This window comes from Polypterus senegalus, chromosome 1 (genome assembly GCF_016835505.1).
Source record: "Polypterus senegalus isolate Bchr_013 chromosome 1, ASM1683550v1, whole genome shotgun sequence".
In the NCBI taxonomy this organism is placed as follows: Eukaryota; Metazoa; Chordata; class Cladistia; order Polypteriformes; family Polypteridae; genus Polypterus; species Polypterus senegalus.
This window is the reverse complement of record NC_053154.1, coordinates 265,705,091-265,766,038: the sequence shown is the minus strand read 5'-3', so window position 1 is coordinate 265,766,038 and position 60,948 is coordinate 265,705,091. Positions and strand designations below refer to the sequence as shown.

The 60,948-nt window shown below is 38.6% G+C and overlaps 1 long non-coding RNA gene across 1 annotated transcript; it reads left to right on the top strand.

Moving 5' to 3' along the window:
* Nucleotides 1-779: 779 nt before the first annotated feature.
* Nucleotides 780-38,928, top strand: LOC120519105. Its single transcript, XR_005631384.1, has 3 exons — nt 780-1,150; nt 28,866-29,066; nt 38,649-38,928. It is a non-coding gene; the product is annotated as an uncharacterized LOC120519105 (long non-coding RNA).
* The last annotated feature ends 22,020 nt before the right edge of the window (nt 38,929-60,948 follow it).

Here is a 60,948-nt window from a genome sequence, read left to right as displayed (position 1 = left end):
TTTTCAGATGCACCAATTGCTAGATCTGTGCTCTTTTTGTGTTGTTCTATATCAATGCTATTGTAATGTTGACCGTACTAGGGTGTGTGTTGAGTGTGCACTGTGATGGACTCGCACCTCACGCAGGGACAGTTCCTGCCTTCTTCACCGCAGTGCTGTTTCTTGTCCTCATGATCCTTAACTAGACTACTGAAATTTGATAATAATGAATGTGTAGATGCAGATGTCAGATATATGAATTATATACAAATACTTTTCCATACCAAGTTTTAGTTTATTATATAATGTGGTAACATTATATAATGTTGTTTGTAATTTATTCAAGGTGAGTCATTTACATCTGCCAGTAAGCTTTAAAGTTAGCCTCTGAGATCATAAAGAAGGGGCTGAATGCACCATCAGGCTGCTTCACATCCTTGAATGAAAGTTGAAAAAAAAAACAAAACGTTTTAAATAATGAGTTTCAGAGTTTGGGGAATTTTGCATGTGTTTTTGATTAATTCTGGTTATTTTTCTTCCAAGATAAGATTTTCAGGGCCTTTCCATGCAGTGACTGCTTTATGATATTAGAGGATAACTTTAAAACATGATGGTTAATGATTGTCGTGGAATGATGGCGTTGATGACAACTCCAGACTTAACAGAAACCCAGTGAAATGAGCTCAACTGCTAACAAAGTATGTTGTGTTGTCTTATGGAAATTGATTTTATAATTCAGGTATACTTTTGGTGGTGTCAAATGACCAGGTTCAAATCATGGCCTGCATACTACTTGAGTGGATTTTGCATGCTCTTCCTTTGACTGTTTTGGTTTGTATACTCTGGTTTTCTCCCATGTCCCCAAAACATGCAGGAGTTGCCAAACCAAGGAAAACAGGGGGTTACAAACCATGTGCATTATTGCAGAGTATTGCAGCATATCTGGTCAGCAGGCTGTAGATACCAAGGTCAGTGCACTGTTAAGCTCTGTTGGGCTGTTTATTTTGGCAGGAAGGGATCTCACTGTGAGGTTTTTGCTCCTACTACCTAGTCTGTCCTGCTACTGAACTGGCAGATTTGTTTCAGTATTTAAGCTGTCTTCAAAATCCAAAAGACATTGGAGGATGCAGGAGACATTGTGTCAGATAGGAGTAGTACCACCAATAAGATTGTAAGTTTTTGGTTGCAAGTATTATACCTGATTTCTTTGAATGTTTATCTTATTGTGGAGATTAAAACAAAACCTGTTTGTCTAGAAAATGTTACAGCATACTGGGAAAAACACACAGAGATATTTTGCAGTTTTTGTGCTTAAACCCGGTCAGAGGAGGAAGCTTCAGCACAGTAGTTGAGATCTTGAAAGTGGCCTTGGCCTGTGTCTACAAAGTCACTAAGTTCCTAACAGGCCAGAGAGCTCAGAGTCAGAAGAGGAGTCACTGGCAAAGACTCAACTCAACTCAACCACACTTAATAGTCAGGGTCAAAGTGGGGCATTAAACCTTATGTTTTGCACTTTCCTTTGTTTTCTGCCTGTGTTGTTAGCTGCGATTCATTATATATCTGTTTTTGTTTATATCTGAACTCCTTGGTACTCATTTGTGCTTGAGACCCAAGTATGCCCCCTAGAGTCATTCAAAGGGAGGCTTGAACCCTTTAAGCTACTCCATAGCTTTGCCAAATCATCACATTATCATGATATTAAATGAGTACATTTCATGTATCAGAATAAGACCATGCAACCATTTTTAAAGCAGGAGAATGTTTTTACAGATTCATCATCATTTGAAATTTTACTCTATAATGAACTAATATTAATGTTACTCCTCTTTGAAGCGTCTAATGTGGCAAATAAACAAGGCTCTGAACTGATGCTTGCTTCTGAGGCATCCTTGTCTGTAATTCTTTTTTCTTCTTCTAGTGTAGATCTGACAGAGATGATGCCTTATTTTCTTAGTAAGTAAGTGGGGCTGCCTGGAGTTACTGAATTAGTTCTCAGGCTTCAAATGACTTGAGCTATAGACTTAAAATGGATACATAGATAAATCCCCCACCTCCCAAACCAGCCAAGATGACTTGGTCAAGTCTTTCCTGTTCTGTACAGATTATAACTACACGTGACACTGCTATGTGTCTGCTTATTGGGTGCACATGACTGCTAAAATCACCTTTCAATACTCACTTGTGGCTTCCTAGGGAATAATCCTCTTTACGTTTGTGGAGCTTGAGTGTATTTATTTCAATGACTAAGATGGGCTGCAAATCTTCTGTAATGCTGGCTTATTTGTGCACATTCTAACATAAGGACAGGTGATATCTAACTTGATCATGTAGCCTCCCCATGCCATATAATGGAAGTCACAATAAAGTGCAATGCTAAGTTGCAGCCCTGGGCCTACTTCACTTCATTTACAAAATTTTCATAATCATGACCACCTCCCAACAGTTCACCACTTTCCAAAATCTTTTCCCTAACTCCATCCTTACTGAGACCCCATGGGATGGCTTTTTACCCTTTGGGGGGTCATTTCTGGCCTAACCCCAGCAACACATCTGAGCTCCTATGTTTAGTGGTGGCTGTTTAAAACAGACTAGAGCTCCATTTTAAGGCTTCCAGTTCAAGTGCACCCCGCACCTTTTGAATATGCCCCAAATGTACTCTTGACTATCTGTCTGGTTGGGAGCAGTGCAGGGCCATATGTCCCTGTCTGAGTTTTCTAATCTTCTATCAACTATCTCTGATTTCCTCTCACTAATCTTGATCACCCAGAAGTGAGAGCACCAGCCGCAATACAACCCTTCCCACTGCTGGGTCACCTGCCATATATCATTCTGGAGAAATACTGCATGTGTGCTCCCTGGCCTTCACATCTTCTTTTTTTCTTTCCTACTGACACAGGTAACACATCTACTGAATTTCTGTGACAGGCAGCACACACAAAAGTCATACTGCTAATTGTTATGGGAAAATATATATACTGGAATCAAGAATAATTTATTAAGCAAATTACTAAAGTAACAGACAGTAAATTCTGAATAACTGTTAGTTATTCAAAACTAGAATTACATCAGAAGTGAAACAGTAAAAAAAGGAATTTCCAACACCATGAACAAAACTAATTAAAAGTAAATAATAAAAATATTAATAATAATAAAAATGCAATACTTAATGGAATAGGAACTAACAAAAGTATAAAGAAAAAACTACTGGATAATATTAACAGAAACACCAACAAAATGCAAATCCAAAAATCATTACCAAAGAAATAATGCTTGGATTAAATCCTAATGTCATGATTTGGAACCCCCATAAATACAAAAATGTGTGAGGCCTCAATAATGTTCCACAAAGTCTTCACTGGGCAGGCCAGGCTTTCAATTTGTTCCAAAAATTGACCTCATCCTGTTGGGCCAATCCCTACTCAAATGACCTTCAGGCCTGAAAGGGATGCTGGTGCTAAAATAAAATTAAATGACTTTAAATATCTCAAAAGCCCAACAAGAGGAGCCGGAACTGTAAACCTTAGCATATGAATAGATGGACAAACAGAATAAGTTTATAAAAGTGGAAACACCATCAATGTAGCAAAAGTTCTACAGAGCAAGCAAAGGCAGATAAAGAGCTGCCAATCAACTAATCCACAGCGAACAAGTCCTAAACAAACACAGTCCAGTAATCAGAATCCAAAGACAGAGCAAAATAATCAACAATTCAAAGAAATCAGCCTTTACCAATAAAATCCAGATACCAGATAGCCCCACTCCTTGGGGTTCCATCCACAAGGAACATGAAACATACTCAGATTTAAAGAAACAGTATGACAATACATAATCACATATACAACCAATAAAAATAACAAAACCATTTAAAATAAAAACTCAAACAAAAACAAAATTTAAATATACAATGCACATAATTATATCCCAATACTTGGCACCTAAAAATATTAACCACTAAATATCTCTATACAGATTAGCATTATGAATACTCAACTAAATGCCTTAATAGGCTGATATCTGTTAACATTTTCAAAACAAGTGCCAAGAAGCAAAATGGCTGAAAGCAAAGAGAACAGAGCTAATATCTTTCATATTCCTCTTAGGTAACAGCAGTCCTGATAGCCACAGCACCTGAGAGTACTGATTGCATTCTAAGCCCCACTATTCATTGGCAGTAATTACTAATTAAAAGATAAAGGAAGAGAGAATAAGCAAAAATGTAAGCAAGATGGACCTATGGCAATAACTGCAATCAAGCGTTAATCAATCTGGGGTCTTTTGTGACCTCTCGGATGAGTCGTCTCTGTGCTCTTGGGGTAATTTTGGTCGGCCGGCCACTCCTGGGAAGGTTCACCACTGTTCCATGTTTTTGCCATTTGTGGATAATGGCTCTCACTGTGGTTCGCTGGAGTCCCAAAGCTTTAGAAATGGCTTTATAACCTTTACCAGACTGATAGATCTCAATTACTTCTGTTCTCATTTGTTCCTGAATTTCTTTGGATCTTGGCATGATGTCTAGCTTTTGAGGTGCTTTTGGTCTACTTCTCTGTGTCAGGCAGCTCCTATTTAAGTGATTTCTTGATTGAAACAGGTGTGGCAGTAATCAGGCCTGGGGGTGGCTACGGAAATTGAACTCAGGTGTGATACACCACAGTTAGGTTATTTTTTAACAAGGGGCAATTACTTTTTCACACAGAGCCATGTAGGTTTGGATTTTTTTATTCCCTAAATAATAAAAACCGTCATTTAAAAACTGCATTTTGTGTTTACTTGTGTTATATTTGACTAATGGTTAAATGTGTTTGATGATCAGAAACATTTTGTGTGACAAACATGCAAAAGAATAAGAAATCAGGAAGGGGGCAAATAGTTTTTCACACCACTGTATATATATATATTATATATATATAATTTTATTGCTTATTACAGTAACATCATGTTCAGGTTAGTATTTAATTCCTGGAGGATTGCTCTGATCAATTTTCATTTCTTATTGTTTTGATATTTTATTGCTATCTCAAAGGTTCCACCATTTTTGTGGTTTGAAACTCAAAGTGTTGCTAGGCAATATAATGAGTGCAAGCACAGTGTGTGACATCTGCATGACTGTGCTATAAATGAGAGCAGTGCACCCAACAAAGTGTCCAAACGTTAGAGTGGAAGAAAAGAAAACCCCTTGTGAGAGAGTTGCGCACAAATACAAACAGAGAAAAAGAATTACAGGAAAGGTTTATTTGGTTTGAGTTGCCGTTGTTTTGAGATATTGAATTTAGCTTTGTCCCTATACTGCAGCACAAAATTATCAACAATTTCAGTATTCAGAAGTTTCTAAATATCCCCAGTTATTCATGCCAACTCTTCCTAGAAAGACCTTGTAACATCTTTGAAACTTACATTTGTTCTCTAGGATGTCTTGTTTGTTTCTGCTCAACACAATATACGTAATATAGTATATGACGTTTACAGCACTGTATGCTTTCCCTTTTGTAAATAATGCTGTTTAGCCTGACCCTGTGCTAAATAATCCTCTACACGAACTACACTCAGTTTCCTCAGTTGCTTGCATGTTCAGCACAGTTTTAATAAAACACGGCTGTTAGAAGAAGAGTAAAAGCTGCTATTTTTATTAAAAGTTCAGACATTATGTTAAAGCAAATGTTTCATAATGTCTGTGACACCTGGAATATTATAGCTTCTGCATTTCACATAAAGCATAGGAAATCTTACAATGAAAGAAAAACAGTCCTCTGTTTCCAGAAGCTTAGGTTTCCTAATGTGACACTGATTGATTTTATTCTCTATGCCAAGAGGTACTCTGTTCCAGCAGATTCTGGTTGACAGTGCCCAGTCCCAAAGCTGCTCCTTATGTTTGTTCACCGATGAAAAGATGTAGCTTGCCATCTGTAATACACACTCCCCTGATCCATTTTGCAGCCCTTGTTTCCCTTTGTGTGCTACTGACTTAGGTTTGACTTGCTAACAAACTTCTAAAGTTCGTTGCTCCTGTATTAATTCTCCTTCTTTAAAAGCTTCAAATTAAATTTGCCAACGTGCTCGCCTCCATTGTCTATCAGCGGATAAGCGAGTTTCTCACTCCTCTGAGGTTTTGTTTTGCTTGCCTCGCTTGTGTATTAGCAGATAAGTGAGTTTCTCTTTTCTCAGTGGTTTCACTTTGGCAGCAGAGTTGATTACTTTGAGCTTCATTCTGTAGCCTCACACTTCCACGCGTAGACATTTATATATAAGATTATTAATTATTGTATAATCATCTTTTATGTCTTTTCTGTTTGTACTTGGTTGTTTACAAATTTATAGCACCTCTCTTTTTGGCTGTAAAGTAGGGACAGTTGGTCCTGAAACATGTTGGCCATTCTACTTTAGTGGTTGCCTTCTTCACAAGCTCCAAAAGTTGGAAACTTGTGAGGCATCTCTTAGCTGTTTGATGAGTGGCTATCTTCAGCTAGCTCAACACAGAGCACCTCTAGAACATCTCCTGTACTGAGACAGACTTCTCCAGTTCACTTCTGATTCTTTCTATGGAGACTGATGCAAAGACTTAGAGCTGTTGTGTGTAGTTTAAGTAACTTCAACCACTTTCTAATGACTATTTATCTTCTTTCTTTTTATATAGCTGTTAATAAAGTTGTTGAAGATTTAAGCATTTTGTGAATTTTGTTTAAATATTAATTATTAAGCTCATATACTATCCTAATCTTACCATTGTACTCATCAAGCAATAGGGACTGGCTATCGGAACTAATGGGACAATTCCCAGTGGGCTGTCCTCATAGTGTATGGGTTCCAGAGGAAGCACGTGAGAAAGATGATATACCCACAATGCACTCTCCAATCATATGATACTACTAGCTCACAGGCTTCCTCAACAGCCAAACAGACAGATGGAGAAACTTTCCTCAAAACGTTTTTGGGTTATGGGTGCTGACAAAATTAGGATATTTGAAAAATCATTTCAACAAAGGGGAGAAATAGAGAAGTATGTGAGGATTGTCAAGGATATGTATGAGGGAGTGAGGATTAAAAGCAATGTTGGGGTAACAGACAAGATCCTGCTTAGTGTTGGTTTGCACCAGGGATTTTCTTTAAGTTCTTAGATGATATTGTGTGTTGTAGTTCCAGGAAAGACGAAGTGGAGAGGAAGCTGGAAGAATGGAGAAGGGCTTTGGAAAATAGAGGGTTGAAGATAAATAGGAAGAAGACAGAATATATGAGACTTAATGATGATCAGGATTCACAAATTAGCATGCAGGGAGAGCTATTAAAAAGAGTGGATACATTTAGATATCTAGGTTCAGCAGAAGCCCAGGATGGAAACTTGGATGGAAAGAAAACCTGTAGAGTGCAGTGTGGACGAAACATTTGGAAAAAGCTATTAAAGGTAAGGTTTTTAAGACAGTGGTGAGACTAGAAATTATGTATGGAGGTGAGATATGGGCGGCAAAGAAAGCACAAGAGAAGAAGTTAGATGTGGCAGAAATGAGAATGTTGAGATGTGTGGTGTTACAAAAAGGGACACAATAAGAAATGAGACAATCAGAGGTACAAAAAAAGTGGGAGAGATATCTAAGAAAGTACAAGAAAGTAAATTGAAGTGGTATGGACACATGATGAGGAGAAGCAATGAATATGTGGGCGAAAGAGTGATGGGAATGGAAGTGCAGGAGAAAAGAAAGCAAGGGATGGCAAAGCAGAGGTGAATGGATAAAGTAAAAGTCAATTTGAAGGAAAAGGGCTTGACTGGGGAGGAGGTGCAGGACCGAGCTGTTTTGGAGAAAGTTGATCAAGCACATCAGCCTCACATAGAAGTGGGTGAAGATGAAGAGGAAGAAGAAGAAGATTCCAACAAGGGGTAGAAAAATGTAAAAAAGTAGCAGTTTAAAAGGGAGGCTCTGCTGTATTAGGATCAGAGTGTGGAAGTGGTTGCCTCAGCAGCCTGTTTACTGTGACTACTTTTGACAGTCTATCAAAATACTCAAATTGATAGAAAATTGAAATGATATATTAAGCAGCAACCTCAGTGGTAAGTTTCTAATTCAGGAACCTACTATTATTGTCAGGTGATAAATAAGATCACTTCATAATTTCTTTCTAATTTTGTTTTCTCTAGTTGAATGTAGCCAAACTGAACAGTTTCATGCTTTATTTTACAAGGATATCAACTGTCAACTGAACATTAACTTAAAAGCAGGGGAACAGAATTTTGGTTGGGACTAATACATAACTTACATATACATTCTTACACATGCCTGGCATTTTGTCTTGGACCAGTCTGGACTGAAATGCAGGGAAAATCCTGGATCTCAGTTCATCTGAGATATACAGAATCTTTGAGCATAAATTCAGCATTACAAGGATTTATATATCTACATCTATTGGTAAATTAAACGGCATTGCCAAGTGGAAAAAATGGTGGAAGTAAGAGTAATGGATCATTAGATTTTGGTTTAACAATTTAACTATTTGGACAGAGTTACAGTATATATTCAAGATGATAGGAGAAAGAAATAACATTATTAAAATCATTACAAAAACAAAAGTGGGGTAGCACCCCATTGCTCTCCATCTATTCTGTTTGCCTGGAAAATAAATCTTCGTAAGTTGTCAGCTGTGACCACAATTTGTCTTATGTTGGTAGCCATTAGTTTCTTTGTGAAATATCTGCTGAAATTTAACAATGGCCAGAAAGGACTGGTGACAAATGATGGTTCTGTGGATGGGTTAATTTCCCATGTGAGCCATTTAAAGTATCATTATAAATTTGACATAGCCTCTTCAAACTGAAGGCTTCAAGGTGAGAAATCTGCAATTATTAAGAAGTCCTTGCATCTCCATTTAAAAATTAAGGAATAACAGTTAATGTTCCTTTCTAATTCCCATACATTTAACAGGCAATTTAAAAACAGAAAGACATGTAGAGGCAAAGCAGTGTCTGGCCAGTGAAGCACTAGTCTCTTTGCTATGCTTAATTTTAGCTTAAATTAGAAGCAGTAAAAAGCTCTCATGGAGACCTTACATTTTGTGTAGATACAGTGATACAATATTTAGACAGCAAGTGGTGCTATTATCAAAGACATAGCTGTCAGCCTATTGTTGGCAATGACTTGCTCGACACAGTGTTCCTCAACGCTGTTGCCTTTTTGAAAGGAAAACATGTCTGTATTGTTTCACTTTTATATGTATTACACATTATGCTTTAACAAATTTAGGAAGAGTTGAAAGAGTACTGGATCAGCATACATATACTAATGAATAAAGGTGTGTATAAATTCCTTATACACATCCATATTTTAAACAGATTTGCAAGTAAGAATTTCACTGTATTGTTTACAGATGGTAATATACTTGAACTTGAACACACAGGTTGTGTCAAATAGTCTACATATTTAATTAAACAATTCATACGACACTTGCAGCACAGTTAAAGCTATAATATGTGTATTATAATATGTTGCAGATGATTGTGTTTCTGCCTCATTGTCCATCCATCCATTATCCAACCCGCCATATCCTAACTACAGGGTCACGGGGGTCTCTGCCTCACATATCTGAGCCTTTCTTGCTAACTGTTAGTTTTGTTTACCTCATGCAGGCTTAGTCAGTTCTGCCAGGATATGCTCTGTGTCCACAATCCTGTAACCCGTTAAGTGGAAAAAACAGACAGATGGATTTGCTTTCTTTGTATTTATAGTTTTTGTCATCAGATCTGTAGCCTCACTCAATATCTTACTATACAGAAATATAAATGACTTTGTAGGTTTCTACAGGGTGTGTCAAAATTATGTTAACATTTGAAACAATTTATTCACAAAACATACTTCATATGTGGAAGATGATTTACAGGAATGTCTCAACCTGTTCGCCATCATGTTCAACATATGCACCATATGTGGCGCATAAATTGTCCACAAAAATTGTATGTAAGTATATACATAGCAGTACCATTAGTGTTAACATAATTTTGACTCACCGTTGTAGCAGATAGAGGCGTGGTCCACCTCTAACACCCTCAGGTACCACTCTGAACACCAGGTGAAAGTATAATAACTATTCTTTTTATTATTATACAGTGCACAAAGCACCCTCCACTCTACACTCATAAACCACAAATAAATCTCTAATCAATACTCTTTCCTCCTCGCCCAGACACTTCGCCCTCCTACCTCCCAGCTCAGCTCACTTTCTGGGCTTTCCCACAATCTTTTTATACACCCTGACCCGGAGGTGTTCCTGCCCAATCAGTCCACAGTTCCTTATTCCTTCCGGGTCAGGGAAAACAGTCCTTTTCTTCATCCCGGGAGCACGTCGTTTCTTCCTGTCACATGACTATGACGTACTCCCGGGTTATAGGGCACATGCGAGCCTACGAGCCCCCCTACAGCGACGCCTGGTGGCCCCCAAGGTATCCAGCAGGGCTGTGTATAAACACTACATAGTCCATGATGCCCTGCTGGAACTCGGGGCATGATCGTGCTGTCGGGAGAGCTCGTCCTGGCGGTCTAAGGGTGAGGGCCGGAGTAAAATGCCGGCAATCCACCACACCGTGTATATTCATTTTTTTTAAACCCACTCATTCTGCAGAATGCTGAAGTTTATTCAAACAGCAGGGCACAAGCTGACAAAGAAGCTAAGACCATCTGAAGACAAGAGATCACTGTTACCCATTTGAATTACTTAAATATATGGACCTCTGTTTGCTACAAACATCAACCCAAATATTTGGCTTCCTTTTTAGTTACATTTCACAAATTAAATCTTTTGAAATTCTTATGTTTCCTGCATCTTCCCTTCCCTGACAGAATGTTCACACGTCCAGTTGCTGTCATTCCTAGTATATGATCTCATCTACTGTTGTTATTTATCACAGTGTTTACCAGTAATACACTAGTTTTAAATAAACACACTTTAATTCAGCACTACTTGTGTAAATTGAATTTTTTTACACTTTCTTGAGCAGTTTATTTAACAAGGAGTCATATCACATAAATCAGTTGGCCACACATCACTTGAAAGTCAAAACATTTTACATGCTTAGACCAATCTTCAATTGAGGCTAATTACTCTTGAAAGGAAAACAGAACTGAAAGAAGACATGATTGATGCTGGATTGCCATTGGCTGATAGCTTTCAGATTAGTCCAAAAAGTTGAGCATAGTCTGACTTTTTAGACATCTGACAAGACTTGTCTGATCATATGTCAGTCTTATGGATTTATTGAATTACAAGGTCAGATAAGGTGTTATAACACATGAGTGAAGATTTTCCTGTCTGGGTTTCTCTAAAACACTACACATGGAAAATTCCAATCAGTTTTATTCTTTTAATTTACTGTACTCTGCCCAGAATTTGCAATAGACTAAGTCTATCATTGATTTTATGAAAGAGAATTGTTTGGAAACATTAAAAGCAAAGATTACAACGTGGTTTATTTAAAAAGTTCGGATCCACAATATTTAGACTGCAGGTGCGGTCACACTACACATTGCAGCTCCTGAGTGTATTTCCATGCTGCTCTTTCCATCACATCGTCTTTCTCTTTCCTGCTTCACAGGAGCTTGACCATACTACCTTTCTTAGTTGCATGACTATTGACAAAGCAGTAGCATAATACAAACAAATCCTTTCACAGTTTTTACATCTTTACATTCATAAAATATTTTAATTCCAAAAGATTCTATACTTTATTCTGTGTAATATTTGCTTATTTTAAAATGATACCATCTCCTTATTTTCAATCAGTCTTTATTTTGTGTAGCATCACTCATACTACCACAGAAGTGTGATTAGCGTCAGTCTGAAAATGACTTGTTTGGAGTTTGAATGGCCTCCTCAAGTCTGCATTGAATTGCCTCCCAGGAAGACCACGTTTTCTCCCTTGTCTCAAAAATGTGCAGGTTAGTCTAATTGAGAATTCTTAACTGGTCTTGTGCAAGTACGTCTGGTTGTGTGCATGCCCTGAAATGGACTGATATTATTTTATGAAAGATACCCTAGATGGGTTCCCTATGTATACGTATCCCAGGCTGTTAAGTGAATAAAAACCTGCAGTTAGACTTTTCAATGACTATGCTATTCTCATCCAGAGTTCCCATTAAAAGACAGCAGATTTTAAAAAAAGACAGAAGCCCATCACATTTTGCATTCTTTCTTTCTTTTTTTTGAAATTTGAGTTAAATAAGGGGTCATTTGAGAAAACATAATTTTTAACACCCCTTTTAAGAGGTGTACTTTGGGTGGGGATAGAGAAATGGCAATACCTTTGGTGTTTCCCTGGAAGTGACTGCTAGGAAGTTTTTGTACAAATGTGCTTGTGACAATAAATTTCAACACACAATATTTATGCCGTATATATGGAAAAAAAAATATATATATACACTGTATATACTGTATATATATATATATATAGTGGTGAGTGGCTGGGGCGGTACCCAGTCGGGACACCTGGAAGGACTGGGAGAGGGACTACGCCTCCTGCGGACCACAAGAGGGCAGCCGCCCTGGTTGGTATGGGGACCACGAGAACAGAGTATGGAAGCTCCACACTGTAGGAGCCTGTGGTCACCGCCAGTGGGTGCCCAGACGCCTGAGAAGCCCTGGACATCAGCATTTCCGCTACACCTGGAGGTGCTGGGGGAAGGAAAACCAGGACGGGTGCTCGTGTGACACTTCCGCCATACCAAGATATAGTGACAGATAGGGGACGCTATCGCTCCCTTGAACCCTTGTCCAAGACACCAGACAAAACTCCAAATGTTTACTTTATTAATAATGCACAGTGCACAAAGCACCCTCCTCTCCACGATACTCATTAAACAATACAATAATTCTCAATAAACCAATCCTCCACTCCCAGACGTATTGCCACCCTTCCACCCAGCTCAGCTCGCCGTCTGGGAGTTCCCACAGTCCTTTTATATTCCCTGACCCGGAATTGTTTCCAATCCTTCGGTCCATGATTCCTTATCCCTTCCGGGTCAGATAAAAAGTCCTTTTCTTCACCCCGGAAGCACGTCATTCCTCTTGTCCAAGTGACTTGGACTTACTTCCGGGGTGTAGGGCAAATAATCTTTTCTCCTCCCTGCAGCTCCATCTAGTGGCCCCTGTGGTATCCAGCAGGGTTGAGAATGAAAACTCCACTGTCCATAATTCCCTGCTGGTATTCAGGCCACCCATGCTGCAGGGAGGGCTCCACCTAGCAGTCTGGGGGTATTGGCCGGGATGACTGGCCGGCCATAGACCATAGTACTCCTCCCCCAGCGAAAAACCATGGTTGGGGTTTTTTTTTTTTGTCCAGCCACGCGAGGGTCGTCTTCCTCCAGGAGGGTCCATGGGTCGGGCCTTGGCAAGGTTGATAACTCACTTGTGAGAACCTAGGAGTAATTTTATAAAAATTAGACTTTTGTTCCTCTGTCCTCCTAGGACAACATCGCCATACATTACCTGGCCTGCGGCATTCATAACACATCCTTGGCTCCCCTGTTAGTATCCCTCGACGAGACTGAAAGCATTTGCGGAAGTCTGGCTCCGCCCTTTTTCCCACTGAGTAGGAGTCCCCAGCCGCCTCTGCTAACTCAGCACCCTTCTCTAGTTTGTCAGGAGACCCCCGTTTTACCTTAAGGATCTCCTGCTTAATCTGGCGCTTTCCCACAGTCTAAGTCTCTCTATGAGATAGAGAGAGACCCTTTACTATCTGCACCCCCTTTGACTTATTTACAATACAGGTCGGGGTCTTCAGGACCGAGAGACAGCACCATCCAACTGCTCCGGCTTGATTGGCCCGTCCCTCGACCACTCTGTCAACGTTCCATACTCTTTTGTAGGGCACACAGTGACTTGGCACCCGCTACTTATTAAATTCAGGCCTGGATCACACTGCGTCCCTATTTCATTATATACGATACCGGCATTATCTACCTGTACAGCCAAATCATATAATACAGGAGACTGCCGGCTTAATCGCCGCAGGTACTCATCTACCTTTCGAATGGTCGCTTCGGCTGTCTCTCCCAATTCCCTGACGATCTTCTTTATCGCCGCCAGCATCTGCAAAAGATTACATACGGGCTCAATTAACTTTTCGAGCTCCTGCATGTCAAAAGAATAATTAATTCGACTGGAGGCAGGTTCACTTCCTCGTTCTATTACCTACTGGCCGGGAGCCAATGAACACGTCCACTGTCGGCACGTGTTCTGACGTGCTTCACGGAGGCTTCTGGGCTTTGGAGTTCTTTTTGGAGGACCAGGCCGCCATCTTTGGCTGACTGCGATCCGCCTGTGTTAATTTGTCGGCGGAACGATCAGCCATTTCCCGGCCCTCCTTACCTTTTTGCGGGGTGAGCAGTGCTTCGCTCGCCTGCCCTTTCCCCTTCGAAAAGTCCAAGTCCGTCTCTTTGTCGACGATGGCGCAAACAGCGGGACGCGGACCTTCTCCTTCCCAGAACATACCGGGGTCGATCACGTGTCCCTCGCCGGCCGCTGACGTGCGGAAGTCCCCTTTAGTGCTTGTTGGCTCGAACAGGAGTGTGCCACTGTCTTCGGAAATGTTGTCTGCCTCCCGCAGAGCCTCCAGGTGATCTTCTCCGAGGTACATGCATGGGACAAAGTGTGTTATTTTAAATGGATTGTCAATTAAATCCCCGGCACGTACCTCAGCACGATCGTCTGTTCCCGGAGGCTTCTCCTGACTCGTGTAGCTGCTCCGTAACTCCTCCCGAGCGTCAGCCATTACAAGCGTGGCTCTTCCGCTGGCATTGTCGCTCTGTTTGTCCTTCTTTTTTCCCATACCGGACTTGGTGAAGGTAGGTTTCAGCGCTGTTGCTGCATGTCTGGACGTCGTCTTCTCGGGGTTCTCTGCCCACAGAAATTTTTTAAACAGGTCCTCTGGCAACCGAATGGCCAGAGAATCCTGCCGACTACGCCACTGTGACAGATAGGGGGCGCTATCGCTCCCTTGAACCCTTGTCAAAGACACCAGGCACCAGATAAAAGTCCATATGTTGACTTTATTAATAACTAGCAAAATACCCGTGCTTCGCAGCGGCGAAGTACTGCCTTAAAATTTTTATTAAGAAGAAAATTAAACCTTTTTAAACTGAGGGAAAATATACCAATAATTATTTTTTTAAGGATCTCTTTGTATACCACATTGTTAGTTCGGCCCCCTGGTTGTAATATGACTAAGCTGTTCGCTGAGCTTACTCTTGAGCATGCAACGTACAGTTAGCCATATGAAAATTAATCTTGTCTCAAATCTCACAGCTTGGATTGCTGCTGTCATAATCGGTTTGAGTTTCATGGTTTGTTTCAATTACGACAGTATTTGCAGGACTTTTGTTGAAGTGACATTCGGCATCTGTCAAGTGTTGTACGCATACAACCGGTTTCATCGATAACTTCACATCTAGCTTTTGAGAGTTTAAACATTCATAAACAACAAAGTGTCCACTACTGAAATTGTCACCTGTGAATCTAAGATGTTTAAGAGGCATTGGCGGTTATCGAAAGGTGTAAAATATTTGGCCATTTCGGTACACTTGAAAGCGACAACCAAACAATTCAGCGGCAGCCATCAACTCACATGTAGAACCATAGGTGAAGGGCTTAAGCATTTCACTCTTATAGTGCTCCTGTGTAGTATAATTATCTCCTGTACCATCATCACCATGTCCACACCTTGAACCTGTCCCAGTCATTAAATACATAAGAGCCTGATATGGCCGTGCAATATGTAACAAAGAGAATGGAAAAGGCAGGTGCCATCTCCGGGCATGGAAACCACTCGGTAAGTGACAGTTCTTTGATTGATGGTGATCACCTCGATAGACATGTTAATGGGGAATGCGGTTGGAATGATAAAGGAAATGGGTACCTGAACAATGTAAAGTAAGTCTAAAATACCTACACAATAACTATAATCGTAATAAACGAACAATAAAACAGCGGAGAAGCCATGGATTAAATAAAAAGGCTGTAATTATCAGCAGGGAGACGTGAATCCCGTGGTGAAGCAAGGAAAGGAATGTAGAGACCGGAGCGATGGACGGCCTTATATAGGCAGGCAGCCAACAACGTGGGAGGCGTTGGGATGGGGGACCCAACGCCGCCTCACACAGTGACCGAGCCGCAGGCTATGGACGTATATATGTACGTAAGTAGGATTCAGTTAGCGTTGGGAACCCGCGTAACAAATTTCTTGAAGATGAGCCCATAAGGAACCATAAGACCATTGAAAAGTTTAATATGGCGGCCAACAGTGGCATCTTACCCCTGAAATAAGTATGTACATTGGTTTCAGTTAGTGCAGGGAAACCGCCTACCAAATTTCGTGAAGATGGGGCCATAAATCAGAAAGTTCAACATGGCAGATGTTGTTGACCGTTATGACCGTTACACGTAGAATTTCGAAATGAAATCTGTTTAACTTTTGTAAGTAAGCTGTAAGGAATGAGCCTGCCAAATTTCAGCCGTCTACCTACACGGGAAGTTGGAGAATTAGTGACGTTGGAAAGTTCACTATGGCAGCCGACAATGACATCATACCACTGAAATAAGTACATACATCGGTTTCGGTTAGCGCAGGGAAGCTGCCTACCAAATTTTGTGAAGATGGGGTCAGCCTTCTACGCACATGGGAAGTTGGAGAATTAGTGACATTGGAAAGTTCAATATGGCAGCCAACAGTGGCATCATACCACCGAAATAAGTACATACATCGGTTTCGGTTAGCGCAGGGAAGCTGCCTACCAAATTTCGTGAAGATGGGGCCATAATGACCAAAATGAAACCTGCTTAACTTTTGTAAGTAAGCTGTAAGGAATAAGCCTGTCAAATTTCAGCCTTTTACCTACACGGGAAGTTGGAGAATTAGTGATGAGTGAGTGAGTGAGTGAGTGAGTGAGTGAGTTAGTCAGTCAGTCAGTCAGTCAGTCAGTGAGGGCTTTGCCTTTTATTAGTATAGATACAGTAGATGCACAGTGCACAAAGCACCCTCCTCTCCACAATACTCATTAAACAATACAATAATTCTCAATAAACCAATCCTCCACTCCCAGATGCGTTGCCAACCTTCCACCCAGCTCAGCTCGCTGTCTGGGAGGTCCCACAGTCCTTTTATATTCCCTGACCCAGAATTGTTTCCAATCCTTCAGTCCATGATTCCTTATCACTTCTGGGTCAGATAAAAAGTCCTTTTCTTCACCCCAGAAGCACATCATTCCTCTTGTCCATGTGACTCGGACGTACTTCCGGAGTGTAGGGCAAACAATCTTTTCTCCTCCCTGCAGCTCCATCTATCAGCTTCTGTGTTATCCAGCAGGGTTGAGGATGAAAACGCCACTGTCCATAATTCGCTGATGGTAATCGGGCCACCTCCATGCTGCAGGAGGTATTGGCCGGGATGACTGGCCGGCCGTAGACCACTATATATATATATATATATATATATATATATATATATAGAGAGAGAGAGAGAGAGAGAGAGAGAGACATTTCCTTTCCTTTCTATTTCACGCCTTTTGCCCTAGACAATCAACCACAACGTTAAAACCATCAGCCTAATATTGTGTAGATCTCCCTTCTGCCACCAAAACAGCTCTGACCCATCAATTCAAACCTTTCAAGGTTTCCTATGGTATCTGGCACCAACACATTAAGAGCAGATTCTTTAAGCCCTGTAAGTTGCAAGGTGGGGCCTCCATGGATTGGATTTGTTTCCTCAGCACCTCCCACAGATGTTAATCAGGAGACCAAATCGACATTTTACACTCTTTGAAATGTTCCTCAAATCATTCCTAAATAGTTTTTGCAGTGTGGGTGCAAATATCATTGTCCTGTAGGGATATATATGTGGTTGGCAATATTTGTAGGTATCAGGTACATGTGAAAATAACATCTACTGAATACCAGGACCCAAGGTTTCCCAGTAGAACATATCCCAGAGCTTCACACTGCATCTACCAGCTTGCTTTCCTCTCATAAAACATCCCACTGCCATCTCTTCCCCAGGTAAATGGCACATATGCACCCAGCCATCCATATGATCTAAAAGAAAATGTGATTCATTAGACCAGGCCAACTTCTTCCATTGCTCCATGGTCCAGTTCTGATGCTCACATGCTCACTTTAGGTGCTTTCCCTGGTGGAGAGCGGTCAGCATGGGTACTCTAACTGGTCTACGGCTACACAGCAAGCTGCGATGTGTCCTGACACCTTTCTCTCATGGCCAGCATTACATTTGTGCTGCAATTGCTCTTCTGTGGGACTGGGCCAGCTGGACTAGCTTTCACTCTCCAGTGAGCCTTGGGAGCCCATAACCCTGTCACCGTTTGCCTAATTGTTTTTCCTTGAACCACTTATGGTAGGTAATAACCACTGCATACCAGAAACACCCTTCAAGACCTACAGTTTTTGAGATGCTCTGACCCAGTCATCTAGCCATTACAATATGGCCTTTGTCATCATTGCTCAGATCTTTATGGTTGTCCATTTTTCCTGATTCCAACACATCATCTTCAAGAAATGACTGTTCAATTGCTGCCCAATATATCCCACCCCTTGACAGGTGCCATTGTAATGAAATAATCAATGTTATTCACTACACCTGTCAGTGGTTTTAATGTTGTGGCTTATCTGTATATACTGTATATTATGGATACCAGGTGGTGCACAGCAAGCACTGAGCCCACAAGTTCAGTACAGCACACATTTATTTCAGTAGGGAAGTGCTTTTCCCTCAGTCCCCACAGCAAAATACAGTACAAAGCACCAAGCAGAATAAAAACAGAGCCCTTTCTTTTCTTCCACCTCCACTCCTCCCTCAAACTTCGTCCACTTTCTCCAGACTATGGCTCTCTGAGTAGTGGTGGCTGGCTCCTTTTATGGGGCACCCGGAAATGTTAACAGGTGTTGACGACCTTTTTTGGGCAGGACTTCCGGGTGTGGCAGAAGTGCTGCCACAAGGGGATCAACAGTACCTGTAGCACCCCTTTGGGAGGGTGTCATCTATCGCTCTGTAGGAGGTATGACTCGGGATATGTTTATATAAAGAAAGAAAAAGAAAAAAAGTTTAAAGTCACCATTTCAACTGTACAGCCTTCACAGGCATGATCTATAGCTGGAACATGTCTTTTATCTTCTTTTCTTTCAGTGTGGAAATAACCTTTAACTTTTTTTCCTTTACAGATGCACGCTGACACAGCTCTAAACTAACTCCATTATATACACTGTATATATATATACAGTATATATATATATATATATATATATATATATATATATATATATATATATATATATATGTTTTCTGTGTGTGTATGTGTGTGTGTGTTTGCTTTATGCTTTTCCTCTCAAAGCATTGCCAAAAGCACGGTAGGAAGTGACAGCTTTGTGCAAGTGCAAATTCAGACAATTCTTGAAGAATTTTTATTCCTGTAACAGTAATAATGAGGTATAACCCAGTATATATGAATGCATTTGCTGTGTCTTGCTGTGCTTTTATGCTGTGTCTGTTTCATACTGAACCTTCCAGCATGAAATTATCTTCAGGTTGCAAATGCACTTCTCGATAGTCAGATAAATTGTGTGTTATTTTTTTCTGCCTTTGCTAAACAATATACTCGCTGAATGCACAAGCCTTTACCAATCAGTCAATTTGTCAATCAGTGTTTGTTTTCTATTCTGCCCTTCCTGGTGAGCACATAAAAAGCATTTTTTAGAATAAACATGGAAACCATCATTATAAGGCAGATATGTTTAAGAAAGGTAAAAGGAAAACTTTCAAAGAATAGATTTTTGAATGATAGAAGTAAACTTTAAAGCACATCAGATACAATTACATGATAAAAATAGAAAGAGCAGTTGAATAAAAGTCAAAGTCAAAAGAAAAGTAAAACTGAATTTAGCAAATGTTATGATAATTTCATTAATATAGCCATGTTATTACCAACAAGATAATGTTTGGTTTAATACAATTCAAATTCATGATAACTTCAGTTCAGAGTCCTTTGTTGTTAAATGTTTTGTTTTGGGCAGTTGCTTACCAAACCTATCAGACAAAAATTGTAGGAATTCTTTTTCAAAATCTCCGCTATAATTCCATGAAGTTTTGCTATATCATTTATGCTGATACTCTGACTACAGGCAAAACACATTTGAGAAGGTGACTAAGGATGGTATCAGCACTGCCTTTTGGTATTTGCACTCCAGTGGGATGAGATTGCAAAAAGGGCCGAGCAACCAACAGAAGTCAGATTAGTCACTAGTGACTGGCTAAGAGTGTTGTGACTTGTGCAGGGCAAAGATAAAACTTTGTGTCCTAGGGCCTGGGGTGTGGGTAGTTTAGGACAGGAGGAGTGCCTGTGTGAAGTGAAAACACTTAGAGAGGTGTATACATTTGTTAAAATAGTGAATTAGTTAAATTAATTTAAACATAAGTAGTCATACTATACTGTGCTGTACAAGAAGTGGTTTGGGTCAGTCTGTAGTGCTCCATTTGCACAGTTGGAGTATTGAAACCACAAACGAGATACCACCTTAAGAATCTGCATTAATACATCAAACAAATTAATTTAATATTATTAGAGACTTAATTCATAAGAAGGATCACAAAGGATGTAGTTACTGGCAATGGACCAGATTTATTTCCATCCATTCATCTGTCCACTTTCTTAACTCATCTTTTCCATTTTAGAGTCACAAGGGAGAGGGAACCTCCTCTGGTACAAATGGGTGCAAGGCAAGACCCAGTCCAGGGAGTTGCGTTAATTGCTGACTTGTTCTTCCTTGCTTACGCATATTGAGCCATTTAGGAATGTCAATTAATCCAGCATGAAAGTTTATAGTATAGGTTAGGAAACCCAAACAATCACAGGGAGAAGATACAAGTGATCCACAGACAGTAGCTGGCCCAGAATTGAAACCGAGGTCCACAAACCTGTGAGATAGCAACATTAACTATAGATAACATGCCAATCTGTTTTTTAGCTGTAAACTTTTTACAGTGCATATTCAGTAAAGAGAGCTAGACAAAATAAATTGATTTGACTTGACTACCAACTGTTGCTACCATCTCATCACAGGAAAGATTCAAAATCAGTTATTTTGTCTTGCTATTTTCTGTAATTTAATTCTAGGAAAAAAAAGTCTTTATAAAACCTAAAAAGCCCAAAGCAAATTTATTAATGTGAAGTAAGAAGCTGTCATCACGTTCCTGTCACTAATGCACTCCGCCACCCCTGGTCTGCCATGGAATTACCCTCATTTGAGCCCTTTAGTTGCCTCCCATGCACACATGTGTGACAATGTACATTCTGAAATCCTCCATGGTATTAATAAAGTTTATCTAATCTAATATTTGAAGATGCAAAAGTCTTAATAGTCTAAGTCAATTGATTGCTAATTAAGGCACCCTTGGGCCTCCATTATTAAATATAAAATGTGGCCAGAGAAATAGCAACAGTTGTTTTGACCAAATTCAAAGCATTACTCATTACAGATAGATTATACAATTTTATTGTAATGCAACTTTCTTTTTCAATCACATGCAACCATCATAGCACATGAACATAGGCCTCCTCTTACTGTGTACCAGTGACAGAGGACAGGAATGCAGCAGTTCTCCAAAAACGAAGTGCCCTGAAATCATCAATTAAACAAAAGAGACGACACAGGTGATATCAACTTGCTGTCATCCTCTTCTTTTTAAAATAAGATTCTACTCTGACTCTTAATGTCACCATAAACCATGCACACCATCAATACACAGGCACTGGGACAGGATGCTGACCTGAAACCCCAAAAGTCACATTCCCATTCAAATGACACAGCCAGCTTTCAGTGCAACCGAGAATATGTAAGAATATGTATCCATTTTTATGTTCAGAAAACCCTGCAGTGCAATACAAAAGGTGGTTAATAAAAAGGACAAATCCCAGTGCCTTAAATACGTAAATAGTTTCTACAACCCTTTTTGATTGGCCTTCAAGGATTCAAGGAATGACTTTAACCCATGCCCAAGCCCTGTCATTGATGAAGACCTACCATTTATGTGAAAGTCATGTTCCATAACTGTTTGACTCTGCTTCTGGTGCTGAATGTTTAGCTTCACCATTATTGTTTCCAAAAACTCAAGACAGACCATGAGAAGGTACAACCAATAGGCCAATGCAGGATTCTAGAGGGCATCTTCTGGCATTTTTAAAGTTAGCTTATTGATAGTGAACAACCTTATCAGTACGTAGTCCACTTTAAACTGGAAACATCTAAATGGTAAAGAATAGATAAGGCGAGGGGGATAAGGTAAGAAATTATTGTCAGCAATATATAGTTGTTGATATTATTACTGGTGTTATTTATTAAAGATGTATTTGTTACTATCTGTTTCTATTTATTACTATATAATTGTTGTTATTTCAAATTATTACTATTTATTCACTAACCTATTATCCATCCATCCATTATCCAACCTGCTATATCCTAACTGCAGGGTCACAGGGGTCTGCTGGAGCCAATCCCAGCCAACACAGGGAGCAAGGCAGGAAACAAACCCCAGGCAGGGCGCCAGCCCACCGCAGCACTTACCTATTATTTATTTTTAATTATATATGCATCTATTATAGTATAGTATACAGTAGTTCTTTACCTGTCTTGCACTAATTCTTTGTTTGTGTGTTATTTGCACCATGGTTCTGAGGTGCGTTGTTTCGTGCCACTATATGTTGCAATATGGAGTATGGGTGGTATGACAATAAAGCCAATGGACTTGACTTATGTCAAAAAATAATTGTTGGCCTAACAAATACAATTTGAAAACTTGATGTTCTTCATGGAACAGTTGAAAAGAAAGTCTAGCTTAAGGATCTGAAATGGAATTACATTTTTTGCATATTAAAGTAAATATATGAAAGTTGTCCAGTGAGAACCATGACCAAAACCCAATCAAAAATATGTCGGGTGATCTGAAAAGTTAACACTGCACTCTCACATCTCCGGGACTCTGATTTGAATCTTGTTAATTCTCTGTGCTATACACACATTTTCCCCATGCCATGGTGAGTTTTTTTTCTTCTTGATAGCCTGGTTCACTACCCATAGTTGAAAAAAGGACATTGGTCTAGCTGAGTTAGTATGGGCGTATGACCTATGGTGAACGGCAGCACCTTTACGGTTTATTATTGCCTTAAGTTCACAGCTTTTGTGATGCTGAGAACTGGATTAGGTGCTATTTGGTCAGTAAGTAGAGGGACTGCAGGGCACACACACACACCCACACACCAAGCACACACCCACACACCAAGCACACACTAGGGACAATTTAGAATCGCCAATACACCTAACCTGCATGTCTTTGCACTGTGGGAGGAAACTGGAGCACCTGGAGGAAACCCACTCAGACAAGGAGAGAACATACAAACTCCACACAGGTAGGACCTGGAAAGTGAACCACTCTGAATTTCCCTGTGGTATTAAGGAGGGTTACATCAGGAAGGGCATCCGGTGTAAAATTTTGCCAAATCAATTTGCGGACAACAAAGATGATCCGCTGTGGCAACCCCTAACAGAAGCAGCCGAAAGAAGAAGAAGATTAATACAGTTTGGATAATGCAATCTAATGTAATCTAATCTAATCTAGTGGGTGTGAACGCCTATCCAGACTACTTTTTTTCAAAATGATTTCCTAAAGTTGCAGCTGTTTTGTTTGCCATTTAAAGGCCATGTGCTACAATGCATAAATAAAGATAAAAACACTCCACAGGCTCTGACTAACCGTATAACCCTCTTCAAGTCTCTTGTGCTCTAATTGGAAAAATAAAAACAGAACTAGAAATTTGAAAGCACACTGTTCACTACACTACAGAAAGTGCTACACAGAGGGAATGTTGTTTAGTTATATCTTGACTTCAGACAATTAAGACAGAAAATATAAAAAAAAAATGTTAAAGTCTCAACAGGATTTTCTGTAATAGATAATTAACGATGGTAAATGTGTTGAGGTAGCTGGAAATTTGAAGTTAATTCAAAGCACCGGTAGCCTTGTGGCTTAAAACATGTATCATCAAATATACCCTGAAACCATTATGGGTCTTCTTATATTTATAGATATTTGCCATCCTATTAAGTTGTCTAAATTAATTTTAGTAAGCCCAATGATTGAGTAGGTTTAGAATTTTTATATTCGCTGTAGAAAACAAAAGGTATAATTATTGATTTTTGATTTGTGAAAAATTATTTGCGTATATGAATGTGAATGGGGCTGGGCATGCGTCACACTTACTGCTTGTATTTCGACTCCCAAGTAGTGGCAAACACAGATGAGGATGTAACTGACCCTTGCATGGATTCCAAGCTGTTCTGTCTTTAAAAAGGACCAACTTTTGTGCTTTCATATTGGCTGATGAATGTCTTGCTGACTTATCTGGCATACGCTTACTAGGCTGAAGTAAATCTCACTAGACCTAAACTGCCTGCAGCCGATGGTTCAAGACGAACTTAAGAGAGGAAGGGAGAGTGAAGGAACTTTACTTCAGGGACTCATCCATGCAGCTGTCCAACAGTGGAAAAATTGCCTGAGGCTCACACTTCAGCTGGCAGAAAACCTATCAGACATATATTACAGTAATCCAAAGGTAATGCATTAGCCCCTCTATCTAGAGACCTTCTGTTTTGATAAATATTGCTTTTTTCCTTTTTTTTTGCTGTTTGCTGGAAAAATGTCTAAATATAACTGCTAACCTTCAGCTTATATATCATTAATAAAACACATTAATTAAACTAACCAGTTTGAGCGAGTCTGGCCTGGGCAGTACTACATTTTCAAGACTACAGCTGCCTGACATTAATTTCCATATTGCATTCATTATTGGTATTTAACTGTGTACTTGATGGCTTTGCTCCAGGAAACATGGGTAGTTACAGTGGTTACACAATACAAAGCATCTTATTGTAAAGTGAAGTTTGTCAAACAGAATATGCTCTTTTATAAATGTGTCTGGTTTCTAATATTTGTTTTAAACTGTTCTAACATATTATTTAACCCTCCGTCTACAGACCTAAACTTGAAATTTGTCTCATACTATAGAATGAATTAAAAGAAATGTCATTAAAGTTCAGGAACAAATGCAGCACATTCCAGTGCATCTGCTGGAAACCCTGCACATAATCTTTTCTCAGTTACTTTGAAAATAATTATAAATTAATCAATCCATCCATCACTTAATTATTGAACCTGCTTTACCCTGTGTAAGATTATTAGGGTCACAGCCTTGTCCCACTGCATCATATGCAAGGCGGGAATTAATTTGTGCATAGAAAGCTTAAATGCATTTAAGATACCTGCAAAATAACTTTCTGACATCCATAAATATATGTCAAAGATGTCAAGATGCGCATGTAACCCGTGTGTGTGAGTGCTAAACCATCAATTATGTTGTCTATTAGGCTTTTTTTTCTCTGAATTTACTATCTTACTCTTCTTTGTTTATTATCTGGTTTAGTACAATGCTATATGCTGTATGCCCTGCTGTTCTTTCTTAAACTCTGTGAAGTGCCTTTGAGCATGGGAAAGGTGCTATATAAATAAAATGTCTTATTATTATTATTATTATTATTATTATTATTTAAACAATTGTAAAGAAAGGAAAATGTATAAACTGAAAATGCTACTAAGTACTTAACAAGCACAAAGCTACATCATAGAACTTGTGCTTCAGTCAGATTTGAAATTATGAACATAGCATTTGAAGTCAATACATCTTCATAGAAATTCAGAACAATTGGTGAAAGTGACACAAAATGGTCTTGGGTCTGATAGACATTAGAATCACTGGCTCTTAACACTTCAAGATACAAATGATTAGAAAGTGCAGTTAAGACCTGTGAGAGTAGATATAGCAACGATTGCAAAAGGTCAAAAATGTTGCCTTTGCCATCTAAGCTGAGCCTCACAAATCAGATGTCTTGATGAGGGACGGAATGTGATCATTTAGTTTGATAACAAGTAACTAAGACTCATGGAAAAGGTTTTGGAGACCCAGAAAGATGACAAAAATTTGTACTGCAAACATTTCTAAATATCGTATCATAATATAATATAATATAATATAATATAATATAATATAATATAATATAATATAATATAATATAATATAATATAATCTATACTAATAAAAGACAAAGCCCTCACTGACTGACTGACTCACTGACTGACTCATCACTAATTCTCCAACTTCCTGTGTAGTTAGAAGGCTGAGATTTGGCAGGCTCATTCCTTACAGCTTACTTACAAAAGTTAGCCAGGTTTCATTTCGACTAATAAAAGGCAAAGCCCTCACTGACTGACTGACTGACTGACTCACTCACTCACTCATCACTAATTCTCCAACTTCCCGTGTAGGTAGAAGGCTGAAATTTGGCAGGCTCATTCCTTACAGCTTACTTACAAAAGTTAGGCAGGTTTCATTTCGAAATTCCACGCGTAACGGTCATAACTGAATCCTATTTACGTACATATATACGGCCATAGCCTGCAGCTCGGTCGCCATGTGAGGTGGAGTTGCGTCCCCCATCACCACGCCTCCCACGTAGTTGGCTGCCTACCTATATTGCGTCCCCCATACCTACGCATTCCACGTAATTGAGTGCCTGCCCATATAAGGCGATCCATCAGCAGCAATCCAATAGACACGCTGCCGCTACGAGGCATTTGTCATGCCTAAGACGAATATGATATTCGCGAGATACAAGTTTAGGGAGAAGACGCAAGGTATAAACAAGACTTTTCACTTTGTAGCGGAGTTAAAATTGCTGGTGAAGGACTGTGGTTATGCAAACGAAGATGAGATGGTCAGGGATACAATAGTGTTTGGCACAAACTCAGCAAAAGTGCGAGAGAAACTTTTAAGTGCCGGGTCTGAGCTAACATTAAATAAAGCCGTGGACATTACAAGATCGCACGAGATAGAACCTTTAATGCATGTACTCCGAGCGGCTCACGTGAACTGACTGTGAATGCAGCACGCAGACAACAAGCAAGAGCTCCAAAGAGTGCTGAACAAAAAATGCATTACAAAATTGAGAAGGCAGGAACAGAACATGAAGCGAGTGACGCATACAAGCATATTCATAAGTGCAGCTACTGCGGAAACAAAGCACACGGTGGAAAAAGTCAATGTCCAGCTAAAGGAAGACAGTGTAAAAATGTGGTAATTTGAACCACTTCGCTAAAGTTTGCAGGACTGGGAAAGGTAAACCCGTGCATGCAGTGTGTGATGTCTCAGATAAAGAGGAAGACGAGCTGTTTATTGATGCAGTAAGAAAGGAACAACACACTGAAGCTGAACAAGCCTTTGTAGACATATCAATAGGAAAGACAGGTGTAAAGCTTAAGTTTAAATTAAGTTCATAGACACGCTGCCGCTAAATATTCGCAGGCAAATCCACAACTTAATACTGGAAATGCCTGTTAAACATCTTAGATTCACGAGTACCGATTTGGGTAGTGAACATTTCGATGAATGAGACCTGTTATATTTACAGTGGTTGACAAACATGGAATGTAACTTGAACACAACACATCCTCCAAATACGAACCTGATTGCAAGAAATAATGACAATCAAATCCTTGATGATAGCAACACTCATAACAGTCACAAAACAATTACATTGACAATCATGTTACATTATTATTAAAATGTTTCCTTTTCTTTTTCATAACTTCTTTAACACACTACTTCTCCGCTGCGAAGCACGGGTATTTTGCTAGTATAATATAATATAATATAATATAATATAATATAATATAATATAATATAATACCTACATGACACTAAATTAAATCAAGTGAATTTGAAAAATAAGTTAATGTATAATGTAGTATTCTTAAACCTGAATAATATAATTTAATATTTTGGGGTCAAAACAAGAACCAGCCTAAAAAAAGTGGTGGCTCTGAAGCTAAGGATCTGCTCCAGTATCTGGAAGGTTGCCGGTTTGAATCCCCATTACTGCCAAAAGAGATCCTACTCTATTGGGCCCTTGAGCAAGGCCCTTATCTTCCAATTGCTTCAGGGGTGCTGTACAATGGATAACCTTGCACTCTGACCCCAAGGGGTACGCGAAAACTAATACATTCCTAATAGAAGAAATTGTATACGACAAAATAAAAAAAAATAAAAAAAACCAAAGCCTTAAACTGGGTGCCATCACATTGTAGGGCCCACATGTAAACTCTCACAAAGGGCCTGATTCAGAATCACCAAATTAACCTAATCTGTACATTTTTGGAATTTTGGGAAGATGGCTGTAGTACTCGGGGGCAAATCGTCTACAACACAAAGAGAAGCTGTGTGTTGCTCCACAAAGACAATGGCTGAACACATTATTTATATCCAGGACAATGGATCTGAGTGGCAACAGCGTTACCTAATGCACAATAATATAATATAATATAATATAATATAATATAATATAATATAATATAATATACAACAGGAAAAATTGTGGAGTATGCACTGGTACAGTGCGTTGCTGCAACCACCACACAATGAAACAGCTTGGGATCCTGAATGGCAACTGCTTGGCTTGCAGTCCAGCCCCCCCTGAAAATTAACATCTATCCTCCACAGCCAAGTGTTACATGGACGTCCCCTTGGCCTGATCCAGCAGCTTGGATCCTCAACACTGAGGATCCTGTGAACCAGATCACTCAGGGGGAATTGCGCTACATGGCCATAGTGCTGTAACTGACACTCCCTCACAATACAGGTAATGTGTATCATTTGGAACTCTGTAAGTATCCACTCGTTCGACACAAAGTCAAACAAGTGGTACCCAAAGATCCTCTGAAGAGACTCAGTACTGAAGGAATCTGGTCTTCATTGCAGGTCACTGGATTGCATCCATGTCTCACAACAATATAGGAAAATAGGAAGCACCGGGACTCTAAAGACTTGGACCTTTGTCCTTTTGCAAAGATGTCGGGAGTGCCACACATTTGCCAGAGACCTCATAACCCCCAATGATCTTCCAATCTGTCTACTGACTTCATAGAAAGAGTCACCAAAGACATGAATGTTGCTGCTGAGGTAAGTAAACTTTTCAACAAAGTCGACATTCTCTCCACAGACAGACACAGAGCTGATATCTGCACCCAAGAGGAAATTAAAGGCCTGGATCTTGGTCTTTATCCAGGACACTCGCAATCACAGACACTCAGACTCCTCACTCAGTCTCTCGAGAGTCCTGATCAGAGCCTCCATTGACTCAGCAAAGATCACAACATTGTCAACAAAGGCAAGATCAGTCTCTCTTCACCAACAGATTCCCCACAGCAATTGGACCCCACAACCTGGCCCAACACCCAGTCCATGCAAGCATTGAACAAAGTAGGAGCACAAACACACCCCTGACAAACCCTAGAATCAACTGGGAAAAACACAGAGGTTCTTCCATTACTCTGCACTGTGTTCACACTTTGAGGGAATCACACAAAATCTCAGGATTTCCCATAGTGCAGCTTGATCAACTGAGTTGAATGCTTTACGAAAATTGACCAAGGCTGCAAAAGAACTCTGCTGATATTTGCGTTTGCACTCGATGAGAACCTTCAGTGCCAGAATGCAGTTGATGGTAGACCTCTTAAGTGTAAAACCAGACTGCTCCAGTTGCTGGCAGGTGAGCAGGGGCCTCATGTATAAACGGTGCGTACGCACAGAAATGTTGCGTAAGAACTTTTCCACGTTCAAATCGCGATGTATAAAACCTACACTTGGCGTAAAGCCACGCACTTTTCCACGGTACCTCATGCCTTGTCGTACGCAAGTTCTCCGCTCGGTTTTGCAAACTGGCGGCACCCAGCGTCAAAGCAATGGTACTGTTCTTGTGTGATTACTCATTATTTTCATGACGCGGCTTTATAAATACACAGAAACTAACCGCATATTGTTTATTAGTGTAATGCATCTGATTGTAATTAACTCGTAACAATATAATGGTCCAGGGAACAGCCATAGTATTCCAAATACCATAACTGCTTTAGCGTTGTTACTCTCACTTCTTCTTCTTCTTCTTCTTCTTTCAGCTCCTCCCGTTAGGAGTTGCCACAGCGGAATCATCTTTTTCCATATTACTCTCACTGCACTCGGAGTATTTATATCACTGTATCTGAGTGTGAATCACAGCAGCAGCTGATCGGAAGAAATTATCGGTATACAGCTTTAAGGACACGCTGTCTCAGCCACTGCAAAATGTTTTAAAGCCTTTCCTGTACGGACCTCGCGGTTCAGAAACAGTTTAATCCCAAGAACTTTAAATGCACTCAATCAATTGCTCCTTGTAGAACGGTTTGTACTTATAAGTACAATCACCCCACTGTAAACTTGCACTACAGTTATAATATCTCACAACCTGGGCCACTTTATAAAGCGTATTTACATATGATGCGATATCATTTTAAGGTGAAATGCAGCAAAATATGTTTGTTAAATTATACACATAAAACTTTAACTTCATTTAAATAATCTATATTCTTCACTGGGAGTGTCGTGAAGGATAGAATAATTAAACATGTACTACGAAGATATTTCAATGTTCTTTAAGCGTTTTGAAGAATCGGCTAAGCTTACAGATGGCTTAACTTCTATTACAGAGCTGATTGTGTGGCGATCGGTTACTTGGGAAAGAAAAGCAAGGACTCTTGGGCCACCAATATATATTGAATATAAAACAGAAAGAGAAAATAACAACACAGCTAAAAGCATGCGACAAATTTCGACAAAAGATAAATGCTTGTCATGAGCACGAGGCTCATGAAACACATGTTTAATAATGTGCTTTAGCTCCTATCATCATGAAAATGACATCATGTATACATCTCAGTATTTTAGTTATTCAGAGAGCTGTAATATCACAAATGTAATGGACTCTGTGTCCAGTTGGAGGAAGAGAGCCAGTTTAAGAAGCAAGTAGTGATTCACACACATAGATCACATACGATTAGAAGATCAAATACAAAACAAAGCATTTAGCGTGCTACTTTAATTACGATGTAATTTTGAGAAACTGGTTAATTAAACGATTTTAAGATGAAGTTTATAATGTTCTACTAAATGACAAAATAAACTACGTGATTAAAGTGGAAAATTCGAGATTAAAGTTGACATTTAGTGCTTTTTCCCCACCGTGTGCCTTTTTCTCTGTACCTAATAAGCTTTCATATGACACTCAGACAGTGGGCTTACAACTCTTCTTTTCACGGCAACTTTGATATGTGACTTCTTTTTATTTCCGGCACTGTGCGATTTTGTGAATGTGAGCTTTCAAGTTTCTCCAACACGCTATGTCACTCGATCAACTTCATTTTGTTGATTATACCACGGTTTATTTGAACAAATAGTATGTTTTCCTTTGCCTCCACTTGGTATTAGCTGAAATTCTTATATTTTCCCCGTGCTTTTCCCATTGTCTTTTCACAGAAGGCTGCGCTTAAGGGCGATTTATATTGATTTGCATATTCAAATAGGCGTAATTCTGGGAGGATTTGGGGCGTTACAAAATCTGGCGTGCACGGCGTTAGTTTTCACGCTGATCGGGATTTATGTAGCGGAAGAGCGTGGAAGTTGGAGTACGCACAGATTCCTGCATCTGGATTTTTCTGTGCGTAAGCACATTTCGCTTTTGTGCTTACGCCATGTTATAATGCGAGTTCTACGCGGCGTTATACATGAGGCTTTCTAGCAGTGGAAAGGAACTCACAAAAGAATTTTAGGTTTAGAGAATTAGTAGATAGGGCTTATGTAGTAAAACCTCACATTACTGAAAACATCCTGGAAGAGAGGGATAAGGAGAGGTTTCTAAATTTGAGTGAAATTAAGACAAAGACTTTGTGAGACTGTATATAGTAAAGAGTAAAAGGTGGACACAGTTTATTATTTACTTTAAAATATAAATATATCAGTGCGCCATTTTAAGAGCTGTCTAAAAAACTTTCGTACTTTCTGTAAAATGAGAGAATAACATCAAGAAAGAGCCCACAGGATTTAGATTTCATAAAGTCAAGGAGAAAATGTGGAAGAGAATGTGAGGAGGTGATGGAAGGAGGAATAGGAACACAGAAGTATCCACACAGAGAGGGGTGTAAAAACCGTACAGTAAAATTGTAAATGGGAAAACGACACTCAACATTCAGCCTGTTAAGTTGTATATGTGTGGTTGTGTCTTTGACATTCCATAAAATTCTGGAACAAACTTGCAGTAAATTAGATTTCTGAGTTTGATTCCACTATTTTTATACGAAAAGAAAACAGGTTGGAGAGGCAGTCAGAAAACAAATGCACCCACAAAAGCTTCAGCCGAATACTTGGAATTGCATAATTACTACATTGCACTGGAACAATTTGATACCTAGTTGTTAAAAAAATGTCAGTTCTCAATTCATAAGTCTGCATTCATTCACGTTTTACTTTACCAGTGCCGATCAACTATTGCACTAACAGCCAATCCACTAACATTCCCGTTTGTCAGTAAAGTAGATCTCATATCAAATTACTTTTTTGTCATGGGGCATATCGGACTTGCCGACTTCAGTTGCTGCACCCTGTCAAACTACACGCTGGGCAAGTCTTCTTTACCGACAGGATTACAACATTCCAGCACAGTTGTGCTCACCCCTTTATCTCACAGCCAGTAGTGTGCTGCCTGACAGAGCCAATGCTGTACCCGCACTGTGTGAAGGCTTATCAGCTGTGGCGAGTTCAGCAACAAACTCTGCCTTTTTTTCTCTTCCCATTTTGTCATGGTACTTAAATGAGCCTCTCTGATGTTCCAAACACGTGTGCTCCTTATTCCTCGTTGTTACTTTCTGTGCATTGCACTTTTGGAAGAGCATTCATTGGTTGTCATCTGTCCTGCTCACACAGCCCACCTCTGTGACTAAAGACAAAATCAAACCTGCCTGACTTTATCATAGCCACTCATGGACCAGTTAGTCCCAGTCATTAGGTATGTCACATTAGACAATTGGCTTCACTGAAGCATGCCGCTGACTGCCTCGGACAGGCTAAGATTATGTAAATGAAAATATGACTGAAAATCAATGAAATGTAAATTACTGTAGACTTAAGAAGGCATGCTTTTAGCTTATTTTGCCTTTTCTTTTAATACTAAGATTTCTCCTTTTGCTTATCGCTCTATTATGTATTTAAAAAATAGACACAATATTCTCAATTCTCTCATGGGTATTTTTTTCACTGGGCCTGAAATTTAACTGTAAATTTCAATATTTTGAAACTGTCAAAATTAAATATTAAATCTTTTGAAGACATATTGTTCCAGCTGATGAGATATCTAAAAATATGACCACATGTTGAATCTTTCAGGAATATTATTTAAAGTATTTCCAGTGATGTAAATGCACTTTATTCCAGCCACATTATATTTGCATCGGTTATATCTATTTTGGCCCTTAACAGAGTTATCAGATCGCATTACTGTACCTGTCACAACCTGATCTTCAAAATCTCTGCCTTTCTCTTCTTTGCTTTCTTTTTTGCACTTCTGCTGAACTCCATCACTCGGGATGCCTTCTATATAGAAATTTGACAGCCTCTGATCTGAGCTCCTCTAACCCAGCAGCCTACCAGTCCATGGTGGATACCTGACGATTGAAATTTCTCAGCTCAATACCTTGTCTTGTTTTTAGTCTTGTGATTTTCAAAACAGTAAAATTATAAGTGAAATGTAAACAGATGTTTCACTAAAAATAATACAGTATCTGCAATGGCCTTTAATGGTACTGAAAGACACTGTAGAGCAGATATTACAACACAAATTTAAGTACTGAAGCCGGCCCTAGATGTGGTGCACGTACACTGCAGGTCACTGCAGAGTGTAGTAATAGCATGATAAAGACATAAATACAAGGGGCTTGAAATTGAAAGTTGAAACCCAAAAATATAAGTTCACTGAAAAGTTCTGTATACAGTAATTAATGTAATGATCAGAAACACAAAGAAAGGCTAATCACTCGTAGATGCTCAAATGTATTAAAATAAATGGAAGACTAAGACTGCTACTTGGTTTCCAGCCTAAAAAAGACAATCATGTGCCAAAAATAAAGCTGTCCTTTCACTTTCCTTCAAGCATGCTACCAACCAGAGATGGGGACAAGTCGCATATGATCAAGTCCAAGCAAGTTTCAAGTGTTAACCATCAAGTCTCAAGTCACAGTTAAGACAAATCAAGCAAGTCAAGTCAAGTCAAGGGTTCACCCTAAGCAAGTCAAGTCGAGTCCTGATAAGTTTCAAGCCAAGTCAAGTCAAGTTGCAGTACTAAAACAAACAGAGGTTACATTTTCGATACGTTTATTTTTGCACAGAAAAATTTTTACAGAAAAGATGAACTTATATACATATATTATGTATCTTATTTGCATTGCTATATTTAAATTATATGCATATCTGTACTACATTAATATCTGAAAATAAAATTGTGTTGCTTACACAAAATGTTTAAAACTAAGAAATCCAGTCTCAAATGTATAATGCAATTCAATCTGAAAGGATTAGTTTACTTTGACAACAACAATGTACAGATAAAGTACTCACCCCCTTGTCATCCAATATGTTCATGTCTTTCTTTCCTCAGTCATAAAGAAATTGTTTTTTTTTTTTGAGGAAAACATTTCAGGATTTCTGTCTATATATAATGGATATGTATGGCGCCCCGAAGTTTGAACTTCCAAAATGCAGTTTAAATGCAGCTTCAGAAAGCCCGAAATGATTGGTTATTTTCCAAACAAATTGACAATTTATATACTTTTTAGCCTCAAATGCTGATCTTGTCTCCTCTCTGTGCAGTCTGTGTGATTCGGGTAAATACAATTAATAGATGTCAAAAAAACAACAATCTCTTTTAAATATTTAATGTCAAAAACATCCTGCAATGCTGTTTTTACCTTTTTTTGTAAAGGGCATTTGAGCTTCTATACATGTTAACTGTGTAAACACTGTGTCTGCACTTTTGCTGCAATCTAAGACTGTATTTACCCGAATCACACAGACTTCGCAGAGACAACACAAGACCAGCATTTGAGGTTAAAAAGTATATAAATTGTCCATTTGTTTAGAAAATAACCGATTGTTTCGCTAGATAAGACTCCTCCTCCTCGGCTGGAATCGTTTAGAGTCTTCTGAAGCTGCATTTAAACTGCATTTTGGAAATTCAAACTTCGGGGTGCCATACATATCCATTATATAGAGAGAAATCCTGAAATGTTTTCCTCAAAAAAACAATTTCTTAATGATATGTACTATATGTACTGACAGAATGTAAGACTTAAGTATTTATACAGGCTATGAACCTTATAAATTAAAGTATTGTGACTGAAGATTTATCTAGTATGTTTTATATATGATGCTTTAATACTTATGCTGTCCATTATAAGGCACAGTAGGGGATTTATCCACTCTTTTTAATCTAATGTTAGTGATGAATCTCGTTAATTAAAATGAACGGATCTTTTTCATTTCAGCAGAATATAAATATAATGTATGTTAATATAGCTCAGTGATGAAGTTAAGAAGCTTAATCGTGATCTTTACGGTGGACGCGCAATATACACGTTTCATACATAATATATAATCTGATATATTTGTTTTCTATTTGAACTGGTTTCATTGTTATACAGCACACAACATTTTGTTGTTATTGTGAGTGTACACAAAAATTATAGACACTTAACGTAACGATTGAACGATGAAATTATTCTTGTCTGTATGACCAAAAAGTTTTGAACGAGTTATTGAAGGAGAAGTGATTGCACCGGCGCTTTCATCTTAGATTTTCATGCAGTATAACGTTACACGAGCTGCCATTCAACTAACCACACGCAGTCAGTCCATACAAACGCTTGAAAATGCGCACATTTAATACAGACATTATAGTTTACATGTAATATCGAGAAGCCCTTTCATTTCAAGTTGCACTCAACATTAAAATGTGGCTACGCCACTGGTAACGTTATAGCGTTTTATTTATGAGATGATCATCACATTTCTGATAAAAAAACATGCAACCAAGGCCAAATTATGACAAACAGAAAAGATTAATTTAATTAATTAGTAATCGTTTTATTAAATTGACTATAAAGAATTCGACTTTCTTACCTTTCCTTGTGGTTTTTGAAGTGCCGGATGAAATTTGATGTTGTGGTTGTCGTGTCTGATACTCTCGCGTTGCATTCTCTGCATCTGGCAAATCTTTTTTTGTTAGTACGGTCTAGTTCAAAGTCCTTATAGCCAAACGTGACTATATGAGGAGCTCGACTATTGTCTGCCATGTTTGGTGCGGTTTGAGTTGTGCAGCGTTCTTCTTCTTCTTCTTCTTGGTAACGTTAAGAGTTGTGCAGCGTTAAGGGCGCAGGCGCCAATTATGGTGCTGCTGAGTCATAATTATTTTATTAAATTATTTTATTTTATTAAACGAATTATATTTAAAAGTTCAAGTCATTGTTGAGTCTTCCACTTTAAGTCAAGGTCAAGTCTCAAGTCACTTACTCTCAAGTCAAAGTCAAGTCAAGTCATTTTCTTACTTCAATCAAGCAAGTCTCAAGTCCTAAAAATTGTGACTCGAGTCTGACTCGAGTCAAGTCATGTGACTCGAGTCCCCCATCTCTGCTACCAACCATACCAGTTGAAGTATTACCCATATTCAACTCAGTGGGCCATTAAGACTCACTCAGTGGATTGTTATGACTGGCAAAACCCCTGAAAATAATTTTCTGATCCTGGGTGAACTGGCATATATTCTCTCTCTTATGGTCTAAAATGTTCCTGCACTCCAGATTCACAGCTCTGTTATAAAACTTAATTTGTCTGGTTGCTTGCACTGCATAATGTGTAGCAGGATCATACATACTTGATATTTCCCTCCTTGGCTGTTTCTTTGCATTATGGACACCTTTTATAATGACAAGGGCTCATAGTTCTTTTGGCAGCCCTTGTCTATCCATACGTTCTCTAGTTGCTGCTATTGCCTTCTCTTTAAAAGCACAGCCCCTGTCTTGTCCCTCGTCAATCGTGTGCTATGTTTATTCCCCTTCTTGCCAGTCAGGCAACGTGCCACAATATGGAATTCATGAACATGATTTGACAACTGTAACATTATGATTTTGTGTTTATTCACAGCCATCAAAGAGAGTTTTTGAACTCTGTGTGAGTGTGAAAGTCACCAAAGTGCTTTCCTCTGTATTTTACTGTATTTGTTATAAGACCCCTTGCAACTCCTGAAATCTGATTTCCACAAAGTATATGCTTTCCTATTATTGTCCATCTTTCCATTTTCTAGGCCTGGTATTCATTACAATATAGAGCCGCAAGGCAGGTTTGCTGTGTTTGAATTTTTTACTGACTTTAGGTAAATTGTTATAAATGTGTTGTTGTTAGTTTTTATCATTTGAAATAAATGAAACATTCAGATAAAATTTTATCCTAGTACTACTTCCTACTAATAATATGTAGGTCTTCTTGACATAACTACTGCTGTACTTCATTTTTAAGCTACCATAATTAAGCTTATATTTCCAGTGTAGAATCACATTATTTATGTCATGCTAAAATGGCTCTTATTCTAATTTATAACATGAAAGTGAACAATATTATTGAGACTCATGCTACTTGCAAACAGGTATTATTAAGAAACTTTAGAAATTGTTCCGTATTTCATCCCTGGTTGGTTTATGTCTTGCTCTTAATTAATGTTATCAAGACTGAATACAGCAGGATCAGTAAATGGATGTAAGAAATTTGCACAACCCAAATCCAGGGTCACCCTGTGTGCCATGCACTGCTTTGCTACTGTGCCACCCTGCCACACACCAGCACTACAGCTTTACACAGACTAATGTCATCACACAGGTAAAGCAGGCTAAAATAAAAGTAATCATCCTAATAATCATCTTTTTTTTGAATTGGTAATGGCTCAGCCCTATGCTGAGCAACAACACTGACGTGTAGGAGCCTACAGCTGATGTCATGCTACGTGATTTCTAGTCAGATACATTGTCAAATGTAAAGACTACAGTTGCTAATCTCCTTGAACCTGAACAGGAATTGCAGAGGGGGATTGAATAATCAGTTCTCCCAAGATGTTTCATGATGTTTCAAGTCTACTATTATGTTGCAAATGTATTGCAAGGTCATCTGATTTTGGCTGGCAACCAATATGATGCTAGTTAAGTTAGCGTGTGAACAAGAGCTTACCAGGGGTGTCGAGTTCAGCCACAATATTGGCCCATCTTTTACTCTCTGAAGTACTCTAATCCATTTGTACAGTCTAAAACACTCACTTTTTTCTTGCAGTTTCTCTTCTTTGCCTGTTTTGAGTGTTTTATGCTCATTAGCCTTCAAGTCTTGCACACACAAGAGCCCACCCCATAAGAGGTGACTCTCTATGAGACAATCAAGGCAATGGGGGCTCACTGTTATTATTTCAATATAGCGTAACTGAAGACTATAACTTGAAACTATTGGAAAAGCTGTGTAGTGGGACTCTGACTTATATATATAGCCACACATATGCAAATAGGGGACAGTTTAAAGGCTCAGATTATATTCCTTCAGAAAGCTAGAGGGTGCTGTCGACTAATGCGTTTTCCCTTCCTCTCTCTACAGACTGGCAGACTGACAACCATGACAGCTCTGACGTCACTTCTGGTTTCCATCCACCTGGACCCACCTCTTCCTCCCAGGACCTTTATCACTTGAAGCAATGTCATTTTGATCAATCTTATGGAGACTTGCGTCACAACTTTTTTTTCTTTTCTAGGCACACTATGCCACACGTTTTATTGTGAATGTATGGGGTTGGCCCTCATGGTGCCATGTGTATGTGATATATATACAGTGATCCCTCGCTATATCGCGCTTCGGCTTCACTCCATCGCGGATTTTATATGTAAGCATATCTAAATATATATCACAGATTTTTGCTGGTTCACGGATTTCTGCGGACAATGGGTCTTTTAATTTATGGTACATGCTTCCTCAGTTGGTTTGCCCAGTTGATTTCATACAAGGGACACTATTGGCGAATGGCTGAGAAGCTACCCAATCAGAGCACATATTATGTATTAAATAAAACTCCTCAATGATATATGATATGCTTCCTGCGTTGTGCTTCGCATACTTGAAAGCTCTAACAGCACCTATTGATTTTTGATTGTTTGCTTTTCTCTCTCTCTCTCTGATATTCCACTTTTCCTACAACCTCCTGTGTTTCTGTGCAAATATGTGACCCAAGCGTGACAATATAAAAATAACAATATAAACATATGGTTTTTACTTCGGGTATTTTTACCTTTCGCGATCGAGGAGAGATGACTGTGTATATATATATATATATATATATATATATATATATATATATATATATATATATATATATATATATATATATATATATATACAGTATAGTGACAGATAGGGGGCGCTATCGCTCCCTTGAACCCCTGTCCACAAGTCCAGACACCAGGTAAAATTCCAATATTTGACTTTGTTAAGTTGCCACAGTGCACAAAGCACCCTCTCCTCCACTATTCTCATACAAATCACCAATAAACACAATAATACAATCCTCCAACTCCCAGACGCGTTGCCACCCTTCCACCCAGCTCAGCTCGCCGTCTGGGAGCTCTCAAAGTCCTTTTATACTTCCTGACCCGGAAGTGTTCCCAATCCCCAGTCCATGTGATCTTGTATCACTTCCGGGTCAGGCACCAGTCCTTTTCCTTCACCCTGGAAGCACGTCACTCTTCCTCTGACGCACTTCTGGGTTATAGGGCACAAAGGAATCTTCAGTCCTTCCTGCAGCTCCCTCTTGCGGCCCCTGTGGTATCCAGCAGGGCGGAGGATAAAAACTACAAAGTCCATGACTCCATGAATCCCTCCCTGGTCTTCGGGGCACCTCCATACTGCAGGGAGGGCTCCATCTGGTGGCCTGGGGGTATTGGCCGGGATGACAAACCGGCCAGATACCACTATATATATATATATATATATATATATACAGTATATATATGCATATACATAGATAGATATACAAACACTTAACAGGCAGTTTCTTTTACTGAGAGGCACCTCTCTAGTGAGTATGACGATCATTAAAGTACATGAAAATTTTAATTGTAGATCACTGATAATTGCAAAACAGCCAGCCATCATTTTTGGTTATTTATGGTGTGATATTAGAATTACAGACAAGAGTGTAAATTATTCCATAATCTAATTCTATAACAGCTAACAAGTGATATTAAGTGATGGAAGGACTAGGTGTGCCACCCATCTAAGATGGTCTGAAATCTAAGTAATCAACGGACACCTCAGCATATTCATTGTTGATATTTGCAGTACAAAATCTTTTGGAGTATATTTTGCAGTGTATTTAGTAATTAAATGCATTGCATTTTTCACTCCAACAGATGGCATATCATAGATATTTGCAGTAATAAAATGCATTACATTTTTAATTCAGCTGATGGTGCATCACAAACATTAGCACTGCTTTTACAATTCCCATACCAAATGGTATATAAAAGTGATGTAGCAACTGGACAGACACATCCACAAACACTTGTCCTTTTATTAAGGTTAATGGTTAAATGAGAAAGTTCAACTCAAAATAGAAAAGACCATTCATTTAGATTTTTTTGAGTGTGCTCTATGTAGGTAGAATTATTATTTTAGTCTCTCTGTCTGGATTGGTGTGTGTTTGAATGAATGTCCTGCCATGGTGTTCATATTGCTTATGTTGTGCATATTAGTGTTGTCTGAATTGGTGATGCTCTAATCTTAAATTGAGTGTGTCATTAATGTAGTCTGTAGCATTTGATTAACATGATCTTATATTATGCCTGGAGTATCTTCTGTTATGATCAAAGCCTTGAATGTGTTTTGTGCAAATGCATTATTATTTTGGTAGCCTGGACTTTGTGAAGTTCTCTGGTTAACTTTAATTTGGCCTATTAGTTTATATTAGGTGGCCTGTTACAGTGTAGGATGTAGGATGTAGTGTAGCACTGATCTCATGTTTTGAGCTGTCTATTCAATGTAGTGCTTTGCTGATTGGTGTGTTAGCATTGTTGCTGTTTCTTTAATTTAAAATCTTGGAGCAACAATATTTATTAAAATAGTTGCCTGAAACTGTATTAGGATTAATAATATTTTATATTGGAAATTCATACTTGACTAGAGCCCAGCCACAGAAATTCCAATGCTCAGTTTAAGATTTGGTTATTCTAAAATACATCAAATGGTGGTGCCCATGAAAAAACAAATGCATAAGATGGCAAAGCAATGACATCACTGCAAAGAAGATAAAATGCATTCAAATGACAATAAAACTTTAAAAAAGTAAATGAAACAAAAGAAAAATGGATCTAACAAATTGCTAACATCCACAGTGACACTGAATTGGATTACTCAAATTTGAGAACGTTGAGTAATTCTGAGCCAGATATACTATCACCTTCTCCAGTGCATTTTCTTGGGCAGGCATACCTTTTTATATTTATGAAGAGAAGACATTTAAATAGGCAAATTTAAAATTCTGATAATGTTTCAGATGGAGTCTTACAGTATAATACATAACCACACTTGTGATTTTTTTAAAGAGTGAAATAGCCAGGAACTCTAGAAATGTATTCGTTTCATTGTAATGGTAAGTTAATCGTACCTAAATTGGAATAAAATCCACAGACATAATAATGAGTCAATTTTTGGTCTTTGCTGCAGTAACTCAATACATGGCTGGATTTGAAGACGCTTGGCAGATTTCCACTGAAGGTAATTTTACAAATAGCTGTGGTCCACCATTGTGACACTGTGCATTAGAAACACAGTCAAAAATGAGCTGTGGAGTTTCCTGGTGGTGCATGGCAGCTACATGGATTTAATTCACCTAAATGCTTTCAGCTGCATCTTCCTGAATAATAGATTACATGGCACAACGCTGTCTTGTATGCAAGGCCGTACCAAGGCTCACCTTAAGGTTAAAATGTCCTAACTGAAGTGATTATCAAGCTGAATAAAAATGCCCTGTTTTAGTCTGTCTAAACTTTCATGTTTAAACTGTTCAAAATTGTCAAATGTAATCACTAATCTATCCTTTTTTTTGTTGAAGCTACACTTTTAAATAAATATTTTTCTATTGCTGTAATTAAACATAATGTGCACGATGTGTGTAGTGCATTTAATGTTCTGTATATTCAAGAGATGGTACACAAAGACAGGGAGATGGTTTCAATCATGTATATTTGACAGGACTTCATGCTACAGTGGTTTATTAATTTATTTTATAGGCCATCTGATTTCTCACTTGGGATAAGAACAAAAATACGAATAATTAAAAACCAAAAGTAGACAATAAAAAAAGATGAATGCGCTACAGGCTTCAATAAGATGTGCATCATTCCCCTTCCTCCCTCATATTGTTGTGAAGCCTTTAATCCAGAGAGTCCACAGTAACTGATCTAAGCCTCGGCTCAATGAGCTAATCAGCTGGTTATTTACAGCAGTGCTGATGCACCCTAACGTCAGAACTCAACCTTTAAACCATTGCATTTTTTTAAAATTATGAACGTCTAAACTTTTTTTCTATTGCTGCTTCTAATTTTTTGAGAGATTAATACAAAAAAATAAAGAAATATGGTGTTAACAGAATATGAACAAATCCATTTCTTATAAACCTGTGGCTCTTGCTCCCACAGGAGGTAATCTGAATAGACCTTTAAGAGATGATTGGACTAATGGCGCCTATTCAGACTGGAGGAGTGGTGATTCATTGTGTCTTTTTGCTTCCAGAAGTTTCCTTTGTGTTGTACTTGTGATCGTAGAATAGAACAGTTGCAGTTACAGCATGAAAAAAAATTCTGCATTTCAGTTTGTAAGTCCCAATCTTTTTTCATCACTTCTTATCGCATACTGGTATTTTTTCCGTCTTTATATTTTCTGTGTTTTGGACAGAATTCTACTATCTGCTGTTTAGAACTAATTAAACATAGCACTATTAAGCAGATTAAACAGTAAGAGTGTAGGTGTGATGCAAGATGGTAATTGTGGCCATCCTTTTATATATTTGTTCTATTTTATTATGAATTGCTTTGTATTGTGCATGATGATAAATACAAGTAAATAAAATGATTGAAAAAGAAAGAACAAAAACAATTTGAAATGTGTTAGTTTTATTAGACTGAAAGAAAAGCTTTTGGCTTGCTTGCTTGTTTGGGTCCTGTGTTCATGTCTCAGCCTAGTCATTTTTTTGTGTAACTTTGCACATTTTCATGATATCTGTGCATCTTTTATTTGGGAGTACCTCATCCTTCTTATAAACTTCAAAAACCTGCATACTAGGTCAAATGGGTTGTAAAGTTACCTTTACAAGCTGTGCATATAGCTTGGTTTTGAAATCAATTTAGCGCCATATTAGGAAATTTAAATACAAGATTTGATATTAAAAAATCACTATTGACTAATCTAATCAAGATGTTTTTCAGATTGTTTGCTCTTGTCCAGAGTTGGTCACCATTGGGTCCCGTTCAGTTTGAGTCTATAATCTACAAATTGAATCTACATATACATGAGATTAATGTTTTAACTCAGCCACCACTAAAGACTACATGCGATGAGTAACATATAAAAATATAATTTCCGGGTGGAGTATTTATTTTTTAAAATTAATATATACAATACAATACAGTTTATTTTTGTATAGCCCAAAATCACACAGGAAGTGCCGCAATGGGCTTTAACAGGCCCTGCCTTTTGACAGCCCCCCAGCCTTGACTCTCTGAGAAGACAAGGAAAAACTCCCAATAAAAACCTTGTAGGGAAAAATGGAAGAAACCTCGGAAAGGCAGTTCAAAGAGAGACCCCTTTCCAGGTAGGTTGGGCGTGCAGTAGGTGTCAAAAGTAGGGGGTCAATACAATACAATATACACAACAGAACAATTCCTTAAGACAGCATAATAAAAATTTTAGAATTACGGTTTAACAGTAGATGATATGACATAATTAGGTTTCGATATTTTTAGAGTCCTGGAGACCTCATCCATCTAGCTGCATCTCCATTTGGCCATGCCACGGCTGAAACATTGCTCCGATGAAAGGACCTCTCTTTCCCATGATTCCTGTGATCCTCCATCAGGGATGACTTTACCATAGGCAGGCAAACAACTTGGCAGGTGGGCGTGGCACCAATGGCCACATTTGGGTACCGAGAAAAGAAACAGAATAGGTGAGGGTTAGTATTCAAATATAATTATCATGTTACTTATGTTATAGTGCTAATGACTAACAACAGAGATGCAGTATGTACAGTTAATCAGCAGCTCTAGTCAGGATATGCTAAACTGAAGTAGTGAGTCTTCAGCCGGGATTTAAAGGCTGAGACCGAGGGGCATCTCTTATGGAAGCAGGAAGACCATTCCACAGTTTAGGGGCCCTGTAACTAAAAGCTCGACCTCCCACTGTTATTTTATTAATCCTTGGAATCCTAAGCAGACCGGCATCTTGAGATCTTAATGTGCGCTCAGGTTTGTAAGTCATGATAAGTTCAGACAAGTAAGCCGGACCTTGGCCGTTTAATGCTTTATATGTTAAAAGGAGGATTTTGAAATCTGCCCTAAATTTAACTGGGAGCCAGTGTAAAGATTTAAGAACTGGGGTTATGTGTTCATATTTTCTTGTTCTTGTAATAATTCTTGCAGCGGCATTTTGGATTAACTGGAGGCTGTATAGAGAACAGTTTGAACAGCCAGTGAACACCGCATTGCAGTAGTCAATCCTACTAGAGATAAATGCATGAATTAATTTCTCACAATCCTGTTTATTTAGAAAGCGCCTTAATTTCCTAATATTTTTAAGATGGAAAAACAGGTTTTGGACGACTTTGTAATATGCTTTAAATGACATGCTAGAGTCAAAGATAACTCCTAGATTGCGGGCTGATTCAGTAAAATTAATTGGGATTCCAACTGAGTTAAATGACGACAAAATATTGCTGTGATCAGCGTCATTCCCTCCAACAATTAACATCTCTGTTTTATCTGTATTTAAAGACAAGTAGTTCTCATTCATCCATTCCTTTAATTCACTAACACAACTAATTAAAGACAACATCGGAGAAACTTCATTTGATTTAAATGAAAGGTATAACTGGGTGTCATCTGCATACGAGTGAAAATTAACATTATGTTTCCTAATGAGAGATCCCAGTGGAAGCATGTAAAGTGAAAACAGTAAAGGTCCCAGTACTGAGCCCTGCGGACACCATATTCAACTTCTGTGTATAATGATGGAGTACTGTCAGCATATTTCTGTACATATTGGAATCGATTTGATAAATAAGAACTGAACCAAGCGAGCACGGGCCTGTAAGTCCAACATCGTTTTCTAGCCTGTGCAGTAAAATAGAATGGTCAATGGTGTCAAACGCTGCACTTAAGTCCAACAACATAATTACAGTGGAATTTCCTTCATCAGAGGATATCAGAATGTCATTTACAACCCGTGTTAGTGCGTTTCTGTACTATGACCAGTCAGAAAGCCAGATTGGAATTTCTCAAATAAATTGTAATGCGTAAGGTGTGACTGAAGCTGACTGGCGACTACTTTTTCTAGTATATATATATATATGAAACTTTCTAACCTGTAAAACTGCTATTCACATGAGCAAGCAATCAACACCTTAGAATCTTTTTGTGGTTCTAAATGGGATTCCAATTCTGAGGGCCCCTACCAAACCTAGATTAAGACCCCCCATAGAGAGGAGATTAGGAGCCCACGCTGATACAGTGCATTGCCATGCCCACCACACGATAAACCAACTCAGAATCCAGATTAGAACTCGAGTGCAGCCATGCAGCAGGTGACACCTCAGCACCACACTAGTTCAGATGGAGTGGGAACAGTGTGAGGGTTTTCCCTGCAGGTTGGAGGGCCTACATGCAGGACTGGATGCAGATTAACATCATACTCAAGACAGAGCAATTGCAGGTTAGAGCAGAGTCCCTTTTAGTATTTACAGGGTTCGAACCAGCAACCTTTTGACTACCAGTGCAAATCAATAGCCTCAAAGCCATCACGGTCTCCTTTGGTCGTTTTAGTGCACAGATACTCAATCTTTTCCTTAACTGAAGATCTTTTATATCTGTGTAAAGCTAATCGCAAAAATATTACTTGGTTTCTTTTAATATATTTTTATAAATTATAATAATAATAGTAAACCAGACAAGGCAGAACCTACTTTACCAGCCTATTACATGAGTAAAGCTGGTGATTAAGACATGATAGACTCTGTTCTTACCTTTGCTACATTAAACCATTTCTTCCTCAATTTTCTTCTTCATTTCTTTTTCTCTTCCTTTCTCCACAACACATTCCAGTCTTTTCATGTTTTAAAACAAAATGGATCAATAAGATATTACCTTAAAGTTTACCACTGCTTGCCACTAATGAAACTAATAATTAAAAAATGTTATCGTTTTATAACCCAAGCTAACAATTAAATTTGCTGCAATTGTGCCTTTTCTCGTTAATATTTTAAATAAGAAATGCTAGTATGTTGAGAGCTTGACCATTTACACAAGCCCACTAAACAAAGAGGACCATGGGAGTGGGCTGTAGAAACCACCAGAGAGCTCACATTTTTGTTTGTGTCCATAGACACCATTGGTATCACATCACTCCACTTTCAAAGTCTTCTTTTGTTTCCTTTTTGCAAAAAGTAACAACAGAAGTTCTCAAAGCATGTTTCAAAGTAAGTGCAGTATCCCCAACAAAATACTGTACTGTGATAATTCAAAGTTTCAAAATTTTAAATACTCTTGTCAAATTGTTCAGTCTTAATTTGCATACAGCTTATCGGAAATAAAACAATTTAATTTCAGATATTTGTAGGCCTTGTCATATTTCTGGCCACCAGTATGGTAATATGCATGGTACATGATTTATTTTTGAACATTAAAACTTTGACATCAGTTACATTGGTCTTCTCAAAGGAACCAAAAAAGCATCACAGTTTGGATTTCTTTTATTCGTTTTACTATACATTTACATTATCTTTCTGTGTAGATTGGTGGGTCTCACTGGCCATCATGTCACAATGATCGATTGATCTGGATAAGCTAGGAATGGCGTTTAAGTAAAATAATAGTTCTTCTGTGGTTGCTTTTCTAAGTTTTGTTCTGCTTTGGAGTTACAGGCCAATCTTCCATGGTGTTAATTCTAAATCTTCTTAGCAGTGTCTTACAGTAAATATTTATCTTCAACTTTTTTGTTAAATCCAGACATCTTCAGATATACTCAGTGGACCTGCCTGGACCATAAACTTACTGTTGTTTTCTAAATTACTGATGCATTTGTCAGGACCAATTTCATCTTTTCATGATCAGTACTAAATTGGCCTGAATAGTTGCAAAAGGACAAAAGGACTTTCCCCTCTAAAGAAAATGTGAACAGAAAAGTATGCTGCTCCGTGTTAAATACATGGCCAGACAAACCACACAGTTGTATCTTCTTGCCACATATGGTGTTTTTGCAGCCATAATGACAGAATGACATTGTGATAAAAAAAAATAAAATACAAAAATAAACAAAAGTATTTTCCATTTTAATTCTGTAGGCATTCAACTATTTTCTAAACTTCATATCCAGTTCAGGATCTTATCTGATGTTGCCTGTCAATGGTGCAAGGTAGAATCTAATTCTGCACAGAGAGCTAGCCCAAGGTACACTCAGCACACACACCCGCTTTCACTCATATTATTATGAGTCAGTTTAGAGTCATTAATGAGCCTGCCATAAACATTTCTGAGATATTCGAGACTGGTTGCTGTTTGTGTGGAACTGTATATTTTTCCCAGGTTCATATTGGGTTTCTCTCAGATTTCCTTGGTCTTCCTCACCACATCCCAAAGACATACCCTGTGTGGATGCAGGTGCTCATTGTCACACAAAGGTGCGTATAAAGATGCAAAACCAAAATATACACTTGCTCTTTACTCCCCAGGGGCCTCATGTATAAATGGTGCATACGCACAAAAATGTTGTGTACTCCCATTTCCACGTTCAAATCGCGATGTATAAAGCCTAAACTTGGCGTAAAGCCACACACATTTTCACGGTAGCTCAAACCCTGATGTACACAAGCTTTCTGCTCGGTTTTGCAAACTAGAAGCAACTATAGGCCAGTAAGCTTAACATGCATCACAGAAAAATTAATGGAAGGAATTATTAAGGATAAGATTGAGCAACACATGGCAAGGACAGGAGTTATTCTGAACAGTCAGCATGGGTTTAGAAGAGGGAGGTCGTGTTTTACTAACATGCTGGAATTCTATGAGGTTGCAACAAAAGCATACGATCAAAGTGGAGCTTATGATATTATTTATCTGGACTTTCAGAAAGCATTTGATAAGGTGTCACATGAGAGGTTGGGCATCAAGTTAAAAGAAGTGGGAGTTCAGGGTGATGTTTTTAGATGGGTGCAGAATTGGCTCAGACACAGGAAGCAGAGTGTGATGGTGTGAGGAACCTCATCAAAACTGGCCGATGTTAAGAGTGGTGTTCCACAGGGGTCAGTGCTAGGGCCGTTGCTATTTTTAATATATATAAATGATTTAGATAGGAATATAAGTAACAAGCTGGTTAAGTTTGCAGATGATACCAAGATAGGTGGATTAGCAGATAATTTGGAATCCGTTATATCATTGCAGAAGGACTTGGATAGCATACAGGCTTGGGCAGATTTGTGGCAGATGAAATTTAATGTCAGTAAATGTAAAGTATTACACATAGGAAGTAAAAATATTAGGTTTGAATACACAATGGGCGTTTGGAAAATCGAGAGTACACCTTATGAGAAGCATTTAGGAGTCATAGTGGACTCTAAGCTATCAACTTCCCAACAGTGTTCAGAAGCCATTAAGAAGACTAACAGAATGTTAGGTTATAAAGCACGATTTGTGGAGTACAAGTCCAAGGAGGTTATGCTCAACGTTTATAATGCACTGGTGAGGCATTATACACAGGCATGGTGTACTGTGTGCAGTTTTGGTCTCCAGGCTACAAAAAGGACATAGCAGCACTAGAAAAGGTCCAGAGAAGAGCGACTAGGCTGATTCCAGGGCTACAGGGGTTGAGTTATGAGGAAAGATTAAAAGAGCTGAGCCTTTACAGTTTAAACAAAAGAAGATTAAGAGGAGACATGATTGAAGTGTTTAGAATTGTGAAGGGAATTAGTACAGTGGATCGAGACTTGTATTTTAAAATTAGTTCATCAAGAACATGGGGACACAGATAGAAACTTAAGGGTAAATTTCGCACAAACATTAGGAAGTTTTTCTTTATACAAAGAACGATAGACACTTGGAATAAGCTACCAAGTAGTGTGGCAGACAGTAAGACGTTAGGGACTTTCAAAACTCGACTTGATGTTTTCTTGGAGGAAACAAGTGGATAGGACTGGCGAGCTTTGTTGGGCTGAATGGCCTGTTCTCGTCTAGATTGTTCTAATGTTCTAATATTCACCCAGCATCAAAGCAGTGCTTTTTTTCCAGTGTGATTTCCCTTTCTTTTTTAGATCCACATCCCAGACGCGGCTTTATCAAATACACTGAAATTAACCTCATATTGTTTATTAGTTTAAAGCATCTGATTGCAATTAACCTATAACAATATAATGGTCCACGGAATAGCCAAACTATTCCAAATAACATAGCTGCTTTAGCGTTGTTACTCTTATTGCACCTTCTTTTTCTCCTTTCAGCTGTTCTTGTTAGGGGCTGCCACAGCGGATCATCTTTTTTCATATTACTCTCACCACTCGGAGTATTTATATCACTGTATCTGAGTGTGAATCACAGCTGTACAGCAGCTGATCGGAAAGGAAATTATCGGTATACAACATCAGGCACATGCTGCCTCAGCCATGCTTCCTATTTGAACTGCTCTCATTGGACAAATGCTTCAGAGCCTTTCCTGTATGGACCTCACGGTTCAGAAACAGTTTCATCCCAAGAACTATAAACACACTGAATCAGTCCATCGAGTGCTCCTTGTAAAACTGTTTGTACTTATAATTACCTCACTGTAAACTTGCGATACAGTTATAATATTGCACAACCTGAGCCACTTTATAAAGCACGTATTTACATATGATGACAATATCATTTTTAAGAAGAAATGCAGCAAAATATATTTATTATATTATACAGATAAAACTTTTACTTCATTTAAATGATCTGTATTGTTAATAATTAAACATGTGCGGACATGGTATTGCAGTGCTAACAAGGAGCTGGCACTCTGTTCACGGATTGTTCCTACCTCGCGCTGAGACTTACTGAGACTGGCGTGACACTGGAAGGATAGATGGATAGAATAATTAAACATGTGCTATGATGATATTTCAATGTTCCTTAAAAGTATTGAAGAATCAGCGTTCTCAGCTTACAGATGGCTTATTGTCTATTACAGAGCTGATTGTGTGGTGATTGGGTATTTGGAGAAAGGAAAGGAAGGACAGGAATTAGAGGTTAGTACATTTGAAAGAGACAGTACTGCAGCAGTAAATTATTTCATCGAAGGTCATGCACAGCGCAGCAAGCATCTTACGTGAGGCAGGAATAATCACTGCGCCATCGTATTCCCATGTTTAATACATGCTTTAATTCCTATCATAATGAAAATGATATTACATACATCTTAGTATTTAAATTATTATTTTTTCTTTTCTCTATACCCTAATAAGCTTTCATATGACACTCAGAAGGTGGGCTACGAGTCGCCTTTTCACAGCGACTTTGACATCTGACAACTTCTTTTTTATTTCGGGGCACTGTGTGACTTTGTGAACTTGAGCTTTCGAGTTTCTCCGACACTCTATGTCACTTGATCAACTTCCTTTTGTTGTTTATACCACTGTTTAAACCAACAAATAGTACGTTTTTCTTTGCCTCCACTTGGTATTCGCTAAAATTCTTCTATTCCCCCCTCCCGTGCTTTTGCCATTGCCTTTTCACAGAACACTGAGCTTAAAGGCTATTTATATTGATTTGCATATTCAAAGAGGCATAATTCTGGGAGGAGGTTTGGGGAGTAGCAGCAGGCGCTCGCACGTGTGTTACTTTTCACGCTGACTGGGATTTATGGAGCGGAAGAACGTGGAAGTTGGCGAATGCACAGATTTATGCATCTGGATTTTTTTTTGTGCGTACAAACATTTCTGCTTTTATCCGTACGCCATGTTTTAGTGTGAATTCTACACATGGCATTATGCATGAGGCCCCAGGTCATCACCAAAGAAACAGGCCTCACCCAATGCAGCCTATCCCTAAAAGCAAAAGTCAGGCTTACATTCTACACGTGCCCAAAAAGGGGAAAGGGGCTTTAAAGTAAAAAATGCACACCAAAGCGGAAAACTGTTCTGACTCAAAAACAAAACCAAGTTCATTACATATTTAATTATTTATTGAAAAGATTCGAAATGGTTGAACAAAAACAAAAAATAAAGGAACAAAATAGGTTTGCTAAAACCTAAAGGTGAACAAAAAAAAAAAATCAGAAGCAATAATTGAATTCAAAAACAGGGGTCAAAAACAGTAAAGCCAATAACAACAAAAAAGAAGAAATTATGAAACAGATGATAACGGCTGCATAACAATGCATATGGTTCAACTGAGGTACAACATACAGACTACAAGTAGCATAACTATAAGGACAAGGCACCACAAAACTAATATCATTCAGAAACACGAAAATGATCAATAAACACAATATTAGTCAAGGGAACAAAGACTAAATCAATAAATCTTACAAAATAATATGTTAAAGGGAACAACAAAAAATAAAATAAACAAACAACAAACCCGAGTTAGGGATAAAAGTTTGGCTGAAACACGACACTTATGAAGGCCAGGTTGCTCACATAAGAGGATAAGAATAGTCAATGCAAATTTAACCATTAAAGAAAACCAGTGTTTTCCTAATCTGTTTTCATTATTCATCTGTTTGCTGAAATGCACACATCTGATTTATGATAAAACCCGACCTGTGGTATGACAATCCTCCAAGTGAAGCTTGTCTTATCAATCACATTTTACAAAGGCAGGAGTGAGAAATCCACAGTGAACAGGATTCACGTGTGCAGTGAATTGGAGAGAAAAACCTTTCTTTAGGTCAAACTCAAGCTGTTTCACTCAATACACTTCACAGAAGCGTACAGATTAACATGTTGTTAGATGTACTGACATACGCTTGCTCTGTGAGCACAAACGATGTGTTTCAAGATCTTACAACCTATGATGTGTTTCATCATGGGTGAACACTGCTAAAAAAAGTTGTTGGTTATATTCATATTCTTACAGCTGTTTAAGTCCTAGGAAAAATTAAATAAAAATCATAACTTTTTAAATAAATATACGTATATGAGGAGAGTTATGAACTCATAGAGAAAACAAAGTACAAATAAGCAGATACAAAAGAGATAACTTACATTCTTCTGAAGGTGGCCTATTTGGTTCTTGAACCACTGTGTTGTCAGTTAGGATGATTTGACCACTTACATAGCATTCATGTAGTAGACAAGCATCATCTTCTGTCTTCTCATCTCTCTATCTCTGTCTCCTTGTCTTACACCCTGGCCATGAAGTGGCTTAAAAAACTCATTCTGGGGTTACCTTCAGCCATGCTGCATAAATATTTCTATGTACAGTTTTGGTCTTCCATTTTATATCAGGCTAGAACAGGGGTCTCCAACTGCAGTCCTGGAGAGCTACTCTGGCTGCAAGTTTTCATTCTTACTGTTTTCTTAATCAGTGACCAGTTTTTTGCTGCTAATTAACTATTTCCCTTTATTTTAATTGACTCTTCTTGAGACTCTGACCGCTGAATTGATTCTTTTTTTTTTAAACGGCACCTAAACATAAGTTTGATGTGAAGTGAGCCAACAGATGACTAACTAAATTGGGGCCTCGAACTAAAACCAACTTCACTTCATTCAGTTTCTTAATTTGAAGCCAATTCTCGTTGCTAATTAAACCCGTTATTACATTCCATGGCACACATTCTGCCATGGCAGACATTTCCAAAACTGTTGATTTTCTTTTTTAACAGCGCTGTGTTTTGTTTTGTGGACCTTATTGTGTGATGGATTCAGGTTGTTGTTTATGTGTTGGTTTCTTAATATTGTTTGGTTGATAATTATGGAAAATAATAAATAATTAAGGGGCCTGAGTCTTAAGTTGTGCATCAATTAAAATTAAGGCAAAGAGTTAATTAGCAGCAAAATCTGGTCACATAATTAAGAAAAGGGTTAGAATGAAAACCTGCAGCCACAGTATCTCTCCAGGACTGGAGTTGGAGACCCCTGGGCTAGAACTTCCTCTTCTGGCTCCTTTTCCCCAACACGTTCAAGTCTTCCTTTGCCTTTAAAGGTGTCTAATTGCCAAAACAACCTCTCCTCTTAGTTGTTTGATCTATCAGAGGGACACCCCGGTACCATGATTTATTTTCTGTGCGTCTCCTCGTGGCTAGTGATCTTTCCATTGTTTCTTTCAAGATGCTTCTCCTATATAAGTAGGTGCCCACTCAGAGACACACAACACACACCACCACCTACATTTCCACATTGGCATATTCAGGATCTCTCATTTCTGTCTCTCTTTCTCTGTTTGTCCTGGAAGTTGTCTTTGGATTGAACTCTGTGCTATGCTCACCCACTCGCCAGCTTGACATCCCTGTTCAACCCACTTTTCCGAAACAAAGAACATATGAGACCAAATGCTCCCCTGCAAGCAATGTGTATAATGCAGAAATCTACCCAGTCCTTAATTGCAACATAGTGTATAATGAGAAAGTAACGTTTTTAAGGTAATTTTAGGAACAATGCACACATATTGTACTGCATATATAGTAGCTTATAAGAGAAATAAGTCAAGAGAAAAAGGGAGGTAGTAGATGGAAATCAGCTCTCCTAATCAGCCATCTCTCCATCCAGTAATGGCTTTAAACCCAGCAGCACAACAAACAAGACATGATGGAACACCAACCCACCGCAGGCCACTTACTCAGACACAAAAAAAAAAACAAGTTATATTTGCATGTGAACAATGTATGAAACCCAGGACCATGTAGAAATTCACCAGATGTTAGTTAATGTTACAGAGCACAGAAACACCATATTTAAACCACTCCATCTTGGAATCAAATCTCCAAGTGTGAGCTTAAAAAGTAATACTAATGCAAATCAATGGTAGTCATTAATTATTTGTTACCAGAGCTGTCAAAGATATCCGAGAAGCCTCACTATTGAGTAGTAGCTGTTTAAAAGACAAAGGACAAGTAAAAGCTATAAGGAAACTCTCCAGCTGACTGTTGGGGGCAGCAAAATGGAAGAGACTGTGACCTTGCACTGATGGTTTTGGTTTTGTCAGTGATGGAAACAAGACTATGTGTCTAGAAAATGATTTTCTCCCTCATTACTTGCTACAATAGTTCTTAAGTTTAATAGTAAAAATGAATGGTACAAATAAAATCTAAAATTAGCCCTATTTCACATGGTTAGACTTTGGATTTGATATATAGATGTCAAAATAGTTGGTCTTTTCCCAGATACTTTTTAAAGCCATACACAATGTTATTTTAATAAATACAGTAGAGAAATCTAGCAGACTCCAGGCACCAAATTGGACGCCATTATGAAAAAAACCCTCCATCCCCTCCAGGAGGTGCTCTCTTGCAGCACTTTTAGCTACAGGCTCATTCTGGCATGGTGTGCTAAGAAGGACCTCTGAGGGTCTTTTTTGCCCACTGCTATCCGGCATTTCAGTGCTTCCTCCTGAGGCACTTGTTAAGTTTATTTTGCAATATGATTTTGAAATATTTGAACAATATACATTTATTTATTAATTCATTTATTATTTTAATGTATTTATTTTTTGTTTACATATCGATTGATTGATTGCCTGTATTATTTGTCCTGTGAGTCTGTATCCTTGTTTTTATATTTCTGGTGCTGTGTGCATGTTAATTTTCACTTGGTTTTAATAAAGTTTATCTAATCTAATGTAATCCAATTTATATTATCCACCCATTTTCCAAACTCGCTTATCCAGAGCAGGGTTGTGAAGAAGCTCAGCAAGCACTGGGCACATGTCAGGAACAATCCCTGGACAAGGAGCCAGTCCATTGCAATTGTTTATACCATTTATAACAATTTAGAAGTGTTGATTTGTCTCATGGTGGTATGGTGAAAGAGGGGTCAGCATTATTGTCTCACAGTTCTAGGGGTTTTGTTTTGAATCCCTGCAGGTTCTTGTCTTGGTGCTCTGATTTTCATCCCAGACGTGTGCACGTTAGGTGAATTGCCATCTCAAAATTGTTCCAGTATGAGTGTGTGAGGGTATGTTTGCATCCCTGCCTCATCAGGAGTTGGTCCTGTCCAGCACCAGTGTTGCAAGGACAGCCACAAAACAGCCTGTTAACCTGAACTGGAGAAGCATATAGGAAAATGAATGGATGATTATTAACAAATAGAATATTTTCTTATGTCTCTGTGTCAGCATGTTAAGATATGCTGTATGTACATGTGATTTAGACATGTTCCCTTTTCTATAATTATTGTAATAAGCTTTAAAATAGAGCACTTCCACAAAAGGAAATGGGTTGGGGACCGTCCCTATATAATGTCCATTGGACAAAAGAAAAATGCAAAAGACTTAGATTCTGATCAAAAAGCATACACAGCAATTGACAACAGTAACAGAAAAGACGGTGTTTATATACATGGACAAAATGGAAGATGGAAATATGTTGGCAGGAGATGACATTGAAACTGTTGGATGCATATAACATCATCAAAGGGGGACCGGAAGTGAGGTAATGAAGGAAGTGATGTCATCAGATGGAGCCGGAAGTATCATCATAGAAAGAAATGACGTCTCGGCAGACATCTTGAACCCGGAAGTAAGGAATGTTTTATTTGTCTTCTTTTTGTCTGATGAGAAAGAGAGAGGCATTAGTACTGCAAATCAACCCCTTGTCTCGCGATGTTTCACTCACGTTTGGGCTTGTTGACTGCCTCCTAAGCGCACGTGTGTGACAGTACGGAACAGCATAGTGGCTGGCATACTGGTGCAGCGGCTATTATCACTGCCTCAAACCCCAAAAGACTGAGTTCAAATTATTATTTGGTACCTGCCTGATGGAGTTAAAAAGTCTTCAGTGTGTCAGCTTGGATTTTTCTCGGGTTTCTTTGCCACATCCCAAAGATGTCATTAGTTAGGTTAATTGGCAAAACTGATTGACCTGTATGTTTGAGAATAGTTGTGCCTGTGAGTGGATCCTGTAATGGGCTGGCATTCTGTCCTGGGTGAGTTCCTGCCTTGCTTCCAAAATTGTCATGATAGGCTTCAACTTCCATCACCCTAAATTGGATGATGTATGTCTGAAAATGAATAAATGGATGGAATTCATGTAGTGAATTATGCAGCCCACTATTGTATACAGCATTGTGTATTTTGTACCATTATTTCTTTTAGTTTAATTTGTTTCTGGAAAAGTAAATTAAATAAATCCAAGTATTTTATATTTTGGAACAAGAAAATCTGAAAAATATTGATAATGATTGTGTGAAATGATTACTTATATAACACTGCCACATTGATTCATTGAATTAATGTCACCTTACAATCAAATGACTGCAATAAATCACAGAAAATTAAGCATTAGTGACAAAAACACAAACAAGCATATACAAGTATGATGAAGTGTCAGTTATAAGGCTGACAAGGTGGCTTATTCATCTTCAAAAAAAAAGAAAACAACAAAACAGCATTTCCTGGTGGCCTGCCAACAGCTGCATTTTGCCCTACCAAAGCAGAGTGCTTTTCAAGTATTTCAATTGATAATGGAAAATTCTGCATACAGCTGTGCAGGTTAACCAGAGTTTACAAAGAAAAACTGACCACTCATCACTCTCAAGCTGAGCAGCTACAAGTCGAAGGCGCGCCAAGTGATCAGTGCAATGATCCAAAGCAGCGTCCCACTGTGCTGCAAGCAGCTCTGAGTCGGGAGAGTGAAAGTGTGCCTAATAAAGCATTGCTGGCTGTGTGATACTGCCAATGACAGTAATGCTAAGGCAGAGGGAGACTGCTAGGAACAAAGGAAAAACACACTAAAAATATTTTATTTAAAGTACGAAAAAGGCAAAGTATGCAAAAACAAACCAAAAGTATCTAAATTACTGTATACAGAACCCATTCTAAAACAGTAGGCAACGATTGAAAAAGCCAAACCATTCGTTCAAAATTCCAAGACAACAGGACGCTAAGGCTTTTGCTTGGGATGGAAGACTCAGTTCTAGAGTTAGGTGCATGGAACAACAAAAGTATTCAAAAAAACAACAAATGCATGGAGGAGAAACATGTACTGCAACAAATGCACAGGCCTAGTAAACCCCACCTGGGTTCAGTTTTATTCAGTGGACAGCTACTGTACAATTTTTATTACATAAATAATATAAATAAAATGAAAATGTAGCAAAACATATAATACAAGGAAAAAAACACTATACACAAATGAAGAGAAACCACAAAATCATGTATATAAAAGGATAACTTACTGCGCCATTTATTTTTCCAGAAAAATCTAAAGCCCATCCACATGTCACTATTAACAGTTGTAAGCAGAGTATAAGATGGGTGTATCTTGATTTGGACGTATCAGTGGGCAGTATGGCCAAAGATCAATATCACATTATAATTAAAAATTCTGACTCTTTTGGTAGATACTAATATGATGTATCTGTATATACTTTTTAGACTGAAAAACATCTCTTATTTCTTAAAACACTTGTTAATACTGAAATCGAGTCGATAGCGGGTATTCACCCCAGTGGTAAACACAGATGATTATCTAGCATCTTTCTCACTCACTCACACCGCCCAGAAGCAAACATAGTACAAGACATGGCTTTTTCCTGGGATCTCTCCCTGTTTCAAATCACCGACTTTAAACATGACGTACTGTATATTGTCAAGTCTGCTTAATCCAAAGAAGATTTAGAGTCTCTGGGCGCCAGTATAAACTCACTAATCATGTTGAATTGTATATCACCCTGGGCAACATTATTAAAGAGGTGAGCCCACACCTTGCACATACAAGTTCATACACAAAGACATTTCCTTTAAGACATCAATACTCTCACAAAAAAATCACATTTTCTCCTTGCTTTTGCATGCACAGATTTTCATGTTTTGTATTAGGTTCTGTTTTACATTTAAATGTTTAAAGTTGTCCACTCATTTTCTGCATACCATTAAAACTGTTTTTTCTAAATCCGTAGCAAATCAACCGCTTTATTGCCCAGTGCTGTTTACTGTCTATAGCTTCAGAGCGGAAATATTCACAAGCTCTTCAAAAGCAGCAGGCATGTCATTGTGTTAGGCAAACAACCTAAAGATAAAAGTATTTTAACGAGCAGGAGAACCTTTCCATCAAATTTATAAGTGCCTACTTCTTCTTCTTCTTCTTTCAGCTGGTCCCGTTAGGGGTCGCCATAGTAGATCATCTTTTCCATATCTTTTTGTCCTCTGCATCTTTCTCTGTTACACCCATCACCTGCATGTCCTCTCTCACCACATCCATAAACCTTCTCTTAGGCCTTCCTCTTTCCCCCTTACCTGGCAGCTCTATCATTTGCATCCTTCTCTCAATATACCCAGCATCTCTCCCCTGCACATGTCCAAACCAACGCAATCTCGCCTCTCTGACTTTGTCTCGCAACTTGAGCTGACCCTCTAATGTACTCATTTTTAATCCTGTCCGTCCTTGTCACAACCAATGCATATCTTAGCATCTTTAACTCTGGCACCTCCAGCTCTGTCTCCTGTTTTTTGGTCAGTGCCTCCATCTCCATCTCCAAGCTATAAAAAATATAGCTGGTCTCGCTACAATCCTGCAGACTTTCTAATTTAAGTATTGCACTTTCCTCAACATTGACTGTACAGGATGGGAAAAGCAACAAAGTAGATTTTCACTTTTTTCTTGCTCAGATTTATCAGTGTGCTTGTGTTCCAGATACTTGTGGAAGTACAATAATTGCAGACTTCTTTTATTCTCCACTCCTTCTATCATAAAGATGCTAAATGATAGGTTTTGCCAAGCAGTTTAATTAAAAAAGGTCAGAGAAGACACCATAGGAAAAAGAGGGATCAAAGGAAGAGTTTGGGATGTCTTAATTGTCCTCTTAAGGCATGGTTTTCAGACTAGCACATTGAAAAAAATGAAAATGAATAACTGAGAATCCATAAACAGAAGTACTGACTCCAAGAACTTGTGGAATCTGATGGGTAGTTATCAGAAACATGAGTAATGCTTCTGAAACCAGGTGGAAAGGGAGCCTGACGGTTGGTATCTGATGGCTTCAGGTGACCACAGAGGACTCAAAAGCAGTGTTTCTCACCCACTGGGTCTCGACCCACTTTTGGGTCACAGGATGCCATTGGTGGGTTGTGAGTTTCTATTGTTTATAATGGTAGTGGGTCACGGTGGGTTGCAGTGAATCTCACTCGATTCATTCGTTGTGAAAATTTTGCTTGATTCGCCAAGGGGAAGCTCTCTCTGACAGTAAAGCTTGATATACAACAGTGGAGCCTCCCACCTTAGTGTTGTGGGTTATGAAGATACATACTGTATATGGGAAAAGTGAGGTTGTGATACCAAAGAAGTTGGGGAAAACTGCTTTAAAGGACCACAGACAGCATTGAGGAATTCCTGAGGCAACTCGGGAACAGCAGAAAAAATACTTACTCTGACCATACCACAAAAAAAGAGCACAGGTTCAGGATGAGTGCTCCATTGCTTTTAAGTGTTTTTTAGTATGGTGCTTCATTTTGTAGCATATTGAGGATTTAGGATGTTTGTGTACTGCAACTCATAAAGTTCATGTAATAACAACTCTTATTAGACCTATTTAAACAAAAGACCTATGTGTATATGGAGCAATCCACCCTGCTCACTCTCCAACACAGCCACTAGATGGCACATGCATGCACATTTACATTTTTTCAGAGCTTGCGTACACCTCACTTCTCACTACGAAAGAACTGTGTGCAGCAAACGGCACTGCGTAAAAACGATATTGTGTTAATGACACAGATGAAGAGACACAACGTTGAAATGAAGCAAACGCCGTCGCTAAGCAACATGCAAGTAAAACACCTCAGCAATGGAGGGCAAGGCTTGAAGTTTTCACTTAAAATATTGAGGTATTTTCTCAAGACAAGTAAAACTGTTACAGAATCTTTGGGTTGTTTTTTGTCCCGAAGACCACACCCAGCTAGTACCAATATAAACATAGACTTGGAATGAGGAAACTCTTTGACAATCAAATTTGGTCATCTTCTGTTCACTTAGCTACAGAGAAATCTTATATATAGTACTGTTTATTGGTTCTAGATCAAGTTTAATTTCTCATATACAGCATAAGTGTGCCAAACTCATTTGACTCTCCAAGTAAATTCTTTCTTATTCTTTCTGCATTTCATTATAAAGCTGCACAACTCCAAAAATTCTTCATACAGACAGAAAATTACAAAGGTGGCAGATTCGAAGGATAATTCCATTTCAAAGTGTGTGATCATTACCTAAATAACAAAAGATGCCATTATGATCTGTAAGTGCGAATCTGTAAGTGCGAATTACCTACTGTGTCATGATCACAACCTGATATTTTGGTTTTATACATTTCCATCTTCAACAGGATAATCATTACCCCTATTTTTAATTCACATACTCATGATTTCCATGAAAGTAACACAGTGCAGCAGTGGTCATTGCAGATGGTCACTGTCTGTGTCCAGTTAGCACATTCTGTCTGTTCTGTTTTTTCTCCGGATGCTTAGTTTTACCTCCCATA